The 66,277-nt window shown below is 38.8% G+C and overlaps 1 protein-coding gene across 1 annotated transcript; it reads right to left on the minus strand.

Annotated features, from left to right (window-relative positions):
* Nucleotides 1-31,228: 31,228 nt before the first annotated feature.
* Nucleotides 31,229-46,529, minus strand: TNFSF10 (tumor necrosis factor (ligand) superfamily, member 10). Its single transcript, XM_012640187.1, has 5 exons — nucleotides 46,357-46,529; nucleotides 40,261-40,398; nucleotides 36,836-36,878; nucleotides 33,258-33,362; nucleotides 31,229-31,763 (listed from the first exon to the last, which is right to left on the minus strand). Exons 1-5 carry the CDS (start codon nucleotides 46,486-46,488, stop codon nucleotides 31,315-31,317), a joined length of 867 nt encoding a protein of 288 aa, XP_012495641.1. The 5' UTR covers nucleotides 46,489-46,529; the 3' UTR covers nucleotides 31,229-31,314.
* Nucleotides 46,530-66,277: the final 19,748 nt, after the last annotated feature.

The raw sequence follows: 66,277 nt of genomic DNA on the forward strand, positions 1-66,277 counted from the left end.
ACTGCAGTGTGGCCAACCCTGGAGGCCCAGGCTCTGATGAGGTGCTAAGTGTAGTCCTGCACAATGCAATTAATTTGCCTCAAGTTTAAGCCAGTAATTAGGTTCTCCTAGTCAACAGCCTTCTCCTCTGGGTCCCTTTGACTCTTTTTATTATGGTAAAATATATACAATATAAAATTTACCATTTTAACCATCTTTAAGTGCACAGTTCAGTGGCATTAAGTACATTCACATCGTTGTGCAACCATCACCACCATCTATTTTCAGAACTTTTTTCCATCTTCCCAAACTGAAACTCCATGTTTATTAAATAATTCCCTACTCCCCTGCTCTTAGCAACCACTGTTCTACTTTCTGTCTCTATGAATTTGACTATCTCAGGCATCTTATTTAAGTATAATCATGCAGTATTTGTCCTTTTATGACGGGGTTATTTCACATAGCATATCTCCAAGGTTGATCCATGTTGTAGCATGTGCTAGAATTTCTTTCCTTTCTGAAGCTGAATAATATTCCACTGTATGTATGTACCACATTTTGCTCATCCATTCATCCATCAATGAACACTTGGCCACCTTTGGCTATTGTGAGTAACATTGTTTTGGATGTGGGTGTACAAATATCTGTTCGAGTCCCTTCTTTCAATTCTTTTGGGTATATACCCAGAAGTAGAATTGCTGGATCATATGGTAATTCTGTTTTCAACTTTTTTAGGAGCTGCCATATGGTTTTCCATAGTGGCTACACCATTTTACAATCTTACCAACAGTGCACAAGGGTACCGATTTCTCCACATCCTTGTCAACACTTGTTGTTTTCTGGTTTGTTTTTTATTTTTATAACAACCATCCTAATGAATGTGAAGTGATTTTGATTTGCATTTCTCTCATGATTAGTTATATTGAGCATCTTTTCATGTGCTTAATGGCCATTTGTATATCTGTTTTAGATAAACTTCTATTCAAGTACTTTGCCCATTTTTAAATCAAGTAGTTTGTCTATTTGTTGTTGAGTTGTCCCTTTGACTCTTGAAATCATGTGTTTTTCCTGCTAATTCATCTTCTAATGACTGTGAAATCACTGGAAAATAAGTGCAAAGAAGAAAAGTTAGTAAAAAGTAGTATTCCACTTTAACGGGTCTGATTGTTACATCTGGTTCTATGTAAGCAAGGCAGTTTAGGAGCCTCAACAGATGGTGCACAGCAATTGAGCTTTGCTGATAGAGTTACAACAAATTCCATTAAATTAAAAATCCCACTTAGCAGATGCCTTCAACAGTTGTTGTCCTCTCTGAAGCTAATCTCTGTAGCAAAGATATTATTCTTTTGGTGCTTGTTATTTGTAGTGTGTTTGGATTTTTAAAATTTGAGATTTTTCTACAAAGTACTATATTGATATTTTAGAGGTAGTTTATTTCAGGAGATTGAGGGTTAGGAGGATGAAGACATAAAGAATACTTTCATTTGTGACAAAAAGGCACAATGGAGGGTGGATCATTAATAAACCAGAAAAGATTTGCAAATAGGACATGTATGTATCAGCTTCCTTATAAAAATGTCTAATATACCTGATGGCTATTTTGCTAAGGATTGAAATACATATTAATGGAAGTTAAATATTATAAATTATTTTCTTATCTGGCTAAGATCACTGAAATAGGATTCTACTTATAGTTCTTAAAATTACTATTGTCAGATTTTCTAAATATCAGTAGTCACTTATTAAAATTGATAAAATATATAAACAAATCTATGACTGGATGATTAAATTTTTTATGTGAAAATATTATTTAATACAAGATTGAGATGACATATCAAAAAAATTCATTCTGTAAAGTCTTACTTAGTTCTTTAGAAAGCAGAATTTTTCCTTTGTACAAATCATGGAACATTCCTTTTGGGGAGGATAATGAGAAAAGACAGCACAGGATTGAAAACAATACAGAAGAATGCAAATAAAACTGTCCAGTTTATACTGTCTACTGGACATACGTTACTGGAGGACTCATCATTATTTCCAACTCATTGTATGTCCAAAGCAAATTCCTTATCTCTAACCGGTTGGATCTTCCTAATATCTGTTGCTTTTCTCCGTTCCTAATTGCCACTAAGATCAGTCCCTCACTCAACAACCATGTAGGCAGCAAGTCTTGGTGTAATTAACCACAAAAGTCTGGCAAAACTAAACTTCTATGAATCTTGCTTTCATCGGTATCCTTCCTAAGTAAAACACGTTTAATGGTTCATTGTTTAATCTCACATCAAGTCTTTTAAAGTCTGGCCTTCTCCAGTTCTCAAAATTTGGCCTTACCTTGCATATTCAAAGATATCTGTCCCTCCTTCCTCCCAACATGCCATCTCTGCTCCATTTGCCCCTTCCTCACTGTTCCGCTTCTTGCCAGCTCTTGCCTCTGGCCTTCTGTCTAAAACTTAACCACTGGAGTCCTGATCCATTTCCCACTCTCAATCCTTGTAGTACTCGGAGTTTAAACTTCACAGTTTACTTCCTAATTATATGCTGTTTCTGCAATTTTATACCTGTGAGTCATTTCTCTAATTACATTCTAAGCTCCTTGTAAGGGCTTCTTGGGAAACCCAGTCAGTTTACATGGGGTTCCAGACACTTCTCACCATTTCCACTGCCAATGCCTCTAAATTCCCCACGAAAACTGCTGTTGTAGCCAAAGGACTTGATTTCCCTCTGTCCATTCTTCCTGTTCTACGATCTATTTGCCATCCAGCAGACATGCAAATCTAATACTGACGCTCCTCTGCTTAAAACCCTTCATTGGCCCCTCATTGCTCTTAGGGCTATAATAGCTGACGTGTTTTTCCAGGAACTCCTGTGAAATAGATTTCCCTGGAACATAGATTTCCACTCAGAACTCTCTCCCTCTTACTCTGCAATTCAGGCCCAGTGGCTGTGTTTCAGTTCCTCCCAAGTTGGCTTAGTTTTCCATGCTTGCAAAGACTTGCATTTCTTTTTTTCTGTTCTACTGATCATTTTATATTCATTTATATGATTATTTAATGTCTATCTCCCCCACTAGATTGAAAGGCTAATGTGAGCAGGGGTCGGATCTTTTTAAAAATCAGGGCCTGGGACATAATAGATACTTAATAAATATTTGTTAAATGAATGAGTGCACTTTTTGTATTAAGACAGCCTAGGGCTTCCCTTCAGATCCCAGAGAACACTACTCCCCACCCTAGAACAATGTGAGAATTCAGAACACTTGATCCTTGTACACTGATAGATATGATCCTGCTTTATTAATACACAAACAATTTACATAAATTATACAATATAAATATGTTTGCAGTTTTAGATAATATAAGAAAAAATATTTTTTCTTTTATTTATTTTATCTGCAAAATCTAAGAGAAATATTTACTTAGAAAAAATCCTATATAAATGAAAAACAATAAAATTTAAAATATTACTCCATTGCAAGAAGGATTTAACTAACTGATCATTTCAGATTACAAATTTATTTCAAACTACAAATACATTGGCAATGCCCAGATCACACACAGACATTCTCTGTTAGGCAGTTGTATAGCAGAGGTAGGTATGCAAAATATACTAATAATTGCTGGAGCCCTGGTGTGTTGGTAAATGTTTAACAACCAGATTTTCAGGGGAAAAAACCCAAAAACTTCAATTTATAATGTTTGCCGATTTCTGAGGTAACTGCTCCCACTGTGGCCAATTTCACACTACCAAGGTGGTCACTGCGGGCAGAATTGAAAAGCAATGCTGACAACTGGCTATTGAGAGTCAGTATGGACTGGGAGCACACCACCGGCCAGAACATTGTATAAACAGCATGAATCTGTTGGAAAAGTCAATGACTTGACTTTATGTAGGTATCCTATGTAGATTAGGTTTCTTCAATTTGGGAAAAGCTCCAGGGAAATGGATAAAATATATTTAATTATGTAACTATGAGTAAGATGACCATAGGTTTCACTCCTTCCCAGAATAATGACATTAAAAAGTATCACTTTAGATATTAGTTTCAACCAAATAAAAGGAAGTACTGCAGTTATCTCTAGATCAGAGTGGGCAAACTTTTTCTGTAAAGGACCAGATAGTAAATATTTTAGGCTCTGCAGACCATACAGTTTTTGTCACAACTACTCAACTCTGTTATTGTAGCATGAAAGCATCCATCTAAAATCCATAAAGAAATGGATGGGGCTGTGTTCCAATAAAACTTTATTTACAAAAACGTGACGGGGCAGATTACTTTACTAACCTCTGATCTGAATTTACTAGAGTTTATAGAGATAAGAAGAAATTAGTTATTCCAATCACAATGAAAACAAACTCACAGTCAGAATTCTCACACCCTAAATGTTTATTAATCTTCTAAGCAGTGATTGACTCAGGAATGGACATATGACCCAACTCTGGCCAGTATGGAGAGGAAATATACTGAGGGGCATCTGGGAAATGTCCTTCTGCTCCTACTGTGCAGCTGCTGGTCTGCCCCTGGGCATTGCCTTGACTGGCTGTGATACCTTGAATCACTACAGTCACCAGCTACACTCAGGCAGGTAGCACCAAGAGATGGGACGAGCCAAATCAGTCAACCCTAGAGCTTGCCCTAAGGAGGATAATCTGGATTAACCTAAGTCAAACTTGGAAATTCCCTTTTCTTTGCCAGTGAATTATTTAAGAATAGGCATGTCTATAATTCTGAACAGTGACCGTGGAGGAGTTTTTTCCAGTTTTTAAAGGGGATACGAGGGAGCCTTTTCGTGTTGGGAAGTACTTGAAGCTGCTGCAGCCATTCTGCAAGCCAGAGGTCAAAAGCCAACATGATGAGCAAAGCACAGCAGAAGAATGAAGAGAACCTGGGTCCTCAGTGATGGCCATTTGTCACTGACTTAACTAAGCCCAGAATCGCCTTCCCTTAGGCTTTTTATGCTGTCGGTGCCAATGGAGTCGAATCTTCTGCTCAGTGCCGCCGGACCATACCACCTGGAACACTCATTAATAAGTGCCATGGGCAGATTACATCTGCGTTCCTCCACTTGCCTAAGCAGGTTAAGAAGAAACAGCATGGTGTTTCCACTGCACCGACCTCTCTCCGCTGTGCCCTGGTACCGATTTCACAGAATCTATGAAGACTGTATGGCTACAGACTTATTTTTAAACATTAAACAAGCCTAATGAATAAGCCAGAATGTTTTATACATCTGGGAAAAATTAGAATTTGTATATATTTTATATTATAGACTGCTAAATCAATTACTTTAAAATTTGCACCAGGGATTGTAGTAAAATAATCATTACCTCTTATCAAATTTAGAGAAATTATCATGAGATGATTTGAGATTTTGTCATTGTTTCACTCAGATTTTCAGGTAGTTTGTTATTTAATTCAGCATTCTTTAATCATCAAAGCAAAACATAAGAACCAGTTTTAGGTAAAACAGTTTTGCCTTTATCACCCCATCTTAAAATACTTAAAGCTTGTTTAAAAACTTCTGATGCTCTATCTGTTTTTTCCCTCTTTTATCATTGAAAATCAAATTTTTGTTTTTATTCTTTTTTGTTTGGACGCATTTTACAGCCCCCAAATGTGGTGATTATAACTTTTTTTTTTTTTTTTGAGACAGAGTCTTGCTTTGTCACCTGGGCTAGAGTGGGTGGCATCAGCCTAGCTCACAGCAACCTCAAACTCCTGGGCTCAAGTGATTCTCCTGCCTCAGCCTCCCAGAGTGCTAGGATTACAGGCATGAGCCATTCTCCTGGCCGTGATTATGATTTTTTATTGAATTATTGCAAAGAATGATAAAAATAATTATCTCATTAGTATAAAAAATATAGAAAATCATTATTCTAGATAATAGCCCAGGAAATGATAAATTATCTATGTTCATGGAAATTAAAGAGAATATGTTTTTATATTTATCTGGTTTAGGATTTTAGTGAAATAGTCCACAGAATGACACAAAAGTCATCACGTATTTTTAAAGTAAATAGAAGAATTCATTCTTACAAAAATGATGTAAATGTACCATCTCTCTCTTGCCTTATATTTTTAGTTTTAAGGATAATTTCTGGAAAGGACCAGCATAATAACGAGATGGAAAACTTAGCCATCATCTTCCTAATGAAGTCAATATTCATCTTCAAGTACAAGCAAAATTTGTAGTAATTTTCTCTTTGAAGTTTGTTGTCAGTGTAACATGGAAAAGGAAAATAAGCTCACATTGATTTGGCCCTTCCACTGGGCCCCATCCCTTCATGCAGCATGGTCTTTAGTCCATTGTGTTCAAAAGATTCAAATCAAAATAGGGAAGGAAAGAAGTGAAAAAGGCTTTTTCTAATATTCCAGTCATGAATATGTCACTCACCTCACGGTCTGCCAGCTGAAAACAGTGCAAAATTGCCATAACGAGCTAGTTATCTCTTTTCTTCTTCCAAGTTCCTTGCCCATTCAAAACTCTAGAAGAAAACATACTCGTCAATAATACACAATGAACATTTATGTAACACTGGTTTGAAGAACTTTCACATATATTATCTGTTTTGATTCTACTAATAACCCTGTGAAGAATGTATAACATTTAAAATTTCTAGTTTCAGATAAGATGGCAACTGGAACGGGCCATCCGACCCTCTCTTCTGACTTACTGCCCACCCAAACACTGGTTGTCAGGGGTGACAAAGTGATTAATGGATATCAGTCATGTTCAGAAATCAACATAAGAAGGTGAAAAACCCCTACAGTGATTGAAGGTTGTTGGGGTCTGAAATGGGGAAACAGCATCAGGAAATGTGGCCTGGAGCAGGAGAGAACCAGAATCACAGATGAGGGCTGGATTGGAAGACACAGGGCCATTTTCTCTCCCCCACTACAGTAGGACAAGATGTCAGCAGTGACAGCCCAGAGCGGCGGTATGAGCTCAGGACAGGAGTCTGGGTAGAGAAATCCACTGCTCAGGCTAGCAAGATAAATAATTTATTAAAGTTTATTAAAGTCTAAATTACCAATGATTCAACAAGAGCAGCACAAAATGTTGTTCTTAAAATGACTAACGAGGTAGATAAACCTGTGACCAAAAGAAACGAAGTAAAATGTGAGAAGTTGTAAACAAATATAACAAAATTCTCAGAATCCCTAATGATAAAAGTTAATCTGTCTAAATATTGCAGGATCTGGTTATGTGCTCAGTGAATAAAATGTTTCATATGTGAGGGCTCTTTATATCTAGCCTTCACTTCCAAGATTGTATTTTAAATCGTCAACAAAAACCATGATCCTTATTGTTATTAAGAAAAAAGGCAGTCATTAAAATAAGAAAGCTTCCAAAAAACAATCATTTTTTGTACAGAAAGAAATCCTTAAATTACTATCCGAGGCAAGCGGAAAATGATATTAGTGAACAGAGTTTTCTGAGTAAGGAATAACTATAGGCATATAGTACCTGGGGAATAAGGATGCTAAACAGCTTGCAGCGAGAGGGACAGTCCTAGGAGAACAAGAATAGCGTGTCCAATATGCCAATAGGTTGCCACTGAGGACAACTTTGTGACTTGCCCAGGGGTCCCCCTGTTTGGTTTCTGATCCAGTCTTTTCCTCCTACATCACTGTCTTCATAAAGGAATATTATGTTATAGAAAAGTGCTCCTAACACCTGACGGACAAGGTGGGATTGAAGGAGGAAATAACATACTTCTAGAGGTAGCTTGCAGAGGAAAGAATATCCAAAATTCACAAGTAAGTAATATAAGGGGAAAGAAAGCTACTATTTCTTTGCACACTTACTCTTATGTCAGACCATGGACATGTAGCTCTTCATGTGTATGCTGATTATTTTTAAGTGATGCCAAATTTTAAGAAAATTCCATCTTTGGTCTTTAGGTCTCACTCTCTCCCATCCTTCTATCCCCTTTTCTGGCTTCGGGGACACAGAGTCAAGGCAAAGCACAGAAAGAAATAGAATCAGAGACGGGTATGTGGTCCTAATGGTCAAATTTTCCTCAGGAGAGAGAGGACAAAATCAAGATGGGAGGAAAATAGGGAGCAAGGAGGAAACTGAGCTCAGGTTTTCCAGGAAGTTTTGTTTTGGGAATGGGAGCAATGCTTTGAGAGAGACACGGAATGAGTGAGAGACAGAGCAAAGGCACAGGAAAAGGATGTTAAGAGATCTTGTTTTGGGTTTGGAATTAGTTCCCACATAATATTCTAGAGGAGATGAGTATAAAGATTGGAATCACTTTGTTTACATATTGGATATTGGGTTATATGCTTTTGAATATGACATGGAGACTGAGACTGAGCCACAAGGCCACTGATACAAATTCGGGTGACATATGTTAACTCATTGAATTCTTACAACACTGAGAAGTAAAGTGTCATCCTCATTTTATAAGGGAGGAAATTGAGGCTCAGAGATGTGCAGTGTTTTTCCCAAATTACTCAGATTTTAAGTGGTGAAATGAGTTTCTAGCACAGATCTGATGACAAATTTATGCTAGTACATTGCACTAAACTGCCTATTTTCAAAGAGATAATATTAAAGGACTTTTTTTTTGATTGGGGGCAGAAGTGTGTCAGGAATAGGTTATGCTCATAGCCGTGCTGGTAAAGCTTAAGCTAACGCTGTCGTGTTTTTCCCAGAATTACACTGAAACGCTCACCTCGCCTTGCTCGTGTTCTGACATATTCCATCCAGTGGCAGTCCAGCACACCAGCTGTGGATTGGACAGACCTGAGGTTAAGATCTGGCTCTTTCAGCTGCTAGCTCTGTGACTTCAGTTTCTTCACATGTAAATGAATGATCATCCCCATCCCTGTGTCATAGGATTTTGGGGGGGTTAAGTGAGCATGCAAATAAGAGTACTTAGAATGGAGAAAGTGTTCAATAAATGGCTCCTCCTTCTCTTCCACGTTATTATTATTATTATCTCCTGGGAGCCAAAGTTGCCCCCAACCAGAAGGCTGCCCACCTGCAGGCAGCACCACACCCAGGCCACACTTCCGCTTCCTGGCTGTGTGAAGAGCTTCCTGTGGGCTCCATTCCACACCTTCAGCCTGCATAATGGGAGGTGTTGTATTTCCTCCTAATCTTCATATTCTGTCTGTGCCTCTCCACGAGGGAGGGAACTAGGAGGCAAAGGGGGTGGACTTTGTGCAGGCAGGTAGCATGGGGAGCTTCAAGGAAGAGAAAATCAACAAAAAGGGGAAGTGGAAGTTGCAGAAGCCAAATTTATCAGCTTCCCAATGTTTCCTAAGGATGCGTTCATCTCACTTCACAGAGCAGTCAGGAGCAAACCGAATATAATAAGCTGAATCAAATTCTTAATGTAGAAAGGAAACTTTTAAAGGAAGACTATGATAATTATTTTTAAAAAATACTCTTGAGTTTATCTGTTTTGTTAATTTGAAGGTTTTATACATTGATTTTTCTCAAAACAGGAAGTAATTGTTTTCTACTTATCCATTTAAGTAGGTCATTTCCAGTTTTGACATAGATATGATTTTCTGGGAGATTTTAAGAACAAGGATGAATCTGAAATAGAACTCAGCATAAAAGCAATTAAAAATGAGATTGTAATATAGTACCAGAGGTTTTTTAAAAATTTCTTTTCTTTTTCTTCAAAACAGCTTATCGAGTGCTTAGAACTTGTCAGACAGTGTCTCTGCACTTCACATATATTAATCGTGTCCTCGCAACCCCCTTACAAGGGAGTGGGTTTTATTATTGTTTCCATTTAAATAAATAAGGCTCAGAGACACAAAGACTGGCTAGAACTACTGGAAGAATTCAATTAGGGCACGTATTTGACACAACACCCTGATTATCTTGTCTGCAGTTCTGATTACTTATCATCCAGATGTAAACTATTCCTCTTCACTTTTTTTTTAATCAAATAAAGACTTTGAAGTTACTTTTGAAGTCATCTTTACTGTGGGCTTCGAGGAAAATAAGGGAACCACGCCACCTGGTGGCTGCTCAAGGGGTGGACAATAAGGCGGCCCCTTCCAGTCACGGGGAGAGAGGAGAGAAGGCCTCTACCTTGCCACTCACACCTGCCCTGCCAGGGCACTTCACCTCTCCAACAGCTGAGTTGACCTCTCCTCAAGGGTCATTGTCTTTAAAAATCCCTTGCCCCAATTCACTATTGCAAGGCTGTGGAAACAACCCAAGTGCCCGTCAATCCATGAGCGGATTATTAAAATTTGGTATATGTATACAATGGAATATTACTCAATCATAAGAAACGACAGTAATCTAGAACCTCTTATACTTTCCTGGATTAAATTTAAGCCCATTATCCAAAGTGAGGCACCACAAGAGCAGAAGAATGGGCTCCACTTGTACTCGCCATCAAGTTGGTACTAACTGATCAACACTAGGGTGCTCACATGGCAGAAATACTCTCTAGGGATTAGGGGGGTGGGGGGATAAATCCGCAACTAAAGGACACGGGGAGCATTGTAGGGGGGAAGGGCATGCCTTTAACTCTCGCTTGGGTGAGGCAAAGACATAACCTGTAACCAAAATGTTTGTACCCTCATAATACCTTGAAAAAAAAAAAAATCCCTTGCCCTTGCCCTGCCCGGGTCTAACCCGATAAAAATTGGAACAGCAGTTTTTCCTCTGTTCTTCAAGGGAGGAGGTTTGATGGGAGAGAATCCAACAACAATAGGCCAGAACTCTCCTGACCTTATTTCTTTTTCACAAAGATCAGTATTCATGTCTTCTAAGAAGGGTTATGCACTTGGACAGAAAATTATTCTAAAATACTGCAGTTATTTCCACGTCGCAGTTGCTTCCTGTGTCTTAGACTTTAGTTTCTGAAGCAGAGGAAGTCTTAATAACATGTAGGTATCATCTCTTGCTACAACAATTCATTGTTCATGAAACAATGCATGTGAATTGAATTTTTGAACATCTAATAATAATGATTATCTGGGTACGCTGTTTTCTTAAATACTTAATTCATAAATCACAGCTCTTTAAATTTAGTTTTTTCAACTCTATACAGGCTCTATTTGTGATTTCCGGTTGCTTATCAGTGCCTATGTGCCCAGCTAGCTGTATCAGAATCACTTGTGGAAATTAAAACACAAACAAACACAAAAAGATCCCTGGTCCCCACTCCAAACATTCCAATTTAGGGGGCCTGTGTTGAAGCTCAGCCTTCAGAATTTTAAAATGCCCCCCAGGAGATACTGAAAAGCCATGAGTTTGGGGAGCCACTGTGCCTACTCCACCTTTGCAGGCCATGGTGGAAACAGCAGATAAAGAATGTTCATGGTTAATACAAAACTTAAAAACTGTTTTCATGGTGATCAGGTTGGCAAACCAGAAGAAAAAAAAGCAAATATCTCCTTCTGGTGATGATGCGGGGGCCAGGGCATTTTCATTCTCTGTTGCTAGACACGTATACTGCTGTGAAAGAGTAAGAAAGTAATCAGACTGTTATTTTTAATATCTGAAATGTTAAATTGGCCCAGCAATCCCAATTTAGGACTCAAAACACAGGACGAATGACAAAAAAGTTTACTGTAGTGTTACAGCCTTACCAGGTTCATTGCCCACTGCTCCAGAGGAAGCCGATGCCCTGAGGCAGCAGGGTCATAGCAGAGAAAGAGTTTAGTGTCGCAGGCTCCATGCAAGGAGATGGGAGGAAGTTCTCAAATCAGTCTCTCTGAGAATTTGGGAGAAAGAGTTTTTAAAGATAGTTTGGTGGGCAAAGGGCTAGGCAATTGGGTCTGCTAATTGGTTGGGTTCAGGGAGGAACCATAGGGGGATAGAAATTGTCTTTTTTGCTGAGTCAGTTCTTGGGTGGGTGTCGCAAGACCAGTTGAGTCAGTTCCTTGGTGTGGGCCACTGGTCTGGGAGGGTCACCCATTCCACCAGGAGGCAGGGCCTGGAAGATATCTCAAAAACTAGCCTTAGGTTTCACAAACATGATGTTATCTATGGCAGCAACGAAGAAAGCTAAGAATATTTATGACCATCAGCTATGTGATCCCTGAATAGTAAGTAATTATAGGAAAGCAAGCTAGGGAACAATGGCTGGTTATATACATATTTCCCCTACCACAGTTCCCACCTGTGGCTGTTTATTAATTTTATAAAGGGCAGTTTCAGTAGCACTATTTGAAGTGACAAACAATTGGGAACAATCTAATGGTGGAATAAATTATGATCTATTCATTCAATGAGTTATGCAGTATTTAAAAAGAATTAATTAAATCTGTATATTTTGATCTGGAAAGGAGTCTATGTACTATTAAAGCAATGAGCTGCTGAGTTTTATACACACACATATACATATTTATATTTTATATAAATATTCCCATTTATGAATAGAAAAAAATTAATAAAGCTAGAATATTGGGAGCAGGGAGAAAGACGTGAAAGAACATACCCTTTTAATACTAGATCCTTCACGGTGGGAAGGGAGTGGGGGGATTATTGATTTTTTAACTTCATACATTTCTACATTTCACTTATCATAAACAGCAAGAATTTCTTTTGCAATTTATAAGAGCCAATAAAGTTTAAAAAATCTTGGTGGATCAAAGAGTAGTGTATTCTCCCCCCAAATACCTGGTTTGGCATGCTTGCCAATACCATTCAGATAAGATTTAAACTATAAAACATTAATAATGTATGTATAAGGTGCAAAAAAAGTGAAACTGAAGTGAACCAACTCTACGAACCCACAGCCAGATTAAGAAACAACTTCATGAGCACCTCTGATGCTCTCGTGTGCTCCTCCACACTCACACCCTCTCCCTTTGCCCTGCAATTACCAGGTGATTTTCTTTATGGATTCTTCATCCATACATATCTATAAACAATATATTAATAATTTTTAATATTAATATTTCTCAACTTGACATACTTGACATTTTTATACATATTATTCTGAAACCTTACTCAACCTTATGATCACAGCATTCATTCATATTGATGATTTGGGCTGTAGGGTTTTCTTTTTTGCTATATAATATTCCACATTTTATTTATCATTTTACTGTTAATGGTCATTAAGTTTGTTTTTTTTTTTCTTTTTCAAACATCTCTGCAATGGACATTCTTGCTCATGATTTTTATTACGCATATGCAAGAGTTTCTCTCGGGGATATATCATATTCAGGAGAGAGATCATTGGGTTGTGGACATATAAATGATCAACTTTATTAAGTAATGTCAAATGGTTTTCCAAAGTGATTGTATCGATTTAGTCTTCCATTTGTAGTGTATAAACGATCTCTTGCTCCATACTCTCACGCACACTCTAGTTTAAGACTTTTAAATATTATATTCATTTATTCGTTCATTCAGCAATGTCAGGCACTGTTCTAGATAGAGGGGATGCAGTGGTAAATTAAGTAGACAAAAATCACTGCCCCTGTGGAAATTTCTAATATCCATAAATAAATAAGTAAAATGTATAGTATATTATAGATGCTGTGTAAAGAAGAAGAAAGCAGAAAATGAGAGAAAGTAGCTGCATGTTGAGGAGAGTTTGCAGTTAGGCATAGGCTGCCAGGGATGGCCTCATTAACAGTGTGACTTTTAGGTAAAGATCTAACGAAAGTGAGAGAATGGGCTACGCAGATGCCTGGAGGAAGAGCTCCAGAGGCGGAGAGAGTGTCGAGATGAAAAGCCTGAAAGGAGAATGCCTTGCTTGTTGGCAAAACGGTAAGGAATTCAACGTTGCTGGTCGGGAGTAAGGGAGGGGAGAGTTTTAGGGGAGAAGGTCAGAGAGGAAGTGAGGTCACACCAGGAAGGTGCTTGAAAGTAAAAGTAAGAATTTTGGAAAAGTAATTTTGTAGGGTCAAAGTAAGAATTTCTGCCTTGTAAGTGAAATAGAAATCCATTGAAAGGTTTTGAGCAAAGGAGTGACATGATTTGGGTTTTAACAGGAACCAACTGGCTGAGATTTGACTGGACGGGCCAAAGCAGTGAGACCATTATTGCGATAATCCGGGTGAGAGATGATGGTGGCTCTGACCAGCGTGATGATAGTGGAAAGTGTTAGAAGTGGTTTAATTCTGGGCCTATTTTAAATTTAGGGCCAAAAGGATTTGCAAATGGATCAGATTTGGGGTATGAGATAACAAGGAGAGTAAAAGATGATGCCAAGGTTTTGCCAAAGCAACCAGAAGGGTGGGATTGTCATGGAATAAAATGGGGAGACTGGAGCAGATTTCAGAGGCAATAGCAGGAGCTCATTTTAAAACATATTAACTTTGAGAACCCTGTTAGAAGTGCAAGTGCAGGTGTAGAACAGGCTGTGGGATGAGTCTAGAGTTCAGATGTCTGGGCTAGAGGTATAAAATCGGGGTTCATCAGCAAAGACATGGTATGGAAGCCAAGAAGCTGGATGAGAGCGCTTAGAGAATGAAAGCAGATAAGACAACAGAAGAGATTCAAGGCCAGAGCCCTAGGCCATTCCACTTTAAAGGGAAGACGTATGAGAGGAAAACACCAAAGGGGACCGAGGAAGAGTGTGCAGAGCAGGAGGAGGGAAACCAGGAATCTGTGTCCAGGAAACAAGAAGGTATTTTAAGGAGGGAGTAACCAACAGGGTTAAATGTAGCTAATAGGAGAGGACTAAGAATTGATTATTGTATTTAACAATGCAGAAGTCATGGATCACGCTACCTTTCATCAGTGAAATGTGTTTCGAGTATATTCTTCCAATTTGTAGCTTGGCTTCTCATTTTGTTTATGACTTTAGATGAGCTGAAGTTCTTTTTTTTTTTTCCCGCCCCCTCCAAGCTGAAGTTCTTAACTGTAATGTTACTGAACTAACCAATCTTTAACTTCATTGTTTATGCTTTCTGTATCTTGTTTAAATAAAAGTTGTGTGTATGTAAATACACAACATAGTTAGGATTCTTGAATATGAGAAATGATGTCTTTTATCAATTGTGGAAATTCTCAGCTATTATCCTATTAAATATTTCCTCTCCTTTATTTATTTTTTCTCCTTTTGATACTAGTAACAGCCACACAGACCTTCTCAATATCCTCCAGTTCCCAATTTACTCTTCAGCTGTGTCTTTGTAGCTGCTTGACTTGTTTTCAGCAAGAGAGTTACTCAGTCCGCCATACTCTTAGCTGTGGAAATCCCACTGGTGTTACCTTAAATTTCAAAGCCTGAAGCAAAGAAATAGAATTTTCTTTTTGAGACAGCGTCTCACTCTGTCAACCAGCCTGGAGTTCAGTGGTGTGATCATAGCTCACTGCAGCCTCCTGGGCTCAAGCAGTCGTTCCCGCCTCAGCCTCCTAAGTAGCTGGGACGACAGGTGTGCACCACCATGCCCAGGTAATTTTTTTAAAAATCTTTTTTGTAGAGAAGGGGTCTTGCCATGTTGCCTAGGCTGGTCTTGAATTCCTCGCCTCAAGCAATCCTCCCTCCTCAACCTCCCAAAGTACGGGGATTACAGGTGTGAGCTATTTGTGCTCAGCTGCAAAGGGATAGATTTTTAACTCATATTTTGAATTTCTGATTTTAATTATCATATTATTCATTTAATAAATTTGTATTTGGATCTTTTCTAAATCTCCTTGTTCGTATTTCTAATATGTTTAATTCTCTTTAAAAAATTTCTTCAGATACTTAAATGTACTATTTAACATGTGGCATCTGATAATTCCATTATCTGAAATCTCTGCGAGGCTATTGTCTATTGTTGCTGATGGCTCTCATTGGTGGTGCTTTGTTTGTTTGTGCATTTTGTGATTTTTCACTGTGAGTTAGTGTTCTTTGGAACTTTCTATCAGTTCTTTGAGGATTGCTCTGAAGATCTTCCAGGGAGGATCTGAGTATTTTTCTTCCAGAGGCTTGTAGGTACTACCTAGTCAAAATCACCTTAAAATAAATCCTTGGCTTTAGTTTTATTGGACCACACAGGTAGCATGCATTCTGGCCACAAACAAGGACCACAAGGAAGGCTGTGCAGGTTGGGCACTGCACAACTTAGGGGGTGCCATGTACAACATAGTCTATGTGAAAGGCATTTCTTGGGGTATGGAGCGTACAACCTGTGTGGATACACATGGTCGTCCTGCCACAAACCCCCAAGACAGCTGCCTTATGCTTACAACTGTGGGAAAATTTTTTCCCGTGCATTCAGCACCTGGCAAGTCAAATAATTTTCTTTTCATCCTCTTTTGTGTGTGTAGCCCTTTGTGGCCTCAGATTCATGTGTTGTCTACCAAATCTCTCACTTGGGTGGGTCCCCCACATGGCAGCTCACTGGTACTGCCATGGTGCCCCGCAGATACTGCCAGGATGAGGGTTGCTTTGAGTCTTGCTCAACTCAGAGGATTTCCACTTTCATTTTGTATTTGATCTTTTTTGAGGATTCTGTATTTTCTGCCTAGCTCTGTGATGTATTTTAAGTGTTTTTTTTAAATCCCCTCAATTTAATAATAAAAAAATATATATATATACATTTTTGAGACAGAGTCTTGCTCTGTCGCCCAGGCTAGAGTACGGTGGCATCATCGTGGCTCACTGCAACCTCCAACTCCTGTGCTCAAGTGATTCTCCTGCCTCAGCCTCCTGTGTAGCTGGGATTACGGGCATGTGCCCCCACGCCCAACTAATTTTTCTATTTTCAGTAGAGATGGGGTCTTGCTCTTGCTCAGGCTGGTCTCCAGCTCCTGGCCTCAAGCAATTCTCTCACCTCAGCCTCCCAGAGTGCTAGGATTATAGGCGTGAGCCACTGGGCCCTGCCTAATCCAAAATTTTTAGTTGTTTTCAGCAAGAGAGTGTTTGGTCTACCAAGATCCATGAAATGGATATCAATGGGATTATTTATTTATTTGCTTTTTTTGTTGAGGTGAAATCCACATAACATAAAAATTAGTCACTTTAAAGTATACAATTCAGTGGTATGTTTACAATGTTGTGCTATGACCACCTTTATCTAGGTCCAAAACATTTTGATAGCCCCAAAGGAAAACCCCACACCCATCAAGCACTCACTCTCTACTTCCCTCCTCCCGGCTCCCGGCAACCATCAGTCTCCTGTTATCTGGGGATTTATCTGTTCTGGATATTTCATATAAATGGAATCATAGCAATATGTAACCTTTTGTGTCTGACTTCTTTTACTTAGCACAATGTTTTCCAGGTTCATCCACATTACAGCACACATCAGTACTTCATTGCTTTTTATGGCAAAGGAATACATTCCATTATATGCATATACTATATTTTGCTGATCCATTCATCCAGATAAACAATGGCTATTTGGATATTTGTGATGTTTCAACCTTTGGGCTATTGTGAATAGGGCTGCTGCAAACATTCATATACAAGTATCTGAATACCTGTTTTCTGTTCTTTTGGGGATATGTTTAGGAGTGGAATTGTTGGACCATATGGTAATTCAATGTTTCAATGTTTAACTTTTTGAGGAACCGCCAAACTGATTTTCACAGACGGCACTGTTTAAAATTCCCCCCAAAATGTAAGAGGTTGCCACTTTCTCCACATCCTCACCAATGCTCGTTACTATTTTTTTTTTTTTAAAGTCATCTTAGTGGGTGTAGTGGGTGTGAAGTGGTTTCTCATTGTGGTTTTGATTTGCAGTTTTCTAATGACTGGAGATGTCAAGTATCTTTTCATGTGCTTGTTTGTATTTGCATATCTTCTTTGGAGAAATGTCTATTCACGAACTTTGCCCATTTTTTTTTTTTTTGGCAATGTGCCTACGTTTTTAAAAAATTAAAAAATTTTAATTGTGGTGAAAAACACATAACATAAAAATTTACACAATTTTTAAGTGTACAGTTCAGCTAAGTAGTGTTAAATATATTCCCATTATCAGGCAACAGATATCCAGGGCTTTATCATCTTGCAGAACTGAAACTCTGTTACCCATTAAACAATAACCTTCTATTTTCCTCTTCCCCTATAGCCTGGCAACTAGTATTTTATTTTCTATTTCTATGAATTTGACTATTTTAGATATTCCATATAAATGGAATCGTATAGTATTTGTCTTTTTGTGACTGGTTTATTTTAGTTAGCATAATGTCTTCAAGGTTCATCCATACTGTAGTACATGACTGGATTTCCTTCCTTTTTAAGGCTAAGTAACATTCCATCACATGTATATACCATATTTTGTTTATTCATTCATCCATCAATGCATATTTGGGTTCCTTTTACCTCTTGGTTATTGTGAATAATGCTGCTATGAACATAGATGTGCCAATAGCAATTTGAGATTCTGCTTTTAATTCTTTTGATATATACCCAGAAGTAGGATGTGGGATCATATGGTAATTCTATTTGTAATTTTTTTTTGTTTTTGAGAAGAGTCTCACTCTGTCACCCTGGGTAGAGTGCCATGGCATCAGCCTAGCTCACAGCAACCTCCAATTCCTGGGCTCAAGTCATCCTCCTGCCTCAGCCTTCCGAGTAGCTGGGGCTACAGGAGAAATGCACATCGCCACACCTGGCTAATTTTTTCTATTCTTAGTAGAGATGGCGTCTTGCTCTTGCTCAGGTTGGTCTCGAACTCCTGTCCTCAAGTGATCCTCCTGTCTCGGTCTCCCAGAGTGTTAGGACTACAGGTGTGAGCCACCTCACCCAGCCTACTTATAATTTTTGAAGAACCATTATGCTGTTTTCTATAGTAGCTGCAGTCTTTTTCATCAGTACACAAGGGCTCTAATTCCTCCACATCCTCTCCAATGCTTGTTATTTTCTGTTTTGTTTTTGTTTTTTAATACTAGCCATCCTAATGGGTGTGGTTTTGACCTTTGTCTTTTTTAAATTGGGTTGTTTTTCTTTTTATTGTTAAATTTTAAGTTTTCTTTATATATTCTGTATATAAGTCCCATATCAGATATATATGATTTGCAAGTATTTTCTCACATTCTGTATGTGCCTTTTCACTTTCTTGATAAATGTCTTTCTACTTTTACATTGTCTTTTGATGTACAAGTTTGTAATTTGATGAAGTCGAACTTGTCTGGTTTTTCTTTGGCTTCTCATGCTTTTAGCATCATATCTAAAATCCATTGTCAAATATAAGGTCATGAAGATTTACCTCTATGTTTTCTTCTAAGAGTTTTATAGTTTTTGCTCTTATATTTAGAACTCTGATTGGTTTTGAGTCAATTTTAGTATTGATGTGAGGTAAGAGTCACTTCATTTTTTTGCACGTGGATACCCAGTTGTTATAGCACCATTTATTGAAGAGACTGTTCTTCCCCAATGAATGGACTTGGCATTCTTGTTGAAAATCAATTGGTCATAGATGTATGAGTTTATTTCCAGATTCTCAATTCTATTTCATTGGTCTATTTGTCTATTCTTATGCCAGTACCACATTGTTTTGATTACTACAACTTTGTAGGACGTCTTGAAACCAGGAAGTGTGAATCTTCCAAATTTGTTCGTTTTTCATTGTTTTGGCTATTTGGGGCTCCTTGCAATTACATATGAATTTGAGCATTGTCTTTTCCATTTCTGCAAAACAGGCTGTTGGAATTTTGATAGAGACTACATTGAATCTGTAGATCTTTGAATAGTATTGCCATCTTCACAATAGTAAGTCTTCTAATCCATGACCATGAAATATCTTTCCACTTATTTAGATATTTAATTTTCTTCAAAAATATTCTGTAGATTTAGTCTACAAATTTGTTTCCTTTTGGTTTAGTTTATTCATAGGTATTTTATTCATTTGGAAGCTGTTGTAAATGAAAATGTTTTCTCAATATCCTCTTTAGGATTTTCTATATATAGTATCATGTCAACTGTGAATAGAAATAGAGTTTTACTTCTTCCTTTCTAATCTGGACAATTTTAATTTCTTTTTCTTGCTTAATTGCTCTGTCTAGAGCTTCCAGTACAATGTTGAATAGCAGTGGTGACAGTGAGCATCCTTGTCTTATTCCTAATTTCAGGAGGAAAGCTTTCAATCTTTCAGCATTGAGTATCATAATAGTTGTAGGTTTTTCATAAATGTCTTTGTCATGTAGAGGAAGTTCTATTCCTAGTTTTCTGAGTATTTTTATCATGAAAGGATATTGGTTTTGTCAAATGTTTTCTCCGTACCAAGTGAGATAGTCATATTGATTTTTCCCTTCATTCTATTAATGTAGTATATTACATTGATCATTTTTCTTATGTTAAACCATTCTTGCATGCCTGGGATAAATCCCACTTGGTCATGGTGTAAAATACCTTTAATATACTATTGGATTCAATTTGCTAGTATTTTGCTGAGAATTTTCATCTATATTCATAAAGGATCTAGGTTTGTAGTTTTCTTGTGGTATCTTTGTCTGCCTTTGGTGTCAGTGTAACGCTGGCCTCATAGAACTAGTTAAAAAGTGTTCTCTCCCCTTCTATTTTCTTTGAAAGAGTTTGAAAAGAATTGGTGTTCATTCTTCCTTAAATGTTTGGTAGAATTTACCAGTGAAACCATGTGGTTCTGGACTTTTCTGTGTTGAGAAGTTTTTGATGACTGATTTAATCTCTTTACTTGTTATAGATCTGTTCAGATTTTCTATTTTTTTCTTGAGTCAGCTTTGGTAAGTTAAGTGTTTCCAGGATTTTGTCTATTTCATCTAGGTTATCTAATTTATTGGCATTCAATTGTTCTTAGTGTCTATTACAATCCTTTTTATTTCTGTCAGCTTTGTAGTGATGTTTTCACTTTCATTTCTGATTTTAGGTATGAGCATCTTCTCTCTTTTTTTCTTAATAAGTCTCACTAAAAGTTTGTCAATTTTTAAATCCTTTCAGATTGTCAACCTTTGGTTAATTGATTCTATCTATTGTTTTTGGCCGGGTGTGTTAGCTCATGCCTGCAACCCTAGCACTCTGGGAGGCCAAGGCAGGAGGATCCCTTGAGCTCAGGAGTTAGAGACCAGCCTGAGCAAGAGTGAGACCCCATCTCTACTAAAAATAGAAAAATTAGCCAGGCATAGTGGCATGTGCCTGTGGTTCCAGCTACTTGGGAGGCTGAGGCAGAAGGATCGCTTGAGCCCAGGAGTTTGAGGTTGCTGTGAGCTAGGCTGACGCCATGGTACTCTAGCCCAGCCGAGAGAGTGAGGCTCTGTCTAAAAAAAGAAAAAATTGCTTTCCTTTTTCATTTATCTCTACTTTAATCTTTATTACTTACTTCCTTCTGCTAGCTTTAGGTTTATTTTGTTTTCTTTTTTGAGTTTCTCAAGGTGTAAAGTTTGGCTATTGATTTGATATCTTTCTCTTTTTTAATGTAGGCATTCACAGCTATTTACAGATGTGTCCACTGTTTTTGTTGCATCCCATAAGTTTTGGTATGTTGAGTTTTAATTGTCATTCTCCTCAAAGTATTGCCTAATTTCCCTTGTTATTTCTTCTTTAACTCATTGGTTAAGAGTAAATTTTCCAGTTTTCTTTCTGTTATTGAATTCTAGCTTCATTCCATTGTGGTGGGAGAAGATATTGTGTATTATTTAAATTTTCAAAACTTTATTGCAACTTGTTTTGTGTCCTAAAATATGGTTATCCTGCAGAATGTTACTTGGGCTCCTGAGAAGAATACATATGCTGTTATTATTGGTGGAGTGTTCTATACATGGGTGTTAGGTTTAGTTGGTTTACAGTGTTGTTTAAGTCTTCTATTTCCTAAGTGATCTTATGTCTAGATGTTATATTCACTATTGAAAGTGGGGCATTGGAGTCTCCAGTTTACTGTATAAGGCTATATATCAGGCAATCAGTAAGCACATGGATGGTGTTGTTAGCAAAGACTTTACGGGTAGCAAAAGGAAACTCAAAAGCACAAGGAAAAAGTGTCCAACCCAGTGAGGACAAATCTCTCTATTATCCATCCATTCAAACAATATGTAGCTATTGCACATCTAGGAAGGAGGAAGGGAATGAAGTTAGAAGGGGACAGAGAGAAGGTTGGGAGAAGAGAGAGGGAGAGAACACCATGCTGCTTTCTACTTCAAAGTAGACCTTGGTTTCCATTTTTCCAGAAAATGGAAGATACAGCTCCTTATCAAAGAAGTTCATTCTTGTTGTATAACCTCTACTAGTTCAGGTCTTAATCATTTTGGAATATCTTGAAAGATTTTAAATGGTAAATTTGGATATCACTACCATTTTCTTTCTCACTGACCTTGGAATGTAACAACCTTGCAAAAAACAGTCAGACAGTAATTCATTAATATTTACGTACTATGTTGTATGAAAAAAAAAGTTTTAAACACTACTGTTACCTTTGACTTGGTGAAATACTCAGGCTGTGAGAGAGCTACAAGATCCTAGACCAACTGAGGGAATAGTAGATTTAAATCTTCCTCTAAGGCTTGCTCCAGGAGTTATACTTACAAAACAGATTAAAGTGTCATTTCTGTTTGCTGATTTTTTTTTTCTTTTCTCTTTCTTTCTTCCTTCTGCCCTTCCTTCCTTCTAGCACCTATATTTGAATTAGTAACTCCACCCTACATGTAGGAGTAACAGCATCATATTTTGGTCACGGTTCAAAGCATATACTATATCCCGTAAGCCTATAATCTACCTTCAAAAGGAGTTTTCTCCAAGTATGCTCCATAGTTGGGAGTCGGGTCTTCCATAAGCCATTCAACTCTTTTTTGAGCCAGCTGCTCTGGATAGTAAGATCAGTGAATCACATGGTGTTGCCTTGCTTCTTACCTTTGAATTGTGCCTTCATCAGAGGCAATGCTTGGTGGGAGGCCATAAAGGTGAACCAAATTCATTTCCGAAAGTAGAGGGTAGAAGTCAGGTGAGACATTATTAAATCTAATTACACTTTCTCAAATGTCTTGCTTCCTATCCCTCTACTGGCAACTTACAGTTCTCTTGTTCAAAATGTGCTCTGTGTGAAAGATAAGTGTTAGCAAGGATGTGGAGAAAAGAGAAGGCTTGTACACTTTGGGTGGAATGCAAATGAGTACCCTCATTATGGAAAATAGTATGAAGGTTCCTCACAAAACTAAAAATAGAACTACCATATGATCTAGCAATCCCACTACTGTGTATTTACTCAAAAGATTTGAAATCAGTACATTAAAGGGATGTCTGAACTCCATGTCTATTGCAGCACTATTCACAATAGCCAAGTTAGGGAATCAACCATCAATAGATGAATGGATAAAGAAAATGTAGTATGTATATATAGACAAGGGGATGCTAGGTAACCTTAAAAAAGAAAGAAATTCTGTCATTTTCAAAGATAGAGTTGGAGGACATTATGCCAAGTAAAATAAGCCAGGCACAGAAAGCCCAATACTGCATGTTTGCACTTATATCAATACATGGAATCTAAGACAATCAAAGTCATAGAAGCGCAGAGTAGGACGATGGTTATCAGAGGCTAGGGGATGGGGGAATGGGGAGGTAATGGTCAAAGCTGCAAAGCCTCAGTTAGATAGGAGGTATAAGTGGTTTTTTGAGATCTATTGCACAGCATGGTGACTATAGTTAATAATAATGTACATTTTAAAATTGCTGAGAGTAAATTTCAAATGTTCTCACCACAAAAAATAAGTTTTTCAGGTGGTGGATATGTTGATTAGCTTTGTTCAATTATTCTCCATTGTATTCTTAAATCGTGATATCAATCTGTGCCCCACAAATATTAACATATAGAACTATAATTTGTCAACTTATAATACAAATTTTAATAAAATAAATTTTTAAAAATGTCCTCTGTTGACCAGCAGCCTCAACATCATCTGGTAACTTGTTAGAAATGTATTAATAAGTTCTCAGACCACAACCCAAACCTACTGAATCAAGAACTCTGGGGGAGGGTTCTGAAAATCCCTTCTTTTAACAAGTTCTCCAGGTGATTCTGATGTTTACTAAAGTTTGAGAAGCAAGTTAGGTTTTAGTGCTTAAAAGAGGAATGCGTCCACCAGGGGGCACAGTAATGGTTCCACTGGATTGAAAGATGGGACTACCACATTATCATTTCCTGTTTCTCATGCTTTTGGTGAGTAGGACTGTTTTAAAAAGGTAAGATGTGACTTAATATCCAGATCACAAAACAATTACTGTAGTTGTTAATAAACAGTGACTGTCTACATAATAACATGCACACTTTGTACACTGGATTAAAAATTATACTTTCAATATGGCTCAACAAATAAGACACGAAATAAATTTGTTTTGAAAAAAATGTAGACAAAACACACAAGCAAAACAAGGCAGCTATATTCACGAAATGAAGTGGAAATTGAAGGTAAAAGAAAGTTGAAAAAAGATATGAGGAAGAGGGTTGAAGTTGTCATTGTCATTGGTTGTGGCAGGTGATGACACAGAGGAGTTAGGTGCTGGAGGGTCAATTTCAAGACCTGATAAATATTCCATTTCCATCATTTTGATATTGCTATATCACTTCCTCTTAGGAAAGCAGGTCTGATGCTTTTGGATGAAAAAATTTGTAAAATGGAGCTTCACTCTTTGCTGATTGATGCTCCTCATATTTACTTTCATAAATGTCTTTGTATGGATCCAACAAAGACATTGGGCCATTTTTAAAAGAAAGGATTTTGTCATATTGCCATCATGGGCATAGACGTTATTTATCCTTGCATCTACATTGCCATAAATCCTTTTAAGTCAGCGACATCTACTGGTTTGGTCAGTTGCTCTTTTGGATTTTTATCAATGATCTCTTCTTCAGATTGACATTGCACATCCAGCTGCAGAAGTCTGGTAGTTGTCTTCTTCAGCTGAGATTCCCCAAGATATTTTTACCTGTTTCTGCAAAGACTGCTTGCTTTGCAAGTGCAGCTCTTTTCATCATGGTGTCAAATATCTATTGATAAAGCTTTTGAAATTAATTTCATTTGTGGGCTTGGTTTCTTTCAGTGTGAGACCCTTTGCTGCCTCACCTAGTGCTACTAACAACCAGGAAGTATATTCCCTAAATTATCTCTATTTATACTGTTTAAAATGTCTACATATAGTTCTGACATTAATATCAATTGTATTCGGAATGGAATTTGAGGGTTTCCCCAGAATATGTTTTGTTTAAACTACTGAACTGAGTTTTGTAGATGCAAAGGTAACTTTTTTCCTTCTAAACTTTGTTTGAAAAATGTTATATTAAGAGATACCTATGTTCCACAAAGTTTTTGAATTAAAAACCAAAAGGTTTTAAATCAAGATAGGCTAACTGGGGAATCATTTTGTGGGTAATGCATGAGTTGTGCACAAATTAATGCTAATAAATGTTCAAACACTTGACTATTTTTCTAGAAAAAAAGCGAATTAATAAAACTGATACAAAAATAAATAGAAAATGAGTATATGTGTAGTCATTAAAGAAATTGAGCCAATTATGAAAATTCCACTCTTCCCTAAAAGGAAAAACTCCCTGCTATATTTTATGCAGTTAGTATAACCTTGACACCAAAACTATAAAGACACTATGAGGAAGAAAAATTTTAAGATAATCTCATTAATAAACATATAAGTAAAATTCCCAAGTAAAATATTAGCAGACTAAATTCACTAATGTATACAATAAAGAACATATGACCAATTAGAGTTTGTCCCAAGATTACAAAAATGAATTACCATTAGAAAATCTACTAATGCATTTACCCTTTTTCAATAAATCCAGACAAAGCATTCAATAACCTGTTCATATTGAAACTCTTAGGAGACTAGGAATAGAAAGTAATTTTATTAGCCTAATAAGTTTTTACCTACCAAAAACCTACTTGCTCCTCAAAATGTTATTGACCATCAAAGACAAGGAATATTTGAGAAACTGTCCCAGTCTAGAGGAGTGTAAGGTGAAAAGAAAACTAAATATAATATGGTATCCAGGATGGGATTCTAGAACAGAAAAGGGACATTAGGCAAAAACTAAGGAAATATAAATAAAATATGGACTTTCCTTAATAATAATATATCAGTATTGGTTCATTAGTTGTGACAAATGCACCATAGTTATGTAAAATATTAATAATGGGAGAAACAGGGTGTGGGATATACGGGAACTCTTTAGACTATCCTCATGGCTTTTCTGTAAAGCTAATCTATATGTACTCCTTTGCCTCTTGTAACGGTTTCAGACTTAAAGTCTATTTTGACTGAAGTTAGTATAACTACTCTAGTTCCTTTTTTGTTACTATTTACACAGAATATCTTTTTCTATCCTTTCAACTTCAACCTATGTGTGTCCCTAGATCTAACATGATTCTCTGATAGACAGGATGTAGCTGGATCATGTTTTTTGTTTTTAGTCTTTTTTAGTCTTTCTACCAATCTATGCCTTTTGATTGGGGAGTTTAATCCCCTTATATTTAAAATAATTACTGACAGGGAAGCATTGCCATTTGCCATTTGTTATTTGTTTTCTGTGTGTCTTATAACTTCTTTTGTCCCTCATTCCTCCATTACTGCCTTCCTTTGTGTTTAGTTGATCTTTTATAACGACACATTTTGATTTGCTTCTCATTTTCCTTTGTGTATATTTTATAAATATTTTCTTTGTGGTTACCATGGAGATTACATATAACGTCCCAAAGTTCTAACAATCTGTTTTGAATTGATACCAATTTAACTTCAATTGTGTACAAAACCTCTACTTCTTTATAACTCTGTCCCCTCCCCCTACTTTATATTATTGTCACAAATTACGTCTTTATGTATTGTGTACCCATTAACATAGATGTATAATTATTTAATGTATTTGTGTTTTAAATACTGTAGAAAATAAAAATGAAGTTTACAAATAAAATTTTAATAATTTTGGTCTTTATATTTTGCCATGCATTTTCCTTTGCTGGAAATCTTTATGTCTTCATAAGGCTTTGAATAAGAGAGTTTGGCAAGGTTTATGGGGACAGATCAATATAGTAATAATAACTAACAATTTTTTTTCACCTATTATTTACCAGGCACTGTGCTAAGAACCTTAAGTGCAAACTCTATCAATCCTATGACAGGACTACTATAACTACCCCATTTTATAGAGTTGGAAACTGAGGCACAGAAAGTTTACTAATCTATGCAAGTAAGTAGTAGAGCTATGATTTGAACTCTCTGAGTCCAAATCCAGAGACAATCCTCTCAATCACTGTGTTATACTCCCTGTCCAAGTTAAGACCTATTCCCTGCATCGACTACTTTAAAATGGAATTAAAAGATATAGATCCCATTTATAATATCAAAAATAACTAAATAAACACAACTTTATTGAGGATCATTTTAGATGGTCTAAATAAATGGAGACATACAATTAGTCATGTTTGGAAAGTATCAAACTAAATATCTAATACATGGAAATCATCCCCAAATTAATCCATCAATCCAACGCAATTCAATCAAAATCTATAAACAATTTTGTGTGTGCACGTGTGTGTGTGCACATATGTGTGAGTGTGTGCACAGCTTCTAGGCAGTTTCTAAATTCACAGGTAAAAGTAAGGGCTAAGAATAACTCAGATTATTTTGAAACACAGAACTAAAGAAGGGGAACATAGAGCCCTGATATCAAGATATGTAGTAAAGTAATAGTAATTAAAACCAGATGGTATGATTGACCAATGAATGGATGAACAAAATGCAGTATATACATAAAATAGAATACTATTCAGCTTTTTTTTTTTTTTTTTTTTTTTTTTTTGAGACAGAGTCTCACTCTTTTGCCCGGGCTAGAGTGAGTGCCGTGACGTCAGCCTAGCTCACAGCAACCTCAAACTCCTGGGCTCAAGCGATCCTTCTGCCTCAGCCTTCCGAGTAACTGGGATCACAGGCATGCGCCACCATGCCCAGCTAATTTTTTCTATATATTTTTAGTTGTCTGATTAATTTCTTTCTATTTTTAGTAGAGACGGGGTCTCACTCTTGCTCAGGCTGGTTTCGAACTCCTGAGCTCAAACAATCCACCTGCCTCGGCCTCCCAGAGTGCTAGGATTATAGGCGTGAGCCACCGTGCCCGGCCCTATTCAGCTTTTAAAAAGAAGAATATTCTGACACATGCTACAACATGGACGAACTTTGAGGACATTATGCTAAGTGAAATAAGCCAGACACAAACAAATATTACATAATTCCATTTGTATGCGGTACCTAAGTTGGTTACATTAATAGAGAAATTAAATAGAATGGTGGCTACTAGAGGCTAAGCAAAGGAAATAGTCAGGTGTTGCAGGTTAATGTGTACAGCATTTCAGTTTAGGGTGATGAAAACATTCCGGAGATGAATAGTGGTGATGGTTGCACAACAATGTCAATGTACTTAATATCACTTAATTGTATACACTCAAAAACAATTAAAATTATAAATTTTATGTTATTATATTTTACCACAATTTATTTAAAAAGCTGGTATGGGTGCAAGAATAAACAACTAGATCAACTGGGGAAAAAAACGAACACAGAAACAGAACTGTGGGAACTAGGTATGTGATAGAAGAACATTAAAATCAGCGAGGAAAAGGGTGGACTATCCAAAAAACAGTGTTGGACAACTGGTATTTATATGGTAAAAGATAAAATTAGATTCCTAGATCACATCACACACAAATTGCCACATTGACTGCCACACAAAAGAAACAGAAACTTTTCCTCGGGGCCACAGTGTTTTATTACAAAAATAGAATAAAAATTTCCAGTGTAATTTAAAGCTAAATATAAATAGAAAAATGAAATTTATTGACTTCTGTTCGTTTAATCCATGTTTTTAGAATTAAATTGTCAATATTAATTGTAACAATAAGAACATCAACAAGTAAGATTTTATATACGCTTCACGTGGCCTCAGGGTCAAAACTAGAGTGAGTTAACCCTCATGGCAGTTAATGTGTTACATTACAGTTGAATGGCACTATCAAACTATGAAGGCCAAACTTTAAAGCATTTAGAAAAAATATATAATGATATCTGTATGAAGATCAGTGGAAGAGGTCTCTTGAACAAGATATGGAAAGCTGTATTAGCTTCCTACGGCTGCTGGAGCAAAGTGCCACAGACTAGATGGCTTTCAACAACAGAAAGTTGTTACAGTTCTGGAGGCCAGAAGTCAGAAATCAAGGTGTCAGCAGGGCCGTGCTTCCTCTGAGACTCTGGGTAGAATCAGTCCTTTCTTGTTTCTTCCTAGCTTCTGACGATGCCATCAATTCTCTGTGTTACTTTGCTTGCAGACGCAACACTCCAGTCTCTGCGTCTGCTGTCACCAGTGTTCTCCCTGTGTGTCTCTGCAGTCAAATTTCCCTTTTCTTATGAGGACATCAGTCATATTGTATTAAGGGCCCATCCTATTCCACTATAACTACATCTTAACTAATTACATTCACAATGACCCCATTTTCAAGTAAGGTTACATTCTGAGGTCCTGGAGAGTAGGACTTTAATATATCTTTTCTGGGGATGTAATTCAACACATAACCAAAGCACTAACCATAAAGAAAAGGATTGATACACTTGATCATATTAAATAAAAGTGAGCAACTTATTTCTTCTGTAAGATGTGTCAGATAAAATATATCATGAAAAAAGATAAGTCTTTTCCCCCATTTTTAGTAATCTTGACAATATAAAACAAATGGGAACACTAAAACAAAAATGACATACATCAGCATAATGTCATTTTATTGAAAAAGTAATGCATACTTCAAAAATTTAGTATAAAAATGGATTCTCTTTCCCATCCCCAAGCTATATATTATCAAAAATGTCCATCTTTTTCTTCGAGTTTTAAATCTTGGATTAAAAGGTCTTCTCCATTTTGAACTTTTAAAATTCTCTGATGTTATTTTGCTGTCTGGGGTAAGGTAGAAAATGATTCTCTATGTTTTCCATACGGTTAAGTATTCATTCAATTGGTCAGTTATCCACATACTCAAAAATTCATTTTGTGCGGGTAGACATACACAGTACCACGCTAGTACCCACACATAGTACCCCCACAAAACATATTTGGACACTGTTCTAAGTAGTGGGGATACAGGTATAAACAAGATTAAATGTTCCCTGATATCACAATGCTTATACAGTTATCCCTCTGTATCTTTGGGTACCACATTCACAGATTCGACCAACCATGAATCAAAAATATTTGGAAAAAAATTAAAAATAACAATACAAAAATAAAAATAATACAAATTAAGTACAACAATTATTTGCATAGCATTTACATTATATTTGGTATATAAGTAGTCTAGAGATGATTTAAAGTATATGAGAAGATGTGTGTATATTATATGCAAATACTACACCATTTTATATAAGGGACTTGAGCATCTGTGGATTTTGGTAGGAAGAGGGGGTCCTGGAACCAGTTCCTTGTGGATACGAAGAGATGACTGTATTCTATTGAGAGGAGAGAAGCTTTCAAAAACAGGATAACAAATAAATCAATTTAATGATCAATTGGTGTTACGGAAACAATAAAGTAAGAAGGGTCAGAAGTGCCACGTGTCTTAGTATGTTGTAAATTTAAATTAGTCCTTTTGATAAAGAGCTATTGGCCAGGTATGGTGGCTCACGCCTGTAATCCTAGCACTCTGGGAGGCCAAGGTGGGAGGATCATTTCAGGTCAAGAGTTCAAGACCAGCCTGCGCAAGAGTGAGACCCCGTCTCTAGTAAAAAAAAAAAAAAAAAAAAATAGAAAATATTAGCTGGGCATGGTGGCGCATGGCTGTAGTCCCAGCTACTTAGGAGGCTTGAGCCCAGGAGTTGGAGGTTGCTGTGAGCTAGGCTGATGCCATGGCACTCTAGCCAGGGCAACAGAGAGAGACTCTTCTCAAAACAAAAAACAAAAAAAACCCACAACTTTAAAAAAAAAAAAAGAAAAGGAAAAAAGGAAAAGAGCTATTTCATCAAAACATATTTAAAGGAATGTTTGAGCATCCAACCAAAGAGTATAAATTTTGCTGTGTTTAGGAATAGCAATTTGAGCAGATTAGACAAATGCTCCAATTAATTTTTTCCCCAACTTGTTAGTTTAAATGGTGAAATAAAATGTTTTGTGTCATGATTTTGGAAGATAAAAGTAATTAATGTTCTTCAGGCAGGGTCACAATAAATGATGCAATCTTAGGCAGTTATACAGATATACAGTATACCAAATGTTGACATTTGACAGCACAGGGGTAGGGGTGGTAGGGAGTTATCTGGCTCTTTTCTGCTGATTGGCCTGTGTTTGTCATTTCCACTTTCCCATTTCTTCTCCTGTTCACACGAGACCAAATTCCCTGATTTCTGCTGCTCCATTCAGGTTGCCTTCTTTGGGTCAGATTTGTTGGAACATCTTCATATTATCCTGAAAAAGGGTCACTTTGAAGTTGTTGCTTTTTCTTTGCAGATCACTTAGCCAACTAAAAAGGCCCCGAAAAAACTGGCTTCTTGGTCCATGTCTATCAATTTCTCATTAGTTACAGAAACAAAAATTCTGTCATTTTCCTTAAGCTCAAATATTCCCCCTTGATAGATGGAATAGAGTCCATACTCTGAATCTTTAGACCAACAACTATTTCTAGCACTTTTCATCAGCAGTATCGGGTCAGGATAACTTGTGTATTTGTAAATATATTGTACCATTTGTTTGTTTTTCTTTCTGTTCTCTTCTGAAATTGTTCCCACAATTTCCTCAGTTTCCTGAAATCGAAAGTATGTTTGGGAATAGATGTAATAAAACCCTGTTTGGTGGATAATCAGCTCTCCATTCCTCAAGTGCAAATTTTTCAGGAATGAAAGTCCTTTCCTTGATGACTCCCAGGAGTTTATTTTCTGGCCCAAAGCCTTTTCATTCTTGGGGCCTGAATGAAGATTAGAGAAAAAGAGAGTTAACACAAGGGAGTTTGTACCAAAGCAAGGAGTTTCCTAGCAGTTGTGGCTAGCAATCTTTACTCCTGGATAGAACTTCTGTCCTGAATCCCTTCCCCCCATCCTGTGCTGGTGAACTCAAATGGATGATCTATGAGGAAGCCAAAAGAAATGTAACTACTTCCACTTTGGTAAGCCTAGAGTTCGGGACTTCTTGCCATTCCTTTGGGACTCTTTGGGTCCCTCGCTGGTCTTTCACAGCTCTCCACAATCAAAGGTACCATCTAAACAGAAGGCATCTGTAGTCCAAAATAAGAGAGGCACGAGGTTTGGCAAAGGAGCCCAGATTTAAAGATCCTCAGATCCCTGAATCTTTAACACTTAAAGATTTTAAATGAAAAAGGCCCCTATCAAAATATGATATTCCTTTAACTTTGGGTTCATCTCCATGATTGGTGCAAAATTTAGCTTTTCAAGAGCTTAAACCAACTATCATGTTCGTTGGCAAATAGCAAACAGTAACATTATAATAATTGTCTCACTCATAGGCATTTATAAATGTCAATTTATAAAAACCTGAGTTTTATAAATACCAGGAATACCAGAAAGGCAACTGCCCAGAAAACAAAACAAACAAATGAAACCCCAAAAAACAACCTTTTTAATCTATTAATTTATATCTGAATTTTTTTTAACTTGAGACAAAACCTCTTATAATAGTAAAGGTGACTTTATTGAGTACTAACAATAGACTAGACATTTTGCATGTGCTACTGTTAGTCTTCACCATTTTATAAATTAAGATTTATCTCTACTTTTCATGTGAAGAAACTTGAGCTTTATTGGGTTAAATAATTTTCTGAGAACATATATCCAGGTGAGGAGCAGCTGGGATTCCAACCTAGGTATTTACACTATAACACCCATGCACAGTATCACAGCACTATATTGACACTTGTTCTACCTAGATAAAAATTAGACTGCACATATTTGGTTAAACTATATGAAACTGACATTTATGTCAGTGAAAAATGGTCAAATATTGGCAATTTCCTGTGATTCAACTTAGTATAAATGCCACTAGGAGTGCCTAGTGATTCATAGTGACAGTAAATGATTTAGAACTTTTGAAGAGAACAGAGATTTGATGGAAGTGCAAAGAAGGAAAATGCAAAGTGATGGAAGAAGTAATCATAAAAGAGAAAGAGAGAGAAAAATTACTTTAAAGAAGAAGAAAAAAGCAAAACCGGGAGGCTGGGAACCTCAAAGATAAAGTTCTCTCACTTTGTAACTTTCCTGAGGCCAGTGAAGCCATGGCAGTCACTGAGCTATTACTCTATAATCTTGCTTCTGAAAACAATCTGAGACCTGATTATTACTGAGCATTTTGTAGATAGCCATATAAACATTTCAGGTAAAAGTTAAAAAAATTCAGAACGATTTTTCCATTGTTTTCCTTTAAGTCACTTATTTGCTATTTCTCTTACGTGGAAGAGGGAAGGTGCTGCTTCTTCGTCTGGTCCCAGTTATGTGAGCTGCTACTCTCAGAGAACCACTGTCTCTTACTACGGAAGAAATAAATTGTTGCCTTTCTAAAAGAGAAATGACAGTCATCAGCATTTGTCAAACTAGTTCTCAAGTATATAGGTTGAGTTCACAGCTGTTGTCAATAAGGCATTGTAAACATACTGAGCTTCCAAAGTTGATTATTAAAAATAGCCTACATTTTAGTATGATAATCAATCTACTTCAGCTTATGTTTAATTTGAAAAGTACTTTAGATGGGAAGAATAAGCAGTAACTTAGATTATAATTTAACAGTGTCTCAAAGACAAGGTCCAAGTAGAACATAAGAAAGTGAAACTTCTGGCCCCTTTCCCCCTAAATAAATAAATAACTGCAGACTTGTAATAATCCTTGTGAGTGATTTAAAGTGAGTAAATGACCAATGTATTGGCATTTTCGACTTTGAGTTACATGTAGAAACAATTTGAGTGGTACCAATTTTTGTCATCTCAATTATCTTTTCCTCTTTGCTGGCTACTAATTCTAAAGGAGAGGCAATAATAATTGTCCATAGATGCTGCAAACTGGTATCCAACAGTCATCCTGCACCCCCCTTCCACCCTAAAAAAGGGATAGGAATACATGCTGGCCATGATATTCAGTATATGAGCATATAAATTTCTGATTCACTGGATCATAATAAACAGAAACATTTATTGACCACCATCCAACATACTTTGGGGCAAGCCTAAAAAACAATTCAAATTCAACAAACTACTCTCTTTAAAAAATCTGCTTAAAATTCCCAAATGTACTTATATTGGCTGTTAAGGTAAATCATGTTCTTTCATCAAACAAATATTGCCAGGAACAAGGCACTGTACTACCTTCTACAGGGCTATAAAGATTAATCGTTGATTCCACTGACTGAGCCCACAAAGGTCATGCAGGCTTTTATGGAAGATATGAATTAGAAAGTGAACATTTATCTGTGAGAAATGGAAATAAAGGGTGATGGGTGTTCAGAGGAGGGAAAGATTCCTCCTACTTGTTGGAGAGCTGAGGTCAGGGAGGGTTTGTGGAGGAGATGGTGCTGAGGCTCTCTCATTCCCTTGCTCCAACAAACCAAGGTGCCCATCACATTTGTGCTGGGCAGTCTTCTAGAGATAAGGAGAAAGAATTATAAACAAGCAAATGCAAGAAAGTGTTTGAGGTACAAGAATAAATGTCTGAACAAGATGAGGGCGGGCAGGGCTGGGGCCTGCAGTCATCGGAGAAAGGCATTCCCAGAGAGCTAGTGCAGAGGCCCAAGGCAAGATGCACAAAGCATTCCCGGACATGGGCCTGGGAGGAGTTCAATTTCAGCTTCAGGCTTGAACGAGGAGCCGAACTATAAGCTCTAACGTTAGGCTAAGAGGTTTGGACTTTACAGGTCCTGGGGAGACTCTGAGAGGTTTTGTTCAGGAAAGTAGAGAGATATGCGTTGTGCTTTAGCCAACCTATGTCACAGGAAGGTGTGATGGATGGGGGTGAGAGGGCTGCAGGCTGGTGGGAGAGTTACCAGACTGTCATAATTGATCAGGACTGAGAACAAGGGCTTTAATCTAGGCTGGTAGCAAAAGAAACCAAAGGATAAAATTCCACAGGGGAGGAATGCATGGGAAATGAGAATCTCTTCCATCTATCTGGTACTTGTTGCTACTTATTCAGGACAAGTGGGCATTTATGTGACACCAAGGACCAAACGTGGCATGGAGACAAGTAGTCAATTACATACTCCTCTCAGGATGCTCAGCTTTCAAGGTTGATGTGTCCATTTACCTTTAACCTTCACTGTTAAATAATTCATAATGCTTTGCCTGCCCCTAACCCTTAACATTGCTTTTAAATATTTGATAACTGAATCCAATTATAAAATCCTGAATTTGAGGTCATTGCAAGAATATGAATGGGAAAACCTAGATTTGCAAGCAAATTTTAAAGAGAGGAAATTTCCTACTGGCTATAGCAAACAAATCCCAGAAAAGAAACCCGCAAATATGTATATTTGGATGTCATGAATACACCCTGGTATACAGAGTAGTACATGATTTCTCCACCTTATTGGAATGAACAAAAAGGAATATTATTCTTCCACCACTGAAAACAATACGTGCATCTACTGTAGACATGAACCTGGTATGCCTCCTCAGAACGGGTGGAGTGTTCCACGTTCTGACTAATGACTTCACCTCTGGGGAAATGAATGCTTAGACCCCAGAACCAGATCTTGTCCTTCATATTTAAGGAAGTACAAAGTATAAAAGATAAGGAAAAATGGGGGTTGTAAATGATGAGGAAGTTTATTGTAGGAAAAGTAGGAAGTAGGAAGACAACACATATTAAAAAAGTATTTCTTTTCTGCCAGGCCGGAGTGCCCCAGGACTGTAAGACTCTGGTGTCTGTATTCAGGCTGGTATGGCCATTAGCATGGGAAGATGAGGATGCGGTGAGCCAAATGTGAAGAAGTAGCAAATTTAATTCAGTCATTTCATTTACTTATTCATTTATTCATTCCAAAAATACATATTAAAAATTTTCTGGGTAGAGGAGGTGGTGGTGGTATAACATTTTGAATACACCAATTATACTAAATTGTGCACTTTAAAGTGATTAATGAATCACTTTATGTATATTATGTGAATTTTACCTCAACAACAAAAATACACACACATACACACAGAGACTGAAGGTGGGGTGGTAAGGGCCTAGGGTGTGGGGGGAAACAGAACCTACTAGGCTTGAGGCATAGGGTTAGGCGCTGGGTATAGAGGGTGAGAGAAAGAGACGTGTTTTTTGTCATCGTGGATCTTTAATCTAGTAGGGAAGCAGGCAGCACATGGATAAAAAATACATACGTAAGTAATAGGAAATGAACAAGGCAAGCGTGATAGAAACAGCAGACAACAGGGTGCAGGGGAACTCACTCAGAAAGCTGCCCAGGGAAGGGCTCTCGGAAGAGGTGACGATTAGGTGGACCGTGAAGGATGAGGAGGCACTAGCCGGAGGGCGGAGGGAGCCAGCCTGGGCAACAGTACCGGAGGATGTGAGTCAAGAGAAGGCTGCCAACCAGGAACGGGAAGGTGCTGTGGCTTGGAGACCACAGGCTGGGGATTGTGGGTGGATGGAAAGACCACTGGGAAAGGGTCGATGGAGCAAGGAGCATTTGTGTAAAGCAAGGCCTCGAGCCTGGTGGTGGTCAGAAGCAAAGAAGATGGGTAACTTTTGTTTATTTATAACACATCAGAAGGTAAAAAATAAATAAGTGAAGAAATTGAAATGAAAGTAAATTCATGTGGGAAAAAATAAGATTAAGTTGAAATAAAGTTCTGACTATAGCTGGGGGACAGATTTGGTTCTGAGCTTTCTAGCTGCCAATGCGAAGAGGGAAATAGAATCCACGAGTGGCTTGTCAGAAGGGGAATGCATGGATGGGAGCAGAGAGGAGGAGAATGGAGTGCCTCTTTATCCTACCATGAACGGACAGCAGAAAATTTAAATAACAACAAAAAAATACTACCTTGAGTTGTAGGAATGGTTTCCTCATAGGTTTTCAAAATCATCTGCAAATAGTATTGAATAAAGCTTGTTAATTTCCCTAAAAATGTAAACTGGCTGTATAATGCCTATGGCTCTTCTTGCTGATTCCTAACAGGAAATTTCTACATACAGTATCAATCAAGGAAGCTATAAGTTGGTCAAGCACGGGGTTCATAGGGGTGTGGTGGGAGCTGGGTAAATACTGAGATAGCCGTCCCTACACAGTGATCACAGGATGGTCCTCTGCCCCGGGCAGGTTCCGTTTCTGGAGGAAATCCTTGAAAGGCCGCACCCGCAGCAGCACAGAAGCCGGGCGCCATCTGGCGCATTAGGTCAGCCTGACATCCCCAGGCGTCCATGTGGCCGACAGATAGCGCAGTCTTGCCACAGCGTTTTCTGTGTTGGGAGTGTGTGTGCGCACGTGTGTGTGCATGTGTGTGTGTGTGTGTGTGTGTGTGTGTGTGTGTGTGTGTGAGTGCTCTGTGGAATAGAGCCCGGGGACAGACCCAAGCCCCAAAATATAGGGCACACTTCCCCTCTCGCACGATGCCTACAGACATACACAGCCCATCAGCTATGAGCTGGCAACACCGTGTCAGTCTCATTTCTGAGAATGTGGCTGAGCCATTCTCAACATAAAGATATTTTACCAAGTTCCCATTTCTATGCTAAATATCTAGTAAAACCCCCTCTTGGTGCTAACCGATGGGGAAAACCAGTATGAAAAGTGAGCCTTTCCATTAAACAGGCAGATCGTGACTTGCCTCACCCCCACCTTTGGAAATCCCTCCATTCAGCTTTGTTCCTCCTGCCGCCTTTGCCCGGCACTGCCAGAAACAGGCCTCCTCCGTACCGCCACCCCAAACCAGAAGCTCCTGGCTTCTCCCTCTGCCTTAAGCCCTGACCCCAGATGATGGGGGATGACTGTAGTTAGTCCTGCGTCACTGGTGTGGGGGAAGGGGAGGTGAGAGGGGACCTCGGCTTTCTCTCTCTCTCTCCCTTCTCTGTATGTGGCTCTCTTTCTCATTCTTGCTCTCTCTTTCTCTAATTCTGGAACAAAAAGGAAAGAAGTCAGGAGAGAAAGATAATTCCTACTGTGTGGGAGGCAGAATAAAAAAGTGACTACAAGCATGTACAGAGGACCTGGATTCAGATCTTTCAATTACTAGCCCTCTGAGACTTTGCTCACACTTAACTCATCTGAACTTCAATTTCTTCATCTATTTAAAAATATATAGGCTGGGCGTGGTGACTCATACCTGTAATCCTAGCACTTGAAGTCAGGAACTCGAGACCAGCCTGAGCAAGAGGGAGCCTTTGTCTCTACAAAAATAGAAAAAATTAGCCGGGTGTGGTGGCATGCACCTGTAGACCCAGCTACTTGGGAGGCCGAGACAGGAGGATCACTTGAGCCCAGGAGTTTGAGGCTGTGAGCTGTGATGACACCACTGCACTCTAGCCTGGGTGACAGAGGGAGACTCTGTCTCAAAAAGAAAAAAAAATGTATATATATGAAGATAGTAATGATTCCTTTCTCACAGAGTTGTCATGACAATTAAATGAGGTAATGTATGAAATGGGAATAGGATATTTACTAGAAATAATCTGTTCAACTAATATGCTTGAAAAAATGGAGAATTCTTTTCCCCACATTCTTGCCCACCTCCTCTGTGTTCTTCTCTCCGTGCTAGTTAGTAACAGGACGTGAGAATAGGAGGCAGAGGGAGAATAGCAGGAAAGAGATAAGTAAAATCTGCCCTCACTGCTCTTATCTCCCCACTCCCCGGCCTCAGCACCCAGCTCCCTCCTCAATCTCCAGATTTCTACCCTAGTTCCGGAGTCACTCTCCCCTGCTGGGCCACTATCCCCACTTCCCCCACACCCCAGGGACTTGAGAGCTCCATTTCTCAGGTTCCTCAAGACCCTTCCTTGTCTGGGCTTCTCCTGGTCCTCACCCACTGAACAGTCACTGTCATTTGGAGAGGTGGAGTCACAGCTGCTCAGACAGCTTGTGTTCAGTGGGCTCCCCAGCCCGGGCCCTGCTTCCAGGGTGGCCACAGAGCAGGTGAGCTTCTAGGACTCCCAGGTGGAAGTCCGCTTTCATTTCCCATAGAGACAGCGTCACAGATGATGCCTGGCCTCTACTTTGAGAACTGCTCAGGATTATAAGCTGACTCCCTAACCACCAATATGACACTGTTTCTCCAGAAAAACTGATCCTGAGCACCAAACAATGGACTTATAAACATGTCTAATACACATCCTCCTCCTACCCTGGGAATTCCCCCAGCATGTTCTTAAACAATGATGTATAAACGGTGCTTCATTGTTTACGGAGTATTTTTATACCCATGTTCTCGTCTGACGTTTTCATGTAGGCAGAGGGCAAATATTATTAATTAAATGCCATCTCAAAAAAAAGCAACCCAAGAAAAGAAACTTGATTTGACCTAAGTCACATTGCTGAAAGTAAAATTAGTTAACCACATTCAGTAAAATAAACTGTTAGCTAAACATAACGTTTCTGCTACAGATCCTGTTTAAGCAACTTCCATAAACAGATACTTTTAAAATTTGTTGTTTATTGACTATAAATTAAGATGACATCGTCTTCAATTTCTCAAAGTATCTCTTTCTTGCCTTTTCCTTTCCTCTTTCTTCAACTTTATATGCATACAAAAATAAATATATATTGAATTCCATATATCAGCACTGTGGGAAAATTATAAAACATCATGGCTAGGCACAGTGGCTCATGCCTGTAATCCCAGGACTTTGAGAGGTCAAGGTGGGAGGATCGTTTGAAGCCAGTAGTTTAAGACCAGCCTGGGCAACACAGTGAGACTCCATCTCTACAAAAAAATTTTTTAAAACATTAGCTGGGCATGGTGGCACATGCATGTAGTTCCAGCTACTCAGGAGGCTGAGGCAGGAGGATAGCTTGAGCCCAGGAGTTTGAGGCTGCAGTGAGCTATGACAGAGCTCTTCAGCTTGGGCGACAGAATGAGACTATGTCTCTAGGTTAAAAGAAAAAAAAAAGATTACATCATTATTTGGCCTCCTTTGTCTTCTGAATGAAAACAAAAATTACACACACCATTTATTACTGTATGACCTTGAACACATTGCCCTGTCCGTGCCTCAGTTTCTGTAACGTAATCCAAAAGCTTAGATTAGCTGAGGAGGATGTCTGAGGTTGAGAAATGACTGGAGGCCAGGAGGCAGCCAGGACCTGCTGTTTGGTGCCTGCTGTGCCACCTTTTCCTACTTCTATGAATTTGGAAAAAATTCCCTTAAATATTTTGGGCCTCAGTTTCCTCATTTGCAAAATGTGCAGTCTAGAGGTGATGATCTGAAAGTTTTCTTTTCCTCTGGCCTTCTATGCCTGCTGGTGAGGTTACTTACCTTTCTAACAAGCTGACGTAGTTGAAACCTGGCTTGCCAGCAGGGGTTGTTTATATTCTCTTCGTCATTCGGGTCCCCAAACCCGTCATCTTCCCTTAAGAAACAAGCAATGCCACTTTTGTAGTACTTGTCCTGCATCTGGGTTGAGATGGGATATAACATAACATTATGCACAGGTGCTTTTAATTTTTGTTCATCCGGAAGTTAAAACAACAGAAACTGATGACAGGTTCAGAGAAGTTTTGGCACCTTAGATAAGTGCATGCTTGTAATAAAAGTAAGCATGCTGTCCCTTGTCCTTTAAACAAAAGACTAAAAGTAAGCAGTTGGATATGATGGAAAGAACACAGGTATGGGCCAGTCATTCTGGGTCACAGTGCCCATCCCTGCCCATGTCACTGAACAGCTGCGTGTCCCTTGACAAGTTGCTTCCCCTCTCCCGTGCCTGTCCTTCCTTAGAATTTTGAACTGGTTCACCGTGATGACGTCCGAGGTTCCTTCCAGCTCTGCCACGGTGGGGATCCTATTCTGAAGCCAGAAATCCACCTGGATACAAGGTAGGCAGTGGAGTCAGGGTAAATTCCAGGACTCTATTTTTTTTTTCTTTCTTTCTTTTGTGAGACGCACAGTGAAGGAAAGGATTCTAAATAAAAATTAGTCGAACCTTTTGGGGAAAGGTAGTATTCTGTCCCTTGATCTGGGCTTTGGCTGGCTGAGTAGATTCTAGTTATTAACCTGAATTCTGCTTCTCTGAATGGCAGAATCTGTACCATGTCGCCACCAGAAATCTGAGTGGTATCTTATTAAACGTCCATACTAGCTAGGGATTTATCTGCAGAGACTTTAAACAGCATTTGAAGGTTTGCTCCCTGTAAACATTTACAATAGTTAAATCATTGTCAATGGTCTTCTCCCATGTCAACAAGTCCTTGCTTCATGTTATAAATACACACACACACATCCCCCAAAGCAGCCAGAACTCTTCAGGCTGACATCTTATTAATCAAGAAAAACAGGATGTCTTCACAAAGCCAGAAGGTTTTTTTCTTTCCTACCATCTAGACTTGAAGACATGTTATTTCCCTATAAAAATATGAGTTGTCTTTATCTGGGGGAAACAAATGGGGAAATGGCCATTTTTATCTATTCTTTGAATTTAGGGTACTGCAATGCTTGAGGGAGGAATCAAGTTTAATGATGAGCCACTCTTTCCTATAGAAAAACAATCTCATTTTAAATCAAAATAACATAACTGTTTGTGAGAGGTCCCAGCCAGAGTCACGCGGTACTGTACACAGCCATGTAACCCTTGGACATTTGGTCAAGGTCTTTCGAGTGCAAAAGTACAAACCTGAGTTAATGAATTCCTTCCACACACCCTGACATAGAACATTCGTTTACTTTAAAACAAATATTTTTTTTATTTTCTTTCTTCCTCTTTTAAATTACAAGAGAAAAACATTCTCCTAGTAGAAGTAGTTGGGGTTGAAGCTGAGGCCACCTGAGTCTAGATGTGCCTGGCACTGACCTAGGCACTGTTCCTTGCCCCTGCCTGCCAATGTACTTCTACTGCAGACATCTAGTTGTATTCCAATTACTTGGAAGCTGAAAAGCCTTTCCAAGGAAGGCAGCCAGTCACATATGATTTAGAGATAACGAGAGCATGGCCAGCAGCAAACTGTGGGGCAGAGTCAGGAAGGAAGAGAGGAAGATCCCGAACAAGCTTCAAGGCTGAAGGGTGGTTCCCAGAAGAGAAAGCTTTTCCTTGGTCCTGTCTCAGTCCAGCCAGCATAAGTTTGCTCTTGTCAGGCGCTGGTTTGGCTAAACTGAACAAACAGGCTCACAAACCTCTGTAACTTGTTGGGGCAAAAAGTATGCGTGACACGGAAGGGAGGGAGATGTCTGCCTTCTGGCTTCACAGCAGCTGGAAGCTGTCTCGGCAGGCAAGGGCTGAGAGCATGGGAGTCTAGCTAGAGGGACAGCTGCCTGGGGACGGTGAGTTTGACAGGGGTGGAGGTGGCACTGGAGCAGCAGGGGCCAGCCCAGGTAAGTACAGAGTGCTGGCTGGCGCCTACGATACTCCCCGGGGATTTTCCAGAAACACTTTCAGGAGGTGGGAGAGGGAGCCTTGAAAATTGAGTAAGGTCCTGGGTATATGTGGGTGGGAGCTTGACAAGCTACTGTATTAATAGCTCTATGATTACCCCAAAGTTAAGAAAGCTGGGATACATTCAGGATACACAGGCAACCTGGAAAACATGGAAAAGTAAAGGACACTTTGCCAACATTAAAAAAACCTCCAAAAACGAAGTGAAAAAACAAAACCAAAAACAATCACTAAAGCACCATAATCCCACCTCACAGTTAACCTTTGGATGACCTCCCTAGTTCGCAGGGTTGACATCAGGCTGTGTTATGCAGTTTTGTATGTGGTTGTTTTCTAATAAGACTACATAAACATGTCATGTTCTTTAAATCTGTGTGAAAATCATACATGGGTAGCATAGGTATTTTTATGACATTCACTGTAGAAAATTTATAAAATATAGAGGATAAAAATTTATAAAATAAAAGGGATAGAAGACACCCATAATCCTGCTATCTAGAGATCTCAATTGCCATTTTAGTGTTTAACTTTCCAGACATTTTTAGGAATAAATATTGATTTCTGAACAATAGAAACCCAGAGAGGAAGGCCCAGCCACCTTTCATGTCCTCACACATTTCTTATATTATCGTATTTGGTAGTTTCTTCTACAGCCCTGGCCAGTGCTGGTGACTAGACACATGGCAGGTTGTGGGGTGCAGTGGTTATTCCAAGAATGGTTAATGATGATTAATGCGCTATGTCTCTCTCCTGGCACCCCCATCCTTTCCACATCCTTTCCACTTCAAAGCCTGAGTTCCCTGAAGCACATCATAGCCTGGGGCTATTTATTCTCTAGCTAACCACGTCTGGGTGTTGGGGCAGGAGCTTGTGCGTGCACTATTTTTATTTGCACGCCTCTGAAAGGAAGGACGGCTCTTGCACTCGGTGCCTGTTCTTCAGCTCCAGAAGCCCTCAGTTCTGAAAAGTAGATCTCCATGGTTAGTGCTCTTAGTGCGGCTACAAATATGGCAGTTGTCTAGGCCGGGGCCAACCAGCCCTTGGTGGAGCTTGAGGTCAGCAGGGTGGACTCCCTTGCTGGCTCGGAGACTGTGGTTGGCAGCACTGACCCTCTCTGCTGCACAGGTGTCAGTCTCTGACAATCGTTTTCTGCAAACCACGAGTAGCATAAAGGATATGTGAAGAGGGGTCATCTTCTCCTTCTGCCTCCCCATCTATGATGCCACAGTGACAGGCCATTCCCTTGTCAAAAAACTAACCCAAAGAGACACAGACTTCAGAGGCTCAGCCCATGTTTATTGTTCATGTTTGGTGGTCTACAGGTTTATTTGTGAAAGTCCAATCCAATGTTATGGAGCATTCCTTAATGCCTACTCCCTACAATCCTAGCTTACTATGCCTTTTGCAAACTTTTATCACCAAAATGGAAATTGTTTAGGAAATTAATATTTATGTCAAATATGTTTTTCCAAACTCTACACAGATACCCAAGGAAATTCAGATTTATTTTCTCTTGGGAAAATTTCTGACAAAGAAAGTGACACCTTCAAGAGACTTTTCAGTAGTAATTAGAATGGCTACAATTTATTGAGCACCTACTTATTGCCTGGGTTCAAAATCAAGCTTTTTCTTTTACTAGTTTTGTAATCTTGAACAAACCACTTAACTTCCTTGAGCTTTCGTTCAGCCATAAAATGAGGTAATTGTACTTCCTTTATAGAATTGTTATGAAAATGAAACAGGGTGATACTTTTCAAAGTTTCTGGTACATAGTAATTGCTCAATATCTGCTAATTCTCCTCCCTTTCTAGCACTCTCTTCTGCAGGCCTATACATGTATGTATATACATGTAAATATACAATTAAGAAAAATGTGTGCAAGAGGGAGATATTAAGCTTTATTTGAAATTTCCATTTTCATAGCAGAATTTAAAAAGAAACTTGATTACATATATCGACAACTGAATGAGTCAGCTCAGTAAAGAACCAGTTAATTCAGTCTTAAAATGAAACCAATTTGTAATGAGAGCACATCGATGGAGCCTCTTGTGTATGGCAAAACGGCTTCACTCTGTTTATGCTGCAAAGTTAACAAAGGTTAGGACACGCTGGCTCCAAATTGGTAAACATAGCAGTATTCCAGTCTCTCACCCAGACTTGGAGCTAAAGGTATGATTATAGCTATGTGGATTTGTTTCTTTACAAAGATGCGGGCTCTTCTAAATGTGCTCCACAATAAAGCTGACTTTACTGGTCATATAATGGTAGCCATAATTTTCATAATAACTTGCAAATGAAAGAAGAGTCTACTTCATCTATTTCCAAAAGAAAAATTTCCAACTGATTGAGATAACCAAATTTACACTCCACAGGATATACAGACAGCATTTCCCTAACAGATAATTAACACTCTATGGCTTTTGCACAATTTATATTTTTCTGAGATGCTTAGCTTTGCATTTCCTAGTCAGCCGGCAGAGTTGCTATTGCAGGATACACTGTGCATCATGAGGGACAAATATGCAGGACACATTACGGACACCTTGCTGTGGACGGAAGAGGGTTACCTAGGTGCCCAGAGACTGGGTGTTAGCCCCAGCTCTGCCTCCAAAGCCTTGTCTTAGCTTGAGTAAGTCATTTATAGTTTCCTCATCTGTAAAATGGGGGGGGAGAGGTGTCCAAAATTCTTTCCAGTTTGTAATTCTCTACTATATAATAAATATATAATTAGTAAAAATATATACTAGAAGCCAAAAATTGAGTTGGTTTATTTTCAGCAATTTTACATTCATAGTTCCAGAAAAATTTTTATTGAGAAAATCATAAATTTAAATGGCACTAAGTTTTTTTTTTATTGTCAGACATACCTGGATTTATACCTGAACCATCCATGGGTGTAGAGTGCAGTTTTATTTTCAGTTATTTTATCATGAACAGTAAACTGCTGAGTCTGGCTGATAACGTCTTTATTACAAATACTACCCATGACATGCCTGTGTCCAAGGAACAGGCGGAATGTCAGTCCTCAGCATTTTCTCTGATTTCCAACACAGGAATGCCAAGATCTTAAACCGAAACATTTCAGAGATCTGATTTATCTCCACCCCATGTTCAGTCTTAGAGGAAAGGGAAACTGGTATTCCAAACCTTGGTTCTGATTTTTGTTTATATGCACATTATTCTACCTCCAAAGTTTTGAAAGTCTAACTTGTCTATGTGAAGGCTTTCTACCTAAAAATTTAATATATTTCTTAAAAAGGGGTGGGAGGGAGATGCTGGCATTGGTTAATAGCCCCAAAGTCTGAGAATAAGCAATCAGTCCCAAAAGGGCATTGCTGTCCATGCAGGGCGGGAATCTCGATCTTCTGTAACGTCTGTGCACTGGGATGAGCTACACCTGGAACACCACACAACAGTGTTCCGTGGTTTAGAGCTTGGCTTTGGGTTGAGCCCCAGCTCTACCCTTGCTGTCTGCATATTAGTGGTATTTAGCACATTTGCGAAGGCTGTTCATTCATTCAACAAGTATTTATTTAGTGAACAGCAAGTATTAAGTATCGGTGGCCACTCGGGAGCCACATGCCAGACCTCAGAGGTGTAATGGGGAGCAAAAGCAGACACACCTCCTGCCCTGATGCAGCTCCCCTCACCCCAAAGTACTCATGAGTCAAGACTTATAAAGCATTTAGCAGAAAGCTCTCATGAATGGTTGCAATTAATAGTATTATAAAATACATATACTTTTAAAAACAAACAAAAAAAGTCCTCTGGAGTTTTGTTGCCTGCACCTGTTAGTAACAGCACTTGGTTTACACAGTCCTTTGTGAAAGTCTCAGTAATTATATGCATTAGCAGTTAGAGCCTCCTGACGGAGAAAGGGAGCATTTCCTTCCACAGTGAAGTCTTCAGAGAGGAGCAAGCTGAGGGGCAAAGGAGAGGCAGGTAACCCGACAGCGCCGGAGCCTCGGGGCTGTGAGCACGGCACTGACCTGCTTCAGCTCGTTTGTGAAGTACACATACGTCACGGCCACACAGAGCGCCTGCAGGAGCACGGTGAAGATCAGGATGAGCACGCAGGTCTGCCCGGCGCTGGAACTCCCGAGGGCCTGCGTCGCAGCCATTATCCTGGGCTCTGACTGTCCCAGTTCAGCCAGGCAGCTGTTTGCTGGAGCCCTTCTTATGTCCTTTTGTTGTTCAGGGGAAAATGAAACCTAATCAAGTCCAGGACAGTCACCAGGAAGTGCTGGAAACTGACGTGCAGCTGCCTGGGGCCCAGCCCACAACATCTGTGTCTGTCCCTCCCCTATTTCTCCATTGCCAAAATCCAGCTGCCATAGGCACAAGTCCCATTTTCTAAATTATGAGAGAATTGTTAGGACTTGAAACTTCCAGACTTGGTTTTTCTCATGCTGCTGTGAGAAAAACACTGTGAGGTGGGGAAGAGGGCTGGGGTGGGAGTGGGTGAAGGAAAGGAGAAAGACTCTCTCAGAGCAATTGTCTTGCCGCATGACCCTGTTCTGAATGCCAGAATCTAAATATTGATCCCTTCTTTCTCTTTGCAAACCTTTTGACACAAATTCTAATCTCCTTCCCCCGTCCTCACCCCTTCCAAGGTAATATACCTGCGGGTCAGGCTGGAGAGGAAGAAGTAGTTGGCACACTCAGAGAGGCAAAGGAGAAAAACACATTGATGTCTTCCAAAATATTGACCTCGTCACAGCGTCTCATTGTTACCATCCCTGTTTCACAGAGTAGGAAAAGGAGGCTCACGGAAGTCAATTTGCTTTGCCCGGGTCACAGATTCAGGATCCAGCCCCAGATCTCCCAGCTGCTGGGTACCAACGCTGCCTTTAACTGGAGGAGAAAACAAAAGCTGTGGCTACCACTAGTGCCCTGGGAAGATGTGTAAAGGTTTTAAAAAATTTTTTTTGTATATAAGGATTTAATTATAAGGGCTGTAATCTTCAAAGTGTTTGTAAATAGGGGACAGATAACTTGTGTCACTTAAGAGGACTCACCTGGCAACAGTTTGCCATCTTTATTCTGGGGACTCAGCTGTCCCAGTGTCCACGAGGTTTCTAGCCTGAACCAGCAGCCACTGAGTGGTCGACTGTGGGTGGACGGGCCCAGACACACATCCAATTTTATGTCTAGTGTGATATGGAGGAGGAGCTGTAAGTGATTTGAGAAACACAGTGAACTTTTTGCCACAATGTAACGTGGGTAAAATAGCTAAGGGTTAGAGGCATTTACCCAGAAGGAAACCGAAGTGAATTTTAGTTGCTCTGTCATTTCGAGCTCTACAACCCTGACAAGGTCACTTACCTTTTGGTGCTTTAGTTTTCTTATTAATCAAGCCATAGAGTTTACTGGAATGTATTTAAGATGCCTGAAAGTCCAATTATTTTATGATTCTATCGTTGCCTGATTATTCAAAGATAATACTGATTCATTTGTTTATCTGAAGGCTGTTGTATCCAAGACCTCTTGTGGTAAGACTTCCACAGCTGTGAAACAGTTACACCACCAGCAGCTGTTAGCTAACGCTGTTTTTTGTTTGGGGTGGAATAAAGGTGGGGCCAGTATAAGTTGATATGGCATATTTCATTATTGTTCCCAATTCTCCATCCCTCCCTCTATTCATACCCTTTGTCATGTGGCTTTATGGTTCATCTCACAGTGTGTAGAGAATATATTTCCCTGCTTCACTGATATTGGGCCTATTCATGTCATTTGGCCATTGGGATACTAGTGGACCTAACAAGAGAAGGCTTGAATTAAAATTGCACAGTTGGTCTTTCCCAACTCTGTTATTTTCATGAGAAGACAAGCCCTGGGTAGTCCAAGGAGGATGAGAGGTAAATGGAGCTGAACTAGATCCAATCTGCATTTTGCAGCCAAGGTGAGCTGAACACAACCTAGATCAGCTGATTCCCAGGCAACCCACAGACGAGAATAAATAATTGTTGTTTGAATCTACTGAGTTGTTGGCCTCAGAGCATTACTGTGGCAGTAAATAACTGATAGAGCCTAGGACTGGGGATGATTTAAATACATTTAGCTTCAGTTAACAGAGAACTACTGAAGGTAGCTTCAACAAAATTTCAAGTGGTGTTTTAACATCAAGCAACTGGAGCCAATTCTGACAAACAGAAATGGAAAAAGAGCTTTTTCAAAAGGATATTAGGGAGTTGAGGTTTGTGGGAATTAAGGTTGCTGGAAACTTAGATTTGGGCTGTCAAATCCAGAAAAGCCAAAATACATCCACAGAGTCATTCTGGTAGCAGTATAACTGCAGCCACCACAGGACACATACATCAGAGATGTACCACAGGTACCACCTACATTAGACATCAGATGCTGCTCCTACCTAAAACCAGTGATACTGCTGTTTCTGGAAACTGAACACAGTGGTCACTGGCCAAAACCCCCAGAACAGAATTTGCTCAGCACCTGATTCTGCTTCATGCTTCAGGAAGCTTCATAATTCATCACTAGCTTCTGTTTTGTGTGTGTTTACACTAGGTCATGTCACACACTAGGTTCAAGGAAAGATGAGAAGGTGAGAATACGACATTTTCTATTTCTCTGGTGAAAAGTGGGCTCTGGCTTGTAAGGTGGGGGAATCCCAACATAGGAAGCAGGTCATATGCTTGTAGACTAAAGCAAAAGATAAAAGCCCACTTCAAACTATAAGCGAAGTTATCAGCTCACCTATCAGTGCGTCTAGAGTCTGGGCAGACTTGACTCTGGAAATCCAGTATCATCCAGTTAGGTTCTTTCCTTCTCACATCCTTTTTCCACAGGTTGACTTTATCTTAAGACTACTCACCTCAAAATAAACACCAGCAGAATCTAGGGCTATATGATTTCTTGTTCACATCTGAAAGTCAGAAAGATATATTTCCCCCGGCACACCCTCAGTGCCCCCATCTCTTTTTCTCAATTATAATAAAATGTGAAGATTTTCAGTGCGAGAGTTGCCTTAGGGTTCTCCAGAGAAACAGCACCATTAGAATGTGTGTGTGTGTGTGTGTGTGTGTGTGTGTGTGGAGAGAGAGAGAGAGAAAGAGAGATATTGGAGAAAGAGATTTAATTTGAAGGAATCGAATCATACAATTGTGGGGCAAGTCTGAACTCTGCAGGGTAGGCTGAAGACCAAAGGAAGAGCTATTAGGTTATTAAGTATGAAATGTCCGATTTCCTTAAGTACTAAGTTTGACAGTTGATATCTCTGACATTTCACTTTGACACTTCTTGTTTTATTTTTATTCTGAAGGTACATCCTCAGTATTCCAAACACACATTTTGGCTTGTGATTATCTTTCAAATTTTTTTTAGAGCAATTTTTGTGAAACCATGGATAAGTCAAAAATTTGTGTTATTTTCGAATATGAGTTGCGTCGTGGAACAAATGCAATGCAGACAGCTTGAAATATCAAGGAAGTGTTTGGAAAGGATGTGGCTAAATGAATGCACAGTATCTCGATGGTTTGAGAAGTTCTGTTCTGGTGATTTTAATCTTGAAAATGAGCCACGTGGGTGACCTGAAACCAAGGTGGATAATGATGAGCTGAAAGCCATAGTGGAAGTGAATCCATCTTAACCTATATGTGAATTAGCAACAAGGTTTGATGTTACTATTCCAACAATATTGGACCATTTGAAACAAATCAGCAAGGTAAAGAAGCTGGATAGATGGGTTCTGCATGAATTGAATGAGCGTCAGAAGAGAAATTATCTTGAAGTTTGTCTTTCTTTGATGTCACAACATAAACGCAAACCGTTTCTACACTGTATTGTTATGTGAGATGAAAAATGGATTCATTTTGACAATGACAAGCATTCAGCACAATGGGTGGATAAAGATGAAGTGCCAAAACACAATACAAAACTGAATATTCATCAAAAAAAATCTAATAGTGTCTGTTTGGTGTCCCAGCACTGATATTATCCCCTATAGCTTCATGAAACCTTGTCAATCAATTACAGCGGATGTCTACTGCAACCAATTGGACTAAACGATGAGGATTAAGCAGCCAAGATTGATCAATAGAGACAGACCTCTTGCAAGACAATGCTTGACCATATGTTGCACAAATAACATTCTTTAAACTATGGCAGCTGGACTTGGGAACTGTCATCCACCATATTCACTAGACCTTGCACCAACTGACTACCACTTCTTCCAGGCTTTGGACCACTTCTTGCTAGGGAAAATATTCAATTCTCAACAAGGTGTGGAAAATACCTTTCATGATTGCATCGCCACTTGCTCTCCAGGAATCTTCACTGCTGGCATAAACAAGCTACTGTTAAGATGGCAAAACTGTGTCAACAGTTTAGGTGCATACTTTGATTAATTGTACTGCTTCTTGTTTGAGATATGATAAATTAAACTTTTGGTTTGAAATTGGACATTTCATATTTAATGACCTAATAACATTGCAGCTCAAGTCCGAAAGCCAAATCTGACATAACATTGCAACTCAAGTCCGAAGGCCAAGTCTGACTGCTGGCAGAATTCCTTCTTGCTGTATAACAAAACCAATTTTACAACAAGCTAATTGATAAAAACAAGAGGTATTAATAAATTCTTATGTATACAGTATATTGTTTCATTTAAAGTTGCAGTTTCTAAGAACCTGTGGATGACATTAAATGAGGACTTGTGTGCATACATACTCATTCTAGATATGAGTCCTTTGTCAGATATTTGTACAGCAAGTAGTTTTCCCGGTCAGTGAGTTGACTATTTATTTTGAACTATTTCAGCTATGAACATAGTATAGCTCTCCATTTATTTTAGTCTATAAAATTTCTTTCTGTGATGTTTTATTGCTTTCAGTGTGGAAATCTTGTACATCTTTTGGTAAATTTATCCCTACATATTTTTATGCTGTTATGCCTGTTATTGTTTATTTAACTTCAATTTCCAACAGTTTGAATGCAGAAATATAATTAATATTTAAAATTGACACATTATATCCTGTGGCCTTGCCAAACTTACTTATAAGTTCTAGTATTTTTTTAATTCCTTAGGATTTTATACATCAATCGTCATGTTTGCAAATAAAGACAGTTTTACTTCTTTCTTTTCAACTTTATGCCTTGTATTTTATTTTCTTGCCTTATTACAATGGTTAAATCCTCCATACTACCTTGAGTAAGAGGGATGAGAGTGGACATCCTTGTTATATCATTATTCTTATTGGCAAAACATTCAGATTTTCACCCTTATGTATGATATCAGCTGTAAGTTTTTCTTAAATGCTTTTTATCAGGTTGAGAAAACTTCCTTCTCTACCTTGTTTACTGAATTTGTCTGTTTTTCCAACATCTATTGAGACAATAATATGTTTTTTTCTTTTTTATTCTATTAATGTGATGAATTATTTTTAATTTCGAATGTGAAGCCATCCTTGATTCCCAGAATAAACTTCATTTGATCATGATTAACATTTTTTATATATTGCTGGATTTGATCTACCAATATTTTATTGAGCATTTTACATCTATGCGTATGATGGATATTGGACTGTTTTTTCCTTTCCTTTCTTTTTGTAATGTTTGTAACAGGTTTTTGTATTGGATTTACATTGGCTTTATAAGATGAGTTGAGAAATAGCCCTTTCTTTTTTATTTTATGAATTTGTCAAAGATTGTTATTGCTTTTTCTCTATATGTTTTATAGAATTCATTTGGAAAAACCATTTGGGCCTGGAGTTTTCTATGAGGAAAAGTTTTACAATTATGAATTCAAATTTTAAATAGACAGGAGATTACTTTCATTTATTATTTCTTCTTGCGTCAGTTTGGGGAAGTTGTGTTTTTCAAGGAATTTTTCCATTTAATCTAAATTTTGAAATGTAATGGTAAAAGTTGTTCATAATTTCCAGTTATTCTTTTGATGACTGTGATTACAGAAATAATGCCTCCTCTTTTATTCCTATTATTGCTATTTGTGGGTTTTTCTTTCTTTTCCATTGACCAGTCTTGCTAGAAATTTATAAATTTTAAGAATCTTTTCAAAAAACACTTGGTTTTATTAATTTTCTGTACTACTTGTCTACTTCTTCTTTCATTTATTTGTCCTCTTTATTGTGTCCTTTCTTCAATTTACTGTAATTTGCTCTTCTTTTTCTAACTAAGTTGAAAGCTTAGATCTGATAATGAGCAAAATCAGAATTTGGTTAAGAAGAAAAAGAGAGGGTTTATTTATTTATTTATTTTTAGAGCAAGGAGAGAACAGAAGAGAGAAGGAGGGACAGACCAGTGGTTCTCAACCCAAGCTTCACATCAAAATCATACTTCTAAAATACCAAATAAAATTCAGGGTCTGGGACCTGGGCATCTACGTTATCTGAAAGTTCTCCAGGAGAATCAGATATACAATAAGTATTGCCAGATTTGAGTATGAATAAGAATACATGCATGGAACTTGTTCAAAATGAAAATTCCTGGGCTCACCCCTAGTCATTCAGATTTAGCAGGTCTAGAATACAGCCTATGAATCTTCCTTTTAACAAAATTTACCAGGTGGCTCTGAGGCAGAATCTTTTAAATGAGAGGAGCTTTTTAAAAAATTAATCATGAAATTTCCTTTGCACAAATATGTACCTCTTGCTACATTGTAGCCCTCCAGGGACCTGCAGCTGGGGGCCACTGGTAGAGCCGCATCACTGGAGGGGTATACAGGTTGACATGTGACACTAGCAGGGCACAGAGGAATGTCCACAAGAGGCAATGGGTGGGCACAAAGTGGGGACCACATGAGACAAAAGGAAAACATGGTCCATTGGACACTGAAGGGGCATATGAGACAGGTCACAGGGGTCACTAAGGGAGCACATAAGGACATCCATGTGAAACACTGGAGGGGCACACAGGTCCATGCAGGATTTGGAAGGGGCACACAGGGATGTGCCTCGAGAGGCCAAAGGGAAATATGTATCCACGAGGGGCTCTCAAGAGACACATGTGTCCTTATGAGACTCTAAAGGAGAGAGGTCTGGAATCCAAGAGGGTGATGAGATGCCACAGAGACACTGATTGACTGAGGCTGTGGGTACCAAGAAGGGAATGAAAGGCTGGGGTGAGCTATCAAAGATAGCACCCGCTCAGAAGTCCCTGTGCAGTCTGGAGATAAAGTTCCTGAGTTTGTGAGCTCCTTGAAGGGAGAAACCTTGTTATACACGTCATTGCATCAATAGGATCTATCACAGTGACTGGCACATAGTATGTATTCAATACATAGGGAAACTAAATGATTTATCTCCCAAACCGAGTTGGTTTCAGTAGTAAAGGGGGTGCTACTAATACTATGCTGTGATAACAAGTGTAAAACAGGACTATTCTGGGAAAACTGAGAAGGATGGTTTCCCTACCCATAAATCGTGGTTAACTATGTGGATAGGTGAATGAGGATATTTCTTTACAGGTGGAAATAATAACTGAAAACACTTGCAGATAATGCCAACTGGTATTTCAGCCAAGAAGAAAGGTCTTCTCAAAGGTGACAAAGCTGTGGCATCGAGGGAAGGAGTGGCCATGGACTTTCAGTAAGGAAGTGGTTTGTGTGGTCTTTGATGGGAATACCGTAGCGGGGATGTCTGCGGTATGTATCTTGTAGCTGCAGTTGCATGTCACACACTCTGTTTTCAATAAGATTTGTTTCACTGTGATGGTTGGAGATACGACGTGCTGGAGATGGGGACAGGAGGATCACACAACCCTGTACCAGATTGTGGGGCCACCACAAATAGTGAGTGAAGGTGAAGTTGAGCCCTTTGGGTAGCCCTTGTTAAGCTGGGTGTGAGGACTCCTCTCTGCAGAATACGTTGAAATGAGGCCAAAGGGAATGACCATCAGGGATCTGGAACTGCAGTGACTCCTCCCGAGCACAGCCCCGGAAGCGGTGCCTTCACGTGAATTTTAAGGAAACACGATGCCTGTTAAAAGCTGTAACACATATTTTTAAAGATAGGAGAAGCAGCATAAAGGTGAGACCATCAGGCCTCTGGTTAAGTGCTTGACCTCTCCCACCGATGCAAAGCACAGGCCCTGGGCCCCACGCTGGCCACGGGCTGTCAGAAGGTGGAACCTGGCCATGCCCCGGCTCCACTGGCTGCATCCCTCCTCTCTCCCCACCTAACAGATGGTCCTCTGTCATAGAGCAGAAGAGCCACAAACTTCGAGAGTAGGAAAAGATCAAGGAGCCCTGGAAGACTATTTAAATGTGTTTGTTAGTGCATGTCCTAAGGAACTCTGAGCCTCGTGCTCTTGGGCCAGTTAATTTCTCTGATCTCAAGTTTCTCTTCTGTTAAGTGGGGATTCTAACAGCCACAGGTCTTTGGGAGTAGCCCTGAGGATGCAAATGAGATAAGAGTGAAGTTTCCTTCCCTTTCTCCAGGCCTCTGCCATGGGCACTTCAGCACTGAGGAGGATGAAAGAAAGGAAGAAACAAAGACTTTGCGGTAGCTCTAACCTCAGTGATCAGACAGGCAGCAATATTGTAGCAGGGTGTTGGAGAAGAGAGGAACTTGGCATTAATAATATTTCTCATTTGTATTTCCCCAAAAAATACTTTTGGCCAATGATTCTTGAAAGGTTGTTTTATTAATAGCCTATCTAACAAAGGAAAATAATAGGATATATCAAACAGAAGGTAAGAGAAATAAACTCACAAGACAACTACTCTTTGTTTAATTAAAACACGCATGGCCTAACCTGTTGTCTCTGAGTTCTTTCTCAGTCTTGAAAAAGGTCCTGAGTGGACAGTAGGACTGTGAACTTCCCCTGCTTCCTCAAGAAGTGACAGTACTATATGCCTTCTGCTCTCGAGAAGAAAGAAGAAACGAATTTCTGCTAGCAATCTGCTATGTGAGAAACAGAAAAAGCCAACACAGCTGTTTCATAGCTGTTTTGTTTTTTTTTTTTTGAGACAGAGTCTCGCTTGCTCTGTTGCCCGGGGCTGGAGTGCTGTGGCGTCAGCCTAGCTCACAGCAACTGCAAACTCCTAGGCTCAAGCGATCCTCCTGCTTCAGCCTCCCCTCCTGGAGTAGGTGGGACTACAGGTGCTTGCCACCACGCCTGGCTAATTTTTGTTTCTATTTTTAGCTGCTCGACTAATTTTTTCTATTTTTAGTAGAGACGGGGTCTCACTCTTGCTGAGGGTGGTCTCAATCCTCCCACCTCAGCCTCCCAGAGTGCTAGGATTACAGTTGTGAGCCACCACGCCAGCCTCACAGCTGCTTTTGTTATCAGTCCCCTGAAGCAGAGAGAGAGAAAAAAAAGATCTCTACCCTTTAAAAGTACCAAGCAACTTTCCGACATTTCTTTCCTCCCTCTGTGTGTGTCATGACCACTCTCTCTGTCTCTCTCTCTGTCTCTCTCTGTTTCATTCTTTCTTTCTCAGGAAAGTAAATACACTGTTGTATATCCTAATCACTGTCTGAGAATTCTTTCTCCCCCCGTTTATGGATTTCACACCCTAACAATTCCGTTTAAGGTAATATTTTGAGTTCAAAGTGGTTTGTATTATTAATAGCAGTGTTTGTCAGTCTAAATTGGATCAGCAGTTTTAAGTCATTACATGGATTCCCAACCTTGGCTGTTTTCCTAGAAAAATTTGTCTCTTCTCACATACTGCAGATGATTTACAAAAAGACAGGAGAGATTATTCCTCCATGTAAGTAAGTCTTCCGGGAATAAGTGTCTGTCTATAATGCTATGTGAAGTAACAAGATGGGGCAAGACTCAGACAGTAGGATATAAGAAGTGAGGGAGGCAGAGTCACTTGCTGCGCTGCAACACGATTCTCTCTAGTGTTTGTGCGGACAGCTCTCTGGTGTATTTTATTACTGCCTTTTAGGGACAAATTATCACTAGAGGCATAGCTGTGTGTCACTAAAAATAACTAATATTTTTGAGTGCTTGCTAAGTGCCAGGCGCTTTCTAAACCCTGCATATTGTAACTTTAACTACCGCAACGACCCTATGAGGTAAGTCTTCCTACCCTCATTTTTACAAGCGAGGAAGAGTAATGTAATTGTCCCATGACATAAAACCAAAAATCAGTGGCATCGGAGTTCCAGGCTGTGTAGCTCCAGAACCCACAATAGTCCGGGTGGGCCCACGGACCCGCAGTCCTGGCAGCACGGAGGAGGCTGTTACAAATTCAGGTTCTCGGGCCCCCAGATCTCCCGCAGCATCTGCATTTTTGTAAGATCTCAGGGGAGTCACGTGCACAGGCAAGTTTGAGAAGCTCAGGCACAGTGTCTCCTTTTCTGGTTGCAGGAAGCTGGGCAAGGCATTTAACATCTCTAAACCTCACGTTTCTTGCCTGTGAAACAGGCATAATAATGCAGACGTCATAGATTTGTTGTGATGAGAACAAAGAAAGGATGTCGTGAATAGAAAGTTTGACGCCTGCCCAATAGCATGGTGCGTACGCATTCCAGACTTCAAAAATATTCAATGATATTATCCAGAGAACTGAAACTGTCCGCTATTTTGCTTCCATTTGCCTCAAATACCCTTTCCACTGCTGAACCGTTGAGAGACTTAACATTGGCAGAGAACCTTTTCCTTTTTAACATTTGAATATTCAGTAACACCTTCCGGCTCCACATCCACTACCTTTCTACTATATTGAGTTTCTTGTCTTTTTTTCTTTTAAAATTTCTTTTCCCTGTAGGTATTTTGTCACTGAAGAAAAACCACAACAGCAAGTTCTGTGTGGCTTGAATAAGACCAAATAGTTCATTCTTAACATAGCCACTAAACTCCAAAATCGAAGTCAACAGTTATTACTACAAATTATTTGTTAAAAGAATCTATCCTGAAGAGAAAGAAAATTGGGAAAAAGAAATTAAATAATACCTTCAAACTACACATTTATAATTGTTGTCATATTCAAATGCTTGAAAGACATAAATTCTCTGTTAATGGAAAAGCAGTTTGCCATTGGCGACAGAAAAAAACTCAGAAATAATTTATCAAATGCTTTCAAATTTAAAGGCTGTACTGTTTTGAATTCACACTTGAGCAGTATTCTTGTCATTACAATAATGATTGCAAACTGCTTTATATTCACCTTCTCTTAAGTAAAATCTACAAAAAAAAATCCCACTGTATCTGATTTAATAATATAAAATTATTTTTGTAATTATAAAATACATCATACATATGGAAGATAATACAAAACATATATATGTATAATTATGCAGTAGTTATAAAGCCATGAAACTATCACTCAGGTTATAATTAGAACCTTGTTCTTTTTCAAGACCTTGGTCCAGAACTTGAAAAAGACCATGGTCTGTTACCTTGTCCAGTCACCTGGGCATTTCCTGTATTTTCTCGAACTCCTGACCTCAAGCGATCCTCCCACCTTGGCCTCCCAGAGTGCTAGGATTATAGGCATTAGCCACCGCACCTGGCCATTTCCTGTATTTTCTTATCACTCCCAGAGAAAATTGCTATTTTGACTTTTGTTGTGGTACTTAATTTCTTGCTTCTTTTAAAATCAGTTTTACCACCTGAATTCTATGCAAATAGAATCACACAATATTTTTTTATGACTTGCTTCTTTCACTCAACCTTATTATTTGTAAAATTCATTCATGTAGATGTACGAAGCTATAGTTTGTTATAATTTCCATTGCTCTTTAATATTCTATTGTATAAATACTCTAGGATCCATCCACTCAGCTGTTAATGGGTTTTGGGTGGTTTCTCCATTTTTTTGGATAGTTAGTGTTGCTATGAACATCCTTATGCCTGTCTCCTGATGCACATGCCCCTTTATTGATACCTGGGTTGTAGATTATGTTCGTGTCATTTTACTGGAGAAAGTTTCCAAATGCTGGCACCAATTTGTAATCCCATGTGCAGTAAAAGAATTCTCATGACACCTCATACTCAACAACACTTCTTGTATTGTAGGAGTGGTTTTTTCCTTTTTTCTTTTTTTTGTGTAGGAGTGTTTTGTTTTTTTTTTTTTTTGAGACAGAGTCTCACTCTTTTTGCCCGGGCTGGAGTGCTGTGACGTCAGCCTAGCTGACAGCAACCTCAAACTCCTGGGCTCAGGTGATCCTCCTGCCTCAGTCTTCTGAGTAGCTGGGACTACAGGCATGTGCCACCATGCTAAGCTAATTTTTTCTACATATTTTTAGTTGTCCGATTAATTTCTTTCTATTTTTAGTAGAGACGGGGTCTCGCTCTTGCTCAGGCTCGAACTCCTGAGCTCAAACAATATGCCTGCCTCAGCCTCCCAGAGTGCTAGGATTACAGGCGTGAGCCACTTCGCCTGGGCCGTATAGGAGTGTTTTGTCAGTTGGTTGGTATATAATGGGATGTTATCGTGACTTTAATTTGTATTTCCTTATAATAAGGCTGAATATCTTTTGATATGTAATTATTCGTTTAGGGTTCCCTCTTCTGTGTAATAACTGTTAAAAAAATGTTTTGTACATTTTTTCTATTGGATTGTTTTATTCCTATCAATTTGTGGAAATTATATATTCTGGAAGCTTATCGTTTGTTGCTTATATATGTTTCAAATCTGGTATTTTTGTGGACTTTCTTTGCACTCTCTCAGTGTTGTGTTTTGATAAGTAGACATTCTTAATTTTAATCTGTTCTTTTATAGTTTGTGCTTTTTGTTTTTTTAAAGAAATCCTTTTTGTACTCCAAGTCATGAACATGCATGTATATTTATTTAGTTCTTAACATTTATGCTTTTAATCTACCTGGAATTGATACATATACATTTTTTTTGGTATGAAGTGGGATACGATGTCCCATGTTATTTTCTTCTATATGGATACCCAACTGTCCTCAAACCTTTTCTTGATAAATCCACCCTTTTCCTGTCCATTCCCAGTACTAACTCTGTCACATGACAGGTGCCCATGTTTGCATAGGTCTTTTCCTGAGTTCTCTGTTTTGTTCATTGATCTATTTGCTGATTGCCTTATCAATACCACACTGTCTCCTACAAAAAGTTCTCTCCCCTTCTTCTCCAAGAGAGTCATGGATATTCTTGTCCTTTGGTTTTCTTATCTTCAAAATTAGGAGCTGGTACTCAATAGCTATTGTTCTCTCCAGCTCTAAAAGGTTTATTCCACTCTATAGCAGAGCATGTTGTATACTCACGTGGTTGTTTTCTTGATGATATTATTGGATTTAGCAATTATTTTACCAAATTATATTAATATTTTAAAATAATTCTTCATGGTTCTGGGGTTATTAAATTAATACCTGTCTCCATTTTTTTTTTGAGGACTGATTGCTTTTAGTTTTTACCACCAGTTTAGGTAACGGCATTGTTGATACATAAGTTTTTTTTTTCAGAGTATTACATGTGCCCAGCAGTTTTCTGGTGTTTACAGGAGATATAAAGAAGCATGAGATGCTGCCTCTGATCTGGAAGTACACCTATTTTAGCCAGAGAGACATAACAATGACTTAGTACTACCTCTGACCACCTCTGGATTTGGTAGGCTAATTTTCAGGATCTCAATTTTGTTTTCTTTTCCTACAAAAAAATGAAGAGTTTATATTGGATTAATGTAAGATCCCTTTTAGCTCTAATATTTGATACATTGCTGTCTTAGTTCATTTGGTCTTCTATAACAAAATATCATAAACTGGATGGCTTATAAACAACAGAAATTGATTTCTCACAGTTCTGGATGCTGGGAAATCCAAGATCAAGGCAGATTCGGTCTTTGTGAGGGCCAGCTTTCCTGGCTCAAAGATGGTGCCTTCTTGCCTTGGCCTCACGTGGCAAAAGGGATGAATGAGCTCCCTTGGACCTATTTGATAAAGGCACTAATCCCATTCATGAAGACCCAGCCCTCATGACCCAATCACCCCTCCAAAGGCCTCACGTCCTAATACCATCACCTTGAGGGCTAGGATTTCAACGTATAAATGGGGGTGGGGGGCCACAAACATTCAGACCATAGCAATGGCCATCCAACGGGTCTTTCTATTCCCCGACGGTGTGGAGACAACCAAACACAGGCAATCTATAAGACGATGTGTTCATTTCACAGTAACAAAGAAAAAAAACTTGGAAGGGACTTTTTTTCTCTAAAAAATATTTTTATGGGTGGGAAGGATTTATTCGCACAGAGGAAATAAATCTCCTTTGCATTTCTTACTCCTCTGTTGAAATCCCATGACTCATATTCTTATAAAAGGGGAGGAGATACCAGGAAAGTCCATGTGAGGACACAGCAAGAAGGCAGCACAAGAGACAGGCCTTACCAGAAACCAACCCTGACAGCACCGATCTTGGACTTCTGGCTTTCAGAACTGTGAGAACACAAATTTGTTTTTGTTTAAGCCACCCAGTCTATTATGGCAGTCCTAGCAAACTATTACAATACCTGTTGAATTTCCCTGTCTGAAAACTTCTCATTTTTCTGGATGTTTTATTATCTTAATTCTGTAAAAAATATTCTATCTGAAGCCCCTTGTGTCTACTGAACAAAGCACAAATGCCTTGACCTGGCTGCTTTTGGCTTCAGCTTCTGGCTTTCCTGAGATTGACTCCTTGGCCAAACACTTCCTCCACTTGCTTTCCTCTTACCTGTGCCCTCTGGGACTCCTCTCAGGAGTGCAGTGGCTCCTGTGAAAGTAGGTCACCCTGACCTGAGATGCAGGAGGACTGCTAAGTTTCAAGTTGACACATAACATCATAACCTGCTATTAAGTAAACAAATGCCAAGAATATTTTGGCCAAAATATTATACAGTCATAGTGAAATTTTTTTTTTTGAGATAGAGTCTCACTCTGTTGTCCAGGCTAGAGTGCTGTGGCATCAGACTAGCTTGAACTCAGCAACCTTGAACTCCTGGTCTCAAGCGTTCCTCTCACCTCAGCCTCCCAGAGTGCTAGGATTACAGGCGTGAGCCACCACACCTGGCCATAGTAAAAAATTAATATTGAATTGGAAATACATGAGCAAGGTAGATATTTATTTTCTTAGAGTTGAAATAATGATTCTTTTTTTTTTAATGCAAAGAGCTCTGGATTGTCATTAGGGGCATTTGCCTGAATTTATCTTGCTTAACGTTTTACATAGCTCAACTGATTTAGATAATACTCTACATTTTGTGATGAGTAAGCATGGGCCAATTTCACTAAATCAGCATTTTTCAAAATGCATCACATGGTTTTTCTGTGTGTGTGTGTGTGTGTGTGAGAGAGAAAGAGAGAGAGAGAGAGAAGAAAAAGGGTTCTGTGGTCAAGAAAATTAAAGTCTTCTACCTCTTCCCTGCAACCCAAGGCACTTATTTTTATTTATTTATTTTTACTTGTTATGATTTATTGAATACACTACATGCCTGACATTGTGCTAAGTGCTTTTTATGCATTCTACCATTTATGATTATGAGGTATGTGCTAAATTATTTTATGTGTTGGAAACTTGGGGACAGAAAAGTTAAGTGATGGTCCTAACTAATGGTTAATGGCTGAGCTAGGATTTGAACACAGATCTGCCAGGCATTTAACCACTGGATGTGCTACCTCATAGTCTTTAATGGCTAATATGCATGGTGAAATTCCAAGGGTAGCATGTATAATGCAGTGTTTCTCAAAACACTTACAATTTTTTTTTACCATTTTATTTCTTCTTTGGGTAGTGAATTATTTTGAGACACTTGTTTTTTTTATTTTTATTTTTTTACAAAACACATCCTGGAAAACCTTAAAAACTGGAGAAAAATGCCCCAAATATATCAGTGTTAATAGTAGAAATGATCTTTTTATAGAAGTACAATTAAAATGCCACCCGAGACATCAAACTCTTTGTAAGTAATAAAAATGCCTTTAAAAAAAAGGATTTGATGGTGTCTGTTTGGGATCTCCTAGAAGCAGAACCTGAGATAGGGATTCTTGTGCGAGTGATTTATTGAGGGAGTGCTCTAAGGAGAGGAGAAGCCATGGAAGCAGGATGGGGCAGAAGAAAGCTAAGCAAGAATTTCTGGAGCATGAAGGGACTGCATTCTTTATCTCACACTGGGGTTGGCTTTCGTACTCCTATGTCAGTCGGTCACTGGCTTCACACTGCTCCCGAGAGTGGTGGGACGGACGTGCAGGGGAGCGCACGCTGCTGTTGGCCAAAGACAGTTCTCTGGGGAAGGAGCAGCCAGGTGGTGGGTGGTGGCCAGGGCACCAGCACAGTCGAGGGGATCTCGGTGAGACATCAACAGCATCCACTCTATCCTCCCCATGTCCTGGTCAGATCCACTTGCTCCTTATATGAAGTTCACTCTATCTAGGTGTATATTCCTCAGGATCCTTGTGGGACACAGTTTCTGGTGAAATTTATAAAAAAAGGTTTGGTGGAAAGGTTTGCTGCAGTTGGTCCTGGGGTGTTAACAGATGCTCAGTTCTCCACTCACTTTAGATTACCAGCCCTTTCTTTCTGTTAGTACTTCTGTTGGTCTGTGTGGCTTCCCTGGTTAAGTCACGCAGGCCCTCATCTGTGGGGTGGTCTGAGGCACTGATTACTATGGTCTTAACAGGCTGTGGTTGCTGTATTTGCCCATCTACAGCTAAAACTGGGCATGTGAGTGCTAATATATGCCCCAGTGGATTGCCTGAAAGCCCAATATAATCCTCCCTACTGCATTATATAGTATCAGATCTATCTTCTTGTGATCAACAAAGTCAATTACTTCTGACAGTATGCTAACTCCTTTACTGCTTGTTGATCCGTTGGCATAAACAGCCTAAAATTACCAGAGGACAGCTGTAGCTTTCAATTTAGTGATGCTCTTGCCAGCGTGCATGGTGTGATTGACTCCCTTATGGGAACCAGGAGATTAAGATCCACAGAGACTAAAGTTACACAAATTGGAAGTATAAATTCCCAAAGGGTCATCAAAAGTGAAGTTAAATGTGGCCTCTCCTACTCCTGCCTCCTGTTTCCCAGACTCCTGTATTCAACCTACTGAGTTCATCATCATATACTGGCCATTGGCTTAAAATATATCTGCACCTTGAAGTTCAGAGCCGCATCATCATGGGATATTACCTCCAAGCTGGTGCCACAGCTGCACCTCAAGAAGCCACTCTATCACTCAGTGGTCAGCAAGTCATGGATGGTGCAGCATGCGATAGGGTCAGTGGATCCTAGTGCCATTTTTCTACCAGCTCATCTCCTGTGCTGTGAAAAGGAATTGTTGATTGGAGTGATGTTATGTGGGATCCCATGTTGGTAGATTAGCCCTTGGGCGGTGGTGAGGACTGAGAGACTGCAGGCAAGAAAGACACATCCTTACTTAGTTGGGAAAAAACATTGCTCTTCCTACAGTGAAAGGGATCTGATCTAATCAACTTTTCACCCAGTGGCTAGTGGGTGGTGATGTCCTAAGAGGCCCACGAAAAGGGTCTGGCTCTGCTGTGCCTCCTTTGTCTCTTTCTGGGATCTGGGTCTCTTGGCCTTTCCTCTGATTCTATCAGCAGCATAGAAAACTCTTCTAATGATTTCTTGTTCTTACTAAGTTATTAAGATTCAGTTTCTACTTTTGCAACCAAGAACTCAGTCAAACTAATATACACTCTTTTGTTAGCATTAATCAAGCAGATGGCATGGTAGGTCGTAGCAGGTCACGGACACAGAAAGATACAGACCATGAGCCCTAGAAAGATGAATGCCAGGCCAAGACAGAGTAAGCAGGGTGTCAAATGGATACATGTGACAAGCATTCACATAACCTGACCAGCTGGAGAAGGGCCTCACTAAAGCAGAGGGACTTGATCTCTGTCCCAGGTAGCTGATTCCCACAGTTACTGAAGTTACCAGACAACCCTAGCACCATATTTATACCTGTTATCGTCTGTCCACAAACTTCAGGGACCAAAGTCCATCTAATGTGAACTATTAGCTCTCATTCTTTTTGTTCCCCCTACTACAAAAAGTTTGAAAAGAGGAAATAATTTTATCATATTCAGCAGTCCAGTAAAAATTTTCTTTTCTTCTTTTCCAGAATAATATTTTCCTTATCAGACAAGAGAATTTACTTCCAAACCATTCTAAAATCAATTTTTCCTTCCTTCTTTCCTTCCTTACTTCCTCTTTTTTCTTTTCCTCTCTTCCTCTCTTTCTTCCTTCCTTCTCTTATCTCTTTCTTTCATTTTCCTTTTTTTCTTTCACAACAACTTTCATTTTATGAAAGTTAATATATATTCATTTTAGGGAAATCAGAACAGACAGAAAAATGTAAAACTGAAAACAATAATCATGGGCAATCATACTTGCCATGGATTTTTTGTTTTTGTTTTTTTTGGTATATTTCCTTCAAGATTTTTTTATTTGTTCATTCAAGTCTATATTAACAAAACTATGATTAGGAGTTAGTAATGTAAGAAAATATTTATGTGTATACAATATATGTGTGTATGTATATATATTATACATCCTGTTTTACCCACTTAACATTTTCATTTTCCATTTTATAAAAGAAAACTCTTTGAAGACATCATTTATATGACCACACAATAATCTATCATATGTAATAATTTTTTTATCCATTCCTCTAGCAACATTTGAATTGCTTCCAAATGATGCTACAGTACAAATATTGTGAATGTCTTACTTGTTCACAAGCCTTTCCCTCATATATAATTGTCTTTTAACTTTAGCAGAACTACCACATTAAGGGATATAAAAAGTTTCAGTTTAGTAAAGCATACTGTTGTTTTCAGAAAGGTTTTAATAATTCACTCTCACCAACACTTGCATAAGAGTACACATCTTATTATTGTAATTTTTAAAAATCTTTACTGATTTGAAAATTATTATTTCAATGTTGTTTCACCAAACTTTAAGTTATAAATTCTGCTCCTGCTTTGATAAGCAGAGCTGTCACTCACCTGTTATTTCAAATTTACAAATGCACAGCTTGGTAGAGGATAGGTTCAATGATTTTTAAAGCATGTTCTTTATCAGAAAAATATCTAGTATGAGTTATTTATTCTAGGAAAGGAAAAATACTATGTCGACTATAATTTCTTAATATGACTCCATAACCCCCAAATTATGCAATAACTCAATAATGTGCATGCTGTCTGTTTACTGTATTAGCAAATTATATGCATATATTTTCTATCAGGTTGTAAACCTCCTATTGCAGGATTCTCTTTCAAAGTTAGGTAGTTTCATCTGAGTCTAAAGATCATAACAGCCTTTTCTTGTCTCCAAAAAGTATTTTTCCCAAAGCAATCGAAAGTTATAATTACTAGATAAGATCCACTGGCAAAATAAGATGTCTGTATCATATAAATTATATGATTTGGGTAGAAAAGGATTTCAGAAAGTGGCAACGGAAATACCATTAGCCCAGAAATGTGGAAGAGAGATTGCTTTTGGTTTTCTTTCTTTGTAAAGATGTTGATTCTAAATTGTCTGGATGTCCACATGTTAACAGTAAAAATATTTTGGATAACATTTTTCAAGTCCAGTGCAACCATGCCCCAAGGTCTTTTACCATAATTTCTGAAGTACAATGAGGTTTCAAAGCAAGCCACCCTTCAGACACAGGCTTTGTCAACCATGCTTTTGATTTGTTACAGCTGGTTCACATTTAAAGAAAAAAATTTTTTTTTTTTTAGAACTTAGTACTTTAGAGGGAATACATCTTCCTTTATACCCAGTCAGTTGTTACCTATAGAAGAGTAAATGTCAGGCTTTCCTAATATACACTCACATACACACTCATATACTTACATACGTGTACCCACCCCATGCCCCCTTGCCTTTCCTTTACTGCATATACACCACTCTACGTGGTGACTGATTTCAGCGAGCTTTATCCTCACATCTACGTTAAATGAGGATTTTTCTTTTCTTTCGTTCTTTTCTTTTCTTTTTTTTTTTTTTTTTTT

Source organism: Propithecus coquereli, unplaced genomic scaffold, assembly GCF_000956105.1.
Source record: "Propithecus coquereli isolate 6110/MARCELLA unplaced genomic scaffold, Pcoq_1.0 Scaffold15, whole genome shotgun sequence".
Lineage (NCBI taxonomy): Eukaryota > Metazoa > Chordata > Mammalia > Primates > Indriidae > Propithecus > Propithecus coquereli.

Bases quoted from the DNA above. Each gene is read 5' to 3' on its own strand.
- TNFSF10 (XM_012640187.1), bottom strand. From the start codon at position 46,488: ATGGCTGCGACGCAGGCCCTCGGGAGTTCCAGCGCCGGGCAGACCTGC. The intron at 40,399-46,356 runs GTCAGTGCCGTG...ATCTCAACCCAG, and splicing joins TCACAAACGAGCTGAAGCAG to ATGCAGGACAAGTACTACAA. The intron at 31,764-33,257 runs GTAAGAGAAATA...ATCTTCATTCAG, and splicing joins CAGCACCTTCCCTCTTCCAC to GCCCCAAGAATGAAAAGGCT.